The sequence below is a fragment of the Podarcis erhardii genome (genome assembly GCF_964252035.2).
Source record: "Podarcis erhardii genome assembly, chromosome: 1".
Lineage (NCBI taxonomy): Eukaryota > Metazoa > Chordata > Lepidosauria > Squamata > Lacertidae > Podarcis > Podarcis erhardii.
The window spans coordinates 14,733,550-14,805,082 of record NC_138497.1 but is presented as its reverse complement, the minus strand read 5'-3'; the positions used below and the strand labels follow the sequence as shown (position 1 = coordinate 14,805,082).

The 71,533-nt window shown below is 41.6% G+C and overlaps 3 protein-coding genes across 10 annotated transcripts; 2 read left to right on the top strand and 1 right to left on the bottom strand.

Annotated features, from left to right (window-relative positions):
- Positions 1–749: 749 nt before the first annotated feature.
- Positions 750–5,671, bottom strand: BAG5 (BAG cochaperone 5). Of its 2 annotated transcripts, none has more exons than XM_081863637.1 (2): positions 5,510–5,671; positions 750–2,574 (listed from the first exon to the last, which is right to left on the bottom strand). In XM_081863637.1, the coding sequence occupies exon 2, from the start codon at positions 2,544–2,546 to the stop codon at positions 1,194–1,196; it is 1,353 nt and encodes a 450-aa protein (XP_081719763.1). In that variant the 5' UTR covers positions 2,547–2,574; positions 5,510–5,671; the 3' UTR covers positions 750–1,193. The 2 variants fall into 2 exon arrangements, with proteins under 2 accessions (XP_081719763.1, XP_081719762.1); XM_081863636.1 differs by lacking the exon at positions 5,510–5,671 and adding an exon at positions 3,470–3,621.
- On the top strand, positions 3,655–11,778 carry COA8 (cytochrome c oxidase assembly factor 8; the record flags this gene model as incomplete). 3 transcript variants are annotated; one of them, XM_081866213.1, is made up of 7 exons in its annotated part: positions 3,726–3,874; positions 4,156–4,275; positions 4,406–4,476; positions 9,010–9,207; positions 9,784–9,847; positions 10,395–10,485; positions 11,438–11,778. In XM_081866213.1, the coding sequence occupies 5 exons, from the start codon at positions 4,411–4,413 to the stop codon at positions 11,541–11,543; spliced, it is 525 nt and encodes a 174-aa protein (XP_081722339.1). In that variant the 3' UTR covers positions 11,544–11,778. The 3 variants fall into 3 exon arrangements, with proteins under 3 accessions (XP_081722337.1, XP_081722339.1, XP_081722338.1); XM_081866211.1 differs by lacking the exon at positions 4,156–4,275 and having other exon boundaries at positions 3,655–3,874; XM_081866212.1 differs by lacking the exons at positions 3,726–3,874; positions 4,156–4,275; positions 4,406–4,476 and adding an exon at positions 5,780–6,136.
- A 15,453-nt stretch (positions 11,779–27,231) lies between these two features.
- KLC1 (kinesin light chain 1) lies at positions 27,232–70,814 on the top strand. Of its 5 annotated transcripts, none has more exons than XM_081860983.1 (16): positions 27,232–27,370; positions 44,986–45,247; positions 45,440–45,670; positions 46,026–46,104; positions 46,825–47,050; positions 47,619–47,706; positions 48,590–48,691; positions 49,517–49,690; positions 50,171–50,270; positions 52,498–52,547; positions 52,630–52,697; positions 54,381–54,489; positions 55,709–55,843; positions 61,066–61,196; positions 66,325–66,391; positions 69,588–70,814. In XM_081860983.1, exons 2-16 carry the CDS (start codon positions 44,987–44,989, stop codon positions 69,651–69,653), a joined length of 1,887 nt encoding a protein of 628 aa, XP_081717109.1. In that variant the 5' UTR covers positions 27,232–27,370; position 44,986; the 3' UTR covers positions 69,654–70,814. The 5 variants fall into 5 exon arrangements, with proteins under 5 accessions (XP_081717109.1, XP_081717108.1, XP_081717111.1 ...); XM_081860982.1 differs by having other exon boundaries at positions 27,233–27,370; positions 55,709–55,870; XM_081860985.1 differs by lacking the exon at positions 66,325–66,391 and having other exon boundaries at positions 27,234–27,370; positions 55,709–55,870.
- The last annotated feature ends 719 nt before the right edge of the window (positions 70,815–71,533 follow it).

Genomic DNA, 71,533 nt, shown 5'->3' with positions numbered 1-71,533 from the left:
CTGAAAGATTCAAAATTATGTAAGTATAGCAGACCACACATATCTAAGGCATATAAGTACAAACATCTTGCCATCACACATAGCTAAGGATACTATCATAGCTCACCAAAATAACTAAAAGGAACTAAGTCCAGAAGGATTTGGAGCATATCAGCAACACATGAAACTGTGACGAACACCAATGGTTTCCGGCCAAATTCATGTGTAAAAGCACTTACTTCATTTTTTATCATGCCAAAAGCTGTAATGATTTCATTCAAACCAGAAAAATGCAAAGGAGTCATTTAGAAGTTGCCCAGTGTGTCAGGAAGCAAGTTATTTTAGACATCACAAAATCTGGCTAAAGTAGTTCTACAACAGTTAAGAGCCCAGGTTTTTTGGGGGGGAGGGGTGAAGGGAGGTGTCTCTTGACTATTGAAGAATTCAGCTTAATTCTTCAAAAGCTATATTTTATTGGTTTTTCAACAACATACATATAGAATTTTTTCCAACCAATGCTGTCAGCCCTGGTTTATAAACAGAAAACTGCTTTCAGAATGACCACTAGTCATAGTGTAACTGCACACAACCTACGCCTATCTGAATCAGTACATTGCTTCAAAATGCAGCCTGCAGTTTATACCTAAGTGCAAAAACTGTTACTACACACAGTCCTATATTAGGCCCTAACTATTAAACACTGTATGTAATCAAGCCAAACCTTAGGCAAGAGATCAGCGAGACTAAATCAAATGCACATACAAAAAAGGCCATGACCAATTTGCATTTAATCCTTTGGATTGTAACTGTGCAGTGGCAGAAAAATGTGACATCTAAGGTGGTTTATGGCTAACAGACATTAGCTCTTTGTCTTCTCTCCATCAGTTTCACTTTGACTCCTTAAAGAAAACATGTTGGACAGATAGCATTCTTCACTGTGTAGAAGAATGCTATGCAGGATGGTTTGGCAGTTCTGCAACACTTCATCACAAATCATGGGGGAAAGATGCTGTAACCAAAACTAACAGAAATGGCATGATTGCTGTCATTGCCCGACTGCGACAACACAAGACAGCTGCAGCATAGCTCAGTCCAACATTTACTTGGCCTGTAAGTGATGAGCAAATAAACTTTTGGTCTTGTGTCGTCTATGGGAGATTGGTCGGCGTAAAGTGCAAGAGAGAAAGCAATGTCCAGCACAAGACCTCTGTTATTTAATATTCCCATTCATCTGTTTTCATGTCTAAGTAGTAAAGAATATTCTGCGCAAGCTTCACTGCCTGCTTCCTGGCTGCTTTTGAGTGCTCATCCCCTTGTGGGTCTATAGCATCAAGTGCTAGAAGTTGTTTGGTGAGGAGCTCCTCTAGTCTCATGTAGTTCTTATCAGTTCTGTTTCCATCAAAAGACAGGACCTCTTGCTGAATTTGGGACACGTTTCCAAGAATATTCCAAACAGCTTTATGTGATGCGGGTTCTGCTTCTGTTTGCTCTGCAAACATTTGTCGCTTGACAAGTGCTTCCTTTAAGTCAATATATGTTATGAGGGTTTGTACTTCTATCACTGCTCTCCTCCTGGCTTCTCGGATACAAGGATTTTTGCCTGGACTCACTTCATCCAACTGTGCAATTAACCCTTGCAGTTCTGCTTTTGACTTCAGGTATAAATCTGAAGCTCTCTCTACTTTTAAAAGAGAAGCATGAATCTCTTTCATCTTTTTGCGGATTTCCTCAATTTTTATAATGCACCTGTTTTGTGCCAAGTCATAAGCAGAAGTGGCATCAGCTTCTTCTTCAAGATCCAGGTATTTCTGCAATTTATTGATCTCCTCCACAACTTCTTTACGGTAGTTCCTTATTTCTGGACGGCCACATACATCTAAGGCATCCAGATCAGCAATCAGGCCAGTGAGCACACAAGATAAATGTCTACAGGTCTCATTGTTATTTACTCCCATTAAAACAGCAATAAGGGTCCCTTTCGCTTTGTTCACATCAACCATGACAGAATTAATCTTAGAGACAGAAGGATGTGCATCACTGGACAATGGCAGTGAAGGCTGCTGCTTTGTGCAACTGTCTATAATTTCTTGAACAGCACACACTTTGGTCAGAGTGCGATACCTGGCTTTCCGTAGAGAGAGTTTCCCTCCAGTTTTCACCTGAGTGAGCCTAAAGATGATATCTTGAATACCTTCTTCAAATTCCTCGGTTACACAATTGCCTCCTTTGTAAAAAGCTGTGATTTCTTGTTCCACCAATGATTGTGCTTCATTAAACAGGGATTCAATCTCCAACCTTTGGGGGTGGTTTGCATTCTGCTCCAGTTCCTTAAGCAGTCTTTCAGTTTCCTGGGCAGCCCTCTTCCTGGCTTGCTGAACATCACCTCTGCCTTCAGCATCCACAGAATCGATTTCAAAAAGTTGTTTAGTCAAAACTCTCTCTAGTTTCTTGTAAGCTCTGTCACTAGACAGACCACTGAAGGATATTACTTGTGACTCAAACTCTTTGACTTCTTTCTGTATTTCTTGTAGCCTCTTAATGGAAGGATGTTGGTTACCCATATCCATACTTTTTCTTCATCCAGTTCCAACAGAGCTAGAAATAATGCAAAGATACAATCAAATATAACTGATGCTTGAAATACATGCCTGCTTGTTAGTCAATATTTTGAAAATTCAACTTTTCTGCTCTAATTCTACAAAGACCTAACACTTCACTTTTTACCAACATCTAGTCTTGGAAATACCTGTCCACAAACAAAAGAGGACTTACCCTATGTATGTCCCATTGAGTTTCATGAAATGACAGTTTAAAAACCATGACATCTCTGGATCTTTCCCAAAAAAATATTTTAAAAGGATATCTCCTAGAATTTTGTTTACTGTCACACACTAACGGCTTGATCCTATGCATTTTAACTAAAGCAGTAAACAGTATGTTTCATGAGCCTCTCCTCCCCCCCCCCCCCCGGCAATCATATGCACACCAAGAAGAGGGTTTTCTTTCCTTTGTCATTAGACATCACAGGCGAGGCAGAACAAAGTAGCTGATGCACTGAGGAAGAAAATTAAAGATGATAGTGCCATCTGCTTCCCAAACATTACTCTTCTGGTGCCAGAAAAAGGCAGCAGCTAAACAAGGAAAAGATGATACCCATCATCTTCACTTGCCCTGGTCAGACTAGTAATGAGATACATGATAATATAGCCAGTACAGTCAGTACTACACTTGCACTTTCCTTTCTCCAACGCCCCCAGCAATAAGGCAGCTGTGCCCTCTCAACATTTCAAACCACAGCAAGCAGCCCTTTGGCCAGGCAACATCTGAATACCTCCTTGGGATGTTCCCAATTCCCTCCCTGCCTATATGGCCTTGTCTCCAGCTCATCTGCCTCTTGCTGCCGCCGCCCTCCCACCCGGGAGCTCCCCCTCCCTGCCCCACCCACCACCCCACATACACACAAAGCCAGCGGCGCCCGCCCCGTTCTCACCCCAGCGAGAAGCCCCTTGGGGGAAGCGAGTCCCCGTGCACAGAGCTTGATCCCCCGCCCCCTATATCAACCCTACATTCCTGCAGGAAGGAAGCCGGGAATCAGCCCCGAGCTCGGGCCGCTTCCCCCCAGGCGGAGCTCGCGGGCAGCCTCCCTCGCCGCCCTCGGTCCCCAGTGACTTCACAATGCCGGACACTCTAATTCCGCCTGGGGCATCCGAGTCGCTTCTCCGGGAGCGGCTCAAAGCCGGAGGGTGGCGCCAGGAAAACGGGAAGCAGCTTCAGCAGCCAGAAGGAGATCGATGGAGGAAGGGGGTGGGGGGAGAGAGAAAGGAAGGGAAATTCCCCTCGCCGCGTTTTGCCAGGCCTAGGCCGGCATCTCCCTCTCTCAGCAACTTTAAAATCCGTAAGATCCCTTTCCCGCCCCACAGGGGGATTCCCTCTCCCCTACAAGGGGTAGCCACTCACCCAGCCCTACTATGCCTTGCCCCCGCTGCAGAGACGCCACCCAGCTGCTCCCCACTTCCCCTCCCCGCCACGCAATCCTACAGCCGGTGTCCAAATGCGCCCGCGCGTGCCATGATGCCCACGCCGCGGTTTCCAATCCGCGCAACGTGGCCCAGGCGGCTCTGCACCCGCCAAAACCACCACCACCACCACCACTCCTCCGTCCGTCCCCACAAGTAGGTAGGGTCGGCCTCTTCCCACCCACCCCAAAGCCTTCGTCCCCTCGGATCAAACCATTGCACCTACCGACCAACCTCTCCTGCGTATAATCCGCTTTTGGCAAGAGGGTGAAATTACCGGGTGAGCAAAAGAGGCGCGTCACGGCCGCTCTGCGTCCCGAGACCCTCCCCTACCCAGGTCGGGCCCTTCCCAAGTTGCCCCAATAGGACCAGGCCTGGAACTTTTCACTTTTTATTTGTTTTGAAACCAGGCAATATGGGATCTACAACCCTACGCAGCAGCGTCTACGTCTGGAAGGAAGCCAGTGTGCGAAAGCGAGAGGTAAGGATTACGATCCTCCTCACCAACTGGAGCAACTTGTTACTATGCACTTTGGTGTTTTTATATTGCAAACCGCCCTGTAGCATAGAAGTTTAATAAATAACGACAACTTCCAGTAGACACGGATTGTTGTGAGCATGAAGGTGGGACGAGCCCTGCCGCTCTTTCTTATCAGGTGGAAGCCCTTCTCCTGCCACCCTGGTGCAATATCTCCCTCTCACTTACCACTCGCACGTAGCCGTTTTAAAGCCCGCACTTACTCGCCTCCCTATTCCAGCCCCCACTAGCATGGCTTCCCGTCTTCTCATGAATTATCTCTCCCTCTTACAGATAGGTAGCCGTGTTGGTCTGCCATAGTCAAAGCAAAATAAAAAAATTCCTTCCAGTAGCACCTTAAAGACCAACTAAGTCAGTTCTTGGTATGAGCTTTCGTGTGCATGCACACTTCTTCAGATACACTGAAACAGAAGTCACCAGACCCTTCTATATAGTGAGAAGGTGGGGAGGGGTATTACTCAGGAGGGTGGTGGGAATGGGTGATTGGCAGATAGCTGTGATGAGCCTGTGGACGACTCTTAACGACTGCAACAGGCTCATCACAGCTATCTGCCAATCACCCATTCCCACCACCCTCCTGAGTAATACCCCTCCCCACCTTCTCACTATATAGAAGGGTCTGGTGACTTCTGTTTCAGTGTATCTGAAGAAGTGTGCATGCACACGAAAGCTCATACCAAGAACTAACTTAGTTGGTCTTTAAGGTGCTACTGGAAGGAATTTTTTTATTTTGCTCCATCTCTCCCTCAACACGCAAGCGAAGTAAAGACCTACCAGCCGCCGCGCTGCAACACCGAGAGCCTCGCACCGGGTTCCCACGACCACTTGTCACGAGTCTCTCTGAACCCGCAACCAAGGGCGTGAGGCTGTTGGGGGAGGGGCCTCCATTTTTATTTTAGAGCTTCGCCTTGTTCTGCCTTCCTCAGGGGGTACTCAACAACAGGCCTTTTAGCCCCTCGCCCACCCGGCCCCTCACCTTTCTGGTCAGCGCATCGCCTCTCCTTCAGGGGCGCCGGGGAGGCGCAGCGAGGCGACTCCGGCCTCGCTCCCTCTGCGCCAGCCGTGCCACGCCGGCCATCCCACAGCTACCAGGCTCCTTTCAGCCCCGCCGTCTCCGGACTCCGCCGGCCAACCCACCGTCGCCTCACACTCTCCTCCTCCTCCTCCTCCTTTCCCTCAGCTTAACCTGAGCCTCTCTTGACGCGTGCGCGCATGCGCCCTCGTCCTATTTTTCCTCTCTCCGCCTTCCCCGCCCTACGGCTATTTGTTGAGGCTGGAGAGGGATCGCGACGTTCGGCGTTCGCGACTCCCTGCCGTAAAGCGTAAAAGCAGAAGTCGACCGTTGCCTGTTATCGAGGGTTGGAGTGGACCTAGCGCGCGCCTGTTATCTGCCCGGCGACCGGGTGGAAGGGGTCGTCGTGCGCATGCGTCGGTCGTGCGCCGAAAGATGGCGGTGGCTGTGAAGAGCCGAGTTTCCCTCAGCCGTCCGGCGGCGGCGGCTTCACGCGCATGTTGCGGCCGTTTTTCCTCCTCGTCCCCCGAGGGTTCCCCTCGCGGCGGAGGGCCTGAGGCTGGGGGTGTATCTCCGCCCCACGAAAGCCGGGTAATGGGGGTTGTGGGGGAGATTGGAGGCGAGGGAAAGTATGGCGGGGGTTTCCCCTCAGAAACACCAGCATGGCTGTCAACTTTTCCCTTTTTTTAAGGGAAGCTCCCTTATTCCGAATAGGATTCCTCGCAAGAAAAGGGAAAAGTTGACAGTGGTCGGTGGTGCGTCCTAAGCACATTTACTCGGGAGTAAGCTCTGTTCAGCACAGCGAGGCTTACTTCCGAGGAAACTTTGAGTGAGGATATTGCTGTTGCATTTGTTTCAAACTCAGGCCTCTGCTTTCCAACCTAATTCTTATTTTTTCCCGTTTCATTTCTTCTATCATTATTAATTATATTTATTCATACCCACTGTTTCACCTGAAGGGGACTCAAACTGGCTATTTATATCCCACTATTCAAGGAGGTCCGAACCTACGTTTCTTTTCTTACTCATTACAGCCTGTATTCTGCTTTTCCTACAGTGAGTTCAAGGCAGCCTGCTTGGTTCTCTTCTCTCTCTCTCCCCCCCCCCCCCTGTATCCCTGTATAGGTGAGTCTGCAGGGGAAGTAACTGGCTCAAGCTCACCTGGTGAGCTTTGTGGCCGGAGCAGGAATTTGAACCTGGATCTTGCCCCTCCCCATCCCGGTTTAAGACCAGCAAACCACTACACCATACTGGTTCATTTCCATCCCCATTTTGTCTTCATAACAACTGTGAAGCAGGTCAGGCTGAGGGATGGGCATGTGGGAAGCTGCTTGGACCATTGGGTCACTGCAGTGGGCATCACTTCAGGGTTTCAAGCAGGAGTCTTCCATGGCCTTACCTGCAGTTGCTAGACATTAAACATGGGACTTTTTGCATGCAGTGGGAGGAGTTCAAGACACCTGGAGGGTTTAAGGTTAGGAAAAGCTAGTGTGGTGGGTGACCCAAGATTATGAAGATAAAATGGGGAAGGATTTCACAGACCCCACAAGGGTCATCTAGTTCAACCCCCTGCCATGCAGGAATATTTTTACCCCATATGGGGCTCAAAGCCACAACAAATTCACGAGTCTCATGCTCTACAGGTACATGTTTCCTTGAGCTACCTCTTCCAGTGTTTCTCAAACATGGGTGCCCGGTTGTTGCTGGACTACAACTCCCATCACCCCTGACCACTGGTTCTAGCTAAGGATGATGGGAGTTATAGGTTAACAAGAGCTAGGAACTCAGGTTTGAGAAACACTGCTAGATGCTCATTGAACCATTTCCCCAGGCAACCCACTCTTCCACTTTATTATTAACATTCTGTCACCATTTCCTTCAAAATCAGTTAGCATGTTTGTGAGCATTCTATGACATCACAGCAGCAGTTTAGCCAATGCCATCAGTGGCTTCCAGATGATGGGTGATAACTGCTTTTTGGTCTTACTTATATGAGACAAAATAAGCACAAATAACTGTTAGCTGAATCCAGTGCTGCTTGTGCACTTAGTGTTTCCCAGTTTTAGTTTGTCACACTTCTAAATACAGTAGTTCTTCATTCAAATGAATCCCTGGGCAGTTCACAAACAAATCAGTAAAATACAGATAAAAATGCATACTAACAAGGACAAAAATTAGCACCAAATACAGATACAATTTATCAATAGACGTAATATTTCCCAAATTCCAAAACCTTGGCCTGTCTAATTGGCACCACTTAAAGTTTGGAAGAATAAGTGCATTTCAGTTTGGCACCAGAAGCCTGTCAATTTACAGGTTGACTGCACCTGTAGGTGGGGAGGATTCTGTAGTCGGGGCACCACTACAGAGATGGCTACATCCCCATGGACAGGACAGCCAGAAGGGCTTATTTTAGGGCCTGGATTAGCAAGACCCTACCCCCAGCATCCTCAACACATTGCACCCTCCTCATTTCCCTACGTTCCCTGTGTTGTACAGGGTAGGTCTGCAGAGGACTTCTGCCTGAAATTGCTTGAACATAAGTAGAACTTAAATAAATGTATGTTGTGTTGTGTTCAAGCAAATGTATGTAAAAAAAACCCCAACACACACACACACACACACACTGCACAGCTGGGAGCGATGTGCTCTGGGTTGCTGTGGGCAGAGCATCTGTGAGCTGCAGCAGCACTCCCCCCTCCCGTCTCTGCTTTTAAAAATAATTTATAAAAGCAGGTGCCTGAATGCTACTACTGTGATTCTTTTGACATATTTGCATATGATGGTATCTCAAAGTCTGATTGGGATGGGAACTATCAACACATATGAGCTGTATTCCAAAATGATAACGAACTGGCAGGCTATGCTGATTTGAATACTGTAGTTGCATACTGTTACTTATCGTCTTTCCTTTTTTTTTAGAAATATGGCAGATTGTAGGTTTTAGTAGGTAGACACAGTGGATATTATACAGTATTCTTGCATGATGATCCTAGCCAAGTTTACTTGGAAGTAAGGCCTATTCATTTAAAATGGATTTACTACCAAGTGAAATACTGAAAACATAGGCTTAATTTCAGTTTATGTTCTTCAGTTACGATGCATATGCCGTTTATTAGAATCCTGTATTGCGCAAATGCAGAAATTGGTGCTGGGTGCAAATCATCATTGTGAGTACCTCTGCTTTAATTTGTTAATTTTAAACACATTGTTAGTCCTTTTGGCTACAAAGATAGGCTAGGAAATACAGGGCTATGGGCCACATAAATTATCTCTGATATCATAGTTAGATTTTTCTCCCAATGTGAACTGGAACAAATGTGATCTGGAGACCTGTTAATGCTCACTTCTTAACTTTTAGTGTCTTGGGTACCTTAGGTTTTCAGATAAAATTGAAAAAGTTTGTGGTGCCTTTGTATGGGGAGAAAAACGTACTATTAAAAAAAAAACCCTCTTTTTTTAAGGCTGCAAGTTTTTGCCCTCCTTCACACTCTTGCCACGATTGGATTGGTCCTCCTGATCGATGTTCGAACCTCCGACCAGTAATCTTTTATATATCCAAACACGAATCCCCACTGGAACGAAGACTTAGAGAGCTTAGACAGGAAACTCAGGTTTGGAATCAACAGTTCTGGGCAGACCAGAATATATCATTTAGAAAGGTAAGCATGCAGAGGAAGTGTAAAACCACTTGGTGGTGCTGGGAGTCCTTAAAAGTTTGTAGGGAGAATTGCTGAGAGGCATCCAACATATTTTTTTGCTGTTGCCTTATTGTATGAGGCCTGATCTTTACACCCCATAGTTATTAAGAATAAAATAGAATCAGAAGAATAATTTTTAATACACAAATACCCCAAATAATATATTTTATGATGTCACTCTGGTAAGAATCACTGCCTGCAGGAACGAATTCAGCCTCTCCTGTTGCAGATGGAAAGTACAGAGAACTGAATGTACTGCTGTATGACCCTTTCCCAAGCGTGCAGGTCAAACCAAATATATAACTAGGCCAGTAAGAAGTTAGCCCAGTAATTTTCCTGCATTACAGATTGCTTATTTGTAAAATAATCCATAAATTGTTTGCTGAAGATTGTCTAGTCGGCCAGTTAATATATTTGATGGAGTGGGATCAGGGATCATTAAAAGTCCTACACTTGGTAGCAGTTATTGCTGAGGTGAAATAAGCAAACTAAGATGCCAAAAACCTTATATTCTAAAATTTCCTGATACTGTTTCAGGAAAAAGAAGAATTTGTCTGTTCCAAATTGAAATCCAAAGGTCTACAACTGAGAGATGAAAAAGGTTAGATTGTTGTTTCTACATTTCACAGCACTTTCTTATGGGGAGGATTCTGATTTACATTTTAGAAAATGTTCTAATCTAGCATAAATAATAAATATTTCTTAAGCAAACTTTGTCTTTCTGTATAAGGGTGTTACTCCTTGGCACTTAATTTACAATACAGAGAAAGAACTCAGAGAAGAGTGTAATGAGAATCTTATAGTTTATGGCAGAAGCCTAGAGAGGTTACACCTGAATTCCAGGTTATGCTATGAATCTGCAGCTTTTCAGTTTCTAAGAAGGAAAAAAAAAATACTGCCTTTAGTACTGCACTCTCAAAAATCCCATAAAGAAAGTCACTATTATTCATTGATTACATATAGGAAAGTAAGCTAAGGGTTTGTGATTTATGGAAGACAAACGAAGAAGTCCATAGCAAAACTTAAGACTACAGTCTGAGTGTTTGAAAAGTCAAGTTCAGTTTTTGCAAGGGATTTATGTTTAAATGTTTGTACTGGTATGATGATTAAAACATTCTGACTTAGGTGTTGTGATTTTTTTCTTTCAGGCCAGAAAATAACATTGTCTGCAGAAGAAATGGCTGAATTTTACAAAGCCTTTTTAAGTAAAAACTTTAAAAAACATTTCTATTATAACAGGTGAGAATATGATTCCTGGAACAATTGTGTCTCTTTATCTAAAAAACCCCACTTTTTGCTTAAAAAACCCCACTTTTTTTAGCAAAACCTTTTCTGAACCACACAGATCTTGTTTCTTTGCTGCCACCTGATTCCCCATTTTGCTATTCCATTAAGAGTCAGAATCTTTGCTTTACCATAATTAATTATTTATGCTTTTCCTACTGTTATGCTAGGCGTCATACAGCAATTTATAGTTCATAATCCTCTCTACAAATTCACAATTTAATAAAACAAATATTCTTACAAAGAAAGGAATCTGGGAAGGAGGGGAATAACATTGAATGTTAATCAGGTAACCAAGCAACTTTCTAAGGCATATTAACACAATATTAGTCTGCAGACTTATACTCACTTCCCTGGGAGCAAGTACCATTGAACTTAATGATACTTACTACTGAGTAGATGTGCATAGATTCACTTCATTATAAATGTTTATTCCATCATTAAAAAGATATTCATCTTTTCCTGGTGTTTACTTAGGTCAATGGTTTTGATATGCTGGGTCAAGTCTTTGATAAATATTTTTTGGTTTAGTTTTTACACATAAGTGTACAATAATCCTTTAAACAGAAATAACTGGGATGTCCCTTAAGCTAATTCTTTCCTCACTGCATTGGTATCACATTATTATAGCTTATGTAACTACAGATATAATTAGTCATCAAGTTTCTTTAAAAGCCTATCTGCAATATGTAGATACTTGCCTGGAGCCATGCATTATCACACATGGATTATGAAGTAGGGCATCTGAATAAGCACTTTAAAAACTTAAAGTAATTTTGCTTTAATTGGCAAGGAAAGAAAAAGCACCGATTAAGTCAACTCAAAATCTTACATCTTTTACTGTCAGTAATAATTTCAAGATGGCTAATTGTGTTTGTTGCTTTGTTTCCTTGGTTCTGAAATTTAGAGATTGGTATAAACGAAATTTTACCATCACATTTCTCATGGGACAAGTGGCATTTGAGAAAGCTTGCAAGAGATTTGGATTGAAAAAGAGTGAAGCTGAAAGCTAGTAGGTCACAGTGCTGTATATATTTGATGAAAGGCCTAATTATTATTGGAATCAACCATGGCTGTTTCTTAAAATCAGATATTTGAAGCTACATGAATGCAAGTTGAACAGCACTTCCCATTCTACTTCAACGAAGCCAGCTACCATTGTTTATGCTGCAGAACCGTAGTTAAAAGCTTCCTTGGTGAGAGATGAACTGCACCAAATAAAGGAATCTTTCTTCCTGATTTGAAAAATATGTTTGTATGCTCCATTATTTCATTGCCATCTTGATCTACAAGCTGGCACTTACGTTCCCGAGCAACTATTTTGTAGTAAGAAAAAGGAAAGCATGTGAGCTACACCAGGTAAACTTGGGCAGGATGGGGGGATTAAATTATACAGTCAAACCTCGGTTGTCGAATGTAATCCATTCTGGAAGCCTGTTCAGCTTCCGAAATGTTCAACAACTGAGGCACAGCTTCTGATTGATTGCAGGAGCTTGCTGCACTCAAGCGGAAGCCGCCTTGAGCATTCGGCTTCCGAAAAACGGAGCATTTACTTCCGGGTTTGTGGCATTCGGGAGCCAAAACGGAGGTGTTTGGGATCCAAGGTTTGACTGTACATATTATGACAAAAGTACATGATTACAACAAGTGCAAAAATTCAATACTTAAATTCATTTAGCTCTAAAGTGTTTTCTAAAAGTATATTTGTAGGCACTTTTTCAAATTAATTCTTTATAATAAAGCAACTGTAATAGTCTTCTTAACACTCCTGGGAATTAGATACACCAACAGCTTTAGGATATATTGTCTGTTTACTGCTGTACCTCTCATTGATGGCTTTGGACTATCTTGTGCTGGTTGTTTCATTATTAATTATTTCATTGTGTTCCAATTGCCAATTACCCTGCTGTCAAGAGAGAGAATTAATGTATATGCTCAGAAATGTAAGAGTGCTTCTAGAAATCAGTTCACATTGGTAATTACTTTTAGATCGCATACTGCTCTGCTGAGCATAAATGATGTGTGTATCTCTGTTTAGCAGTTGTCTGTTCTAGCTTAACGTGTGTTGAGCCAGAATTATACTGCATGCTTATTGTCCTGTGTCTAGGATTATGCTTTTATATAAAGCGTAAATGTTCTTGTTTTAAGGAGCATTCAGCCTGCAATAGTCACACTTCTCAGTACATGAAAGGACTTCAGTCAGATTTGGCTATATACCAAATTTGTTTTTTCAGAGAAGCTCACATCATGCACTCCCTCCATTTTCAAATGACAATGAGTTTCCTCTACATATTAATTCCTCAGGATATAAATTTAAAGGAAGACAGCTTTTTTTTATTTTTTATTTTTTATGGAGTAAGATCCACATACATGCTACTTCAGCATGGTCAAGGCTCTTTCCCTTCCACATAGTTGACATACTAAATCATCTCAAAATAGTATTGTACTTTTGTGCAGGTGCTGGCTGCCAAAGCATCATGAAGCACACTTTCTACACACATGCTCTTACATGGGAATTTTTTTTCTGCCTCACTGAGCTCAGAGTCGAAGTGCTTTTCTTCCTAGTTTATATAAGAACAGCTTCCATCAGATAAATTTGGAGGGGTGTAAGAACGGTAACATTGTAAGCACCACTACATAGATTAGGCAGATAGTGCTTGTGAAGTAAGATGAAATAAATCAGTGATGGATCCTGATGATTCTTCTATTACATGAACAATTATCAAATGGATTTGTGCACAGTATAAGAAAATTGAAATAAGGAATGTTATTTATTTTAATTAGCTTTCAGTTTTCAGATTGACCAATTACATAAACTCTAGAGAATTACCAAAGTGTTTGAGGAGACTTCAGAATTAATTTCTCCTGTACTTAATAAAAGGTTTCATTTAAACCATTTTGTGTTTTCTTCATTTGCATATATTCTCATGAATGATGGTAACATTTGTCCTCAGTAAGAATTATTCATTCCTGGAACAATGGCTCTTGACTTTCTCTGTCCCAATATTTGGCTTCATTTCAGGATAGAAATTTGAAGCAATGGGTCATAATTCATGGGGTCCTGAATTATGGTAAGAAAAGAAAAAAAGACATTGGTGGATCCCCTTTGTAAACCATGAGCATTCAAGGCAAATGAAACTATAAAAGGTGGAGATGTAAAAGTGCTAAATCATATACAGGAAAAATATAATTGCATAACAAAAATTCACTTACAAAATATTTGTTCATATTTGGAAGATTGTGTTCTTCAGAGGAACATTCCCAAGGATACTTCTGTGGAACTGAGAGAGATACATACTCCTCCACAGTAAATACACACTAGCCAGTATTTAGCAACCATAAACATGCTATGGGATCACAGTTTGTGATCTCCCAGTGCCTTTCCTTTTTTGCTGAAATTTGCCTTATGTTGCTTAACCGTGTTCTGGTGGTTCAGTTTGACCACCTGATCATACTAAAACCTGCTTAAAAACCTTTCCCCTCTAGTTTTCTAGGCAATTGGATACGCTGTTTACCGTTCTGTTTTGTATATACAAACCACTGCAGCCTTGCTGTGCACCAATGATTCTACCCATTTGTAAATCTTTGAAAGATAGATAATTTATCTTTGTGGCAGAACATGAAGAAAAAAATGTATATTATTAAAGTAATACTCTTAGAATGGTGACTCATCAATACCATACTGATTTATAACAATCATTCTTCAGCTGAGAATGATAGCAAGAAAGTCATTATTTTTTCATAAACATAGGCTAGCCTGCTGTTAAATGATTGGCTCTGCATTATAATTGCTGATCATAAATCATACATCAAAGCATTCAGAAACATGGGCTTCCCTATGGATTTTTCAAAATAAATTTGCAGCTGCTCTGTAGCAGTAATAGCCCCCTTGTCTAAACCAAATGTGAAAGGCAACATTGCCATTGACTGTCCACAGAGGCTGCCAAAACAAGAGATTTGCTTTCCAGTGAGCTTTTAAATATTTCCATTTTTAAAAACCCAATTATCACCATGTTATCTTTCAAGTCTTTTTGCAACGATATAACGAGTTATTTTGCTAATGCCAGATTGTTTGTAATTCTAGATGGTTTCTGCTGTGATAAAGAAATGATTATTGCATTCCAATCATGTTTTTATTTCCTACTATTCATTGGATCTCTCCACTGAGGTATTCATTTCAGTGGAATAAAAGAGGAGGAGGAAAGGGAATGAAGAAGCTGATTGAAGACTCATGAATGTCTCTGTGTGAATGCAGCTCCTATATTAGATAATGTGTGTTTATAAATCAGAGCATATTAGTTAATGTAAAAAAAGTGAAATGAGCTTTCCTAGCATAATTATAAGCAGGATATATTGTTATGGTTTCAGTTTTTCATGCCTTCACCACCACCTTTTAAAAAAAAAAAGTTTCTTCAGGCACCCAGCAGAAAAGCATTAAGTATTTAGCACGAAGCCAGTAGTGGAAAACATTTGGCTTATGGCCAATGATATATTTGTCTCAACATGTGGTTATAACTTGAGTCTCTTGCACTGAGAACGTGTCATGCTACCTGTAGGCACTAACAGTGCAAACAACTTTAACAGTGTTCAATTCAGTATTAGTATTCATGTTGCTGCCCTCTAATTGTTGACACTCCTGGGTTATGTGTCGTATTTTGGTATCTCAGAACCCTTTTTCTTGTATGATCAAAGGTAAAAGAAAAGTATGGAATGCCTCTCCCTTTGCCATATGTGAAGTATCATCCATCAGCTGCTTCAGACTTCTTTTAAAAGATGTATCTTTTTGCCTAGGCCAGGGGTTCCAAAACGGTAGTCTGAACCTTATTCAGGTGGTCCGCAGCCTGTCCGCAAAAATACAATTAAAAATCATACTACAGCAAGCACAGTGAATTATGATTGCTAAAACAGGCAGAAAAATCATTAAGTAATTTGCCAGGATCCAGCAATATTCAAGTGATTGGAGAGGAGGGGGGTCCACTGCTTAGAAATTTTAAATATTAAGCAGTTTAGCAATGTTTCTGAACAAACCACAATTGTATATGTGTGCAATACAGTATATATAGAATATAGCTACTGCAGAAAGAATAACACATAGGTTAATGGGTCTCTAAGGGACAAGAAGTTTTGGATCATTTCTATTCAGCATGGTAGGATTTTATTTCATATAGTTTCAGATTGAGAGATATCTCTCCCCACCCCACTATATTTCTTTATTATTGAGTTTTGGTTATTGTTTACTTGTCTCTGTTGTTCCATAAGAATTTGAAAACTAATAAAAACATTTTTCTGCAAATACAGCATCTAGCACAGTGCGTTACAATTGCTACAGCAGGCAGAAAAAAATCATTAAGTGGTCCGTCAAGACCCTTAGCAATTTTCATGTGGTCTGAGGTTGCACTGCTTAGATATTTTAAATATTAGGCAGTTTAGAAATGCTTTTAAATTGTGTATCATTGCAATATAGTCTTGTTTTCTAACAAAGAATGTCCTCATTTTCTGACCTTACCTTGTGTGTTTGTGCTAGCCTGGCAGCAGCGGCAAAAATACTTGATGTAGTCCCGAAATGACAAAAGAGGAGAGTTCCATGCATAAACCCTACATACAGACTAGGCCTAAAGCAGATTAAGCCCAGGAGAACTACATTGTCTCTGCAGTCACAAAAGATTATTTCTACCATATTGAGTTTATAACCAGTTGCAGCCATTAGCCAACAGCTCCCTGAAACTCTGGTTTGCTTAGCATACATTTATGTTTTGACCTCTGGCTAAATTCTACATTTCTAGTAAAATTAGAACATTAATCATAAATGGAATGTATCACCTAACATGCATTGCAACAACAAAAATAATATTAAGAGCTTGGCAATTACCTGACCCCAAGATTTTCCATAGACTTCCTATTGGATTGCCAACTCATTTGAACCAATATTTACTGATTTTGAGGGTGATGGTAAGTATGATTAATCTATCAAAAGAGGTTGCATTATGGCAGTGCACAAAGCTGAAGGGTACCTTTTAATTAAATGTATTTTATTCTATTTTATTTTATCTAAAAAAGCCAAGAGGAGCAAGGGTTCAGAGCACAGTGGTTGCCCTGACCGATCCAAGCATCTTGTCCACATCCTTGAGCCTTGCTAGCTGAAATTCATCCAACATAACCGGACTAGACAGTGCTCTGGACACCTCTCAGATTTCATCTGCTGTTAACAGTGGAGCCAAGGTCCAGGCAGATAGATGCAAGCAATTTTACTGTTGGTTCTATCACCTCCTTTGGGCCAGACAGTGGGAGCTGGCCCATAAAGAAGGCTGATCGCCAAAGAATTGATGCTTTTGAATTATGGTGCTGGAGGAGACTCTTGAGAGTCCCATGGACTGCAATAAGATCAAACCTCTCCATTCTTAAGGAAATCAGCCCTGAGTGCTCACTGGAAGGACAGATCCTGAAGCTGAGGCTCCAAGACTTTGGCCACCTCATGAGAAGAGAAGACCCCCTGGAAAAGACCCTGATGTTGGGAAAGGTGGAGGGCACAAGGGGACGACAGAGGACGAGATGGTTGGACAGCGTTCTCGAAGCTACCAGCATGAGTCTGACCAAACTGCGGGAGGCAGTGGAAGACAGGAGTGCCTGGCGTGCTCTGGTCCATGGGGTCACGAAGAGTCGGACACGACTAAATGACTAAACAACAACAACACCCAGAATAGCTCTGCTGGATGGCACAATGAGGATGCTGTGGAGGCAACAAAGTATGCCTTCTTTGCTCCTTTCACTGCCACTAGGTAAGCTTGATTATCAGTCCTCTCCTGTGTTTGATTGCATTCGACTGGAGTTTTCATCCATTCGCATTTGAGCCGTCTCCCAGCTTATCACCCTAAACTCTGGAGTATACCAGAGAGTCAAATGGGCTCCACGAAGCAGAAGAGGACACTCAGGAGTGATAATGTCAATGGCCCATGCTATTTGGATGTTCCAGAAGTTGGCCAGGGCTTTGACAGGAGTGCCAGTCATATCACCTAGAAGATCCACCAGAGCCATCTGGAAACCCATTGCTTCCATCAGCCTCCGAGGGTGGACCATCCTAATAAATCCCCGGAAGGAAGTGATCTAACCACAACAAGGGACTGATATCAATATCCTCCACTTTCAGATGGAGGATAATCCTGCTTCCTTGAGAAAACAAGGTGTGTTGGGCCAGTGACATGTTGGGACAGCTCCATAATCTTCTTAATATTAAGACCAGCACTATGAATTGGGCCAGAAATCCTACTAGTAGCCAGTGCTACAGGCACAAATGTTTTTGGGTCCCCATCAACATCCAGAAGGCTGCATTTTGTACCAGCTGTAGCTTCCAAACTCTTCAGAGCCAATCTCATGTAAAGTGTTTTGCAGTAATCTAGTTGGGAGGTTAAAAAAGACTGGGTTCATGGCCAGCAGGTTTTGTATGTGTGTAAGCTTCTGTGATCTTGTCTTTTAAACATGAAGATGGGGCTGGATCACATCCTAAATTACCCAGCTGTGAGAGGAGGCAATGTCTACTTACATTGTTCTGCGTAACAGCATGTGGCTGAAGGCAGTGAGTGACCTTCTTGCCTCTCAGCTGAAGTCATGTGAAAACAAAAATAAAAATAACTACAATGATGACAAAGGACAAAAGGGAGAGAAACAAGTGTGAGAGAGCTCTGCTCTAGATTTCCACCAGTGTGTAGTTGGCATTTTTATGCATGCATAAAGAGGAAACATTGGAGCTCCTCTGATAATAGCGATGAGATATGGCTGCTGTAACAAGAATCTCCTTCAAATGCAGTGGCATATGCACCTGCAATGTTTGTCAGCATCCCAGAGGGATGAGGCTTCACCTGCTTTGCTGGCACATAATCTGTTAATGAGTCAGCAAGACCTCCCTGCAGGATTGCTGACAAGCTAGTCTGTGCGAGAAGCAGAGATGGAAAGTAGCAAGAGTCTATTCAGGAACCTGTGAAGGATACTGAGGCATGTTCATGTGATTTAAAGAGGCTACCCTCTTTCAGCTGTGTACCTCCCCCATTTTTTGAGAGGGGGATAAAGTTTGCAAGGGGTCCTTACCACAAATTTTGGCTCCAGGTTTGTTTGTTGGTTTGTTTTTAAATGTTTGCTAAAAATAACTCTGCATTTTCTACTGAACCGTATCCTAACTGAATATGCAGTTTGATCCTTAAATACTTTTTGATCCAACATTTTAAAAGAAAAAAGCAATGCCCTCTGAAAACAGGACTTCCTTGTTTAATTCTCAACTAAAGAGGCATTTTTTGTCATCTTTCTTCCCTGGGTACATTTCTGCTTTTCTTCCATGTTTGTAGCAATCCCAAGTTGACCTTCCAAGGTAACAGCAAAGAAGTCCCTCGTGGACTTCATGTTGCTTGTAGGTTACACTCCCAGTTTCCTTTGGCTGGCAGGTGATAACTAAAGACTGCAAATGACATTTTTAAAGACAGTAGAAAAGAAAAACAAGCAGCCAGTTGCTTTCCTATTTTAAAACTATTGTTGTTACATGCAGGACAGGACTTCTATATTACTCCTGAAACAAAGCTCCTTGGCAAATCAAATTAAAAGTACACAATGTGGAAATTCCACAGTTTAAAAAAAAATCCTGAGCTTTCGCTGCCAAATATATAATATGCAAATGAAGGAGAAAAACAACATGGTTACCAGTCAAATGCTTAGTTGATTAATCAGTCAGATTACTTACTGCTGTTGACTGCACAGTAAGAATCACCGATTCAGTGCTTGCCAGTTCCACAAAAATATTGGTCCAAAGCAGGCTCCTCAAAGGATCTTAATTGTTTTAAATGTTTTTATTGTTGTATCACTTGTTTGCTGCCCCTGGGGTTTTCTAGGAGGAAGGGTGGTATGTGTGTATACAGATGGTGGCTGTGGCAAACCACCTTGCACCTCCAAAATTATTTACCTGTTTTGAAGGAGGTGGTCTCACATACCTTAGATGTTTTCTTTACTTTACGCTGAAACCTTTTATTAATTTCTCTAACCCTTTTACTGCTGTCACCACGTATAAAATCCAAATCAATAATATATCAGTTTACCCACAAGTAGCTATGGATAAGCTATGGTACAAAACAGCACAGATTTCACTTTAAAGTGAAAAACAAATGTATTTCTTTTAAGCCAACTGATATGAACAGTTATTATAATACCGCAATGTGTGTGTGTGTGTGCGTGTATGTGTAATGGCCCAAACCATGGGATTCAGCTACATTAGTAAAACACATACAGTGGTACCTCTGGATACGAACGGGATCCGTTCCGGAGCCCTGTTCGCATCCTGAAGTAAACGTAAGACGCGACTGCGCGTCTGCGCATCTGCGCGTGTCGAGTTTCACCGCTTCCGCGCATGCGCGTGACGTCATTTTGAGCATCTGCGCATGCGCGAGCAGCGAAACCCGGAAGTAACATGCTCCATTACTTCTAGGTCGCTGTGGAGTGCAACCTGAAAATATTCACCCTGAAGCTACTTCAACCCAAGGTATGACTGTACACGTTATAAATGTGTTATAACACTGTGGCCCCAGATGGCGCTGTAGAGCTGAAATCAGAACTATGAAATTTTCCATTGTGAGCTTTAATATTTTTTTTCTCAGAGCGTTTTCAGAGTGTTTTTTATAGCTATGTAGATGCAGCCATGGTTTAATTATCAGGAATGTGCTCTTTATGCATGGATACTCCAAATTCTCTCTCGTGCCTCCTGGATACGCTAAACCTTAGGTTGCTACAAAACAAGATCTGTAAATTTACCAGGAAGCTCAGAACGGAATCAGAACATGTGATGGGAGCAGAGAAGAGAGTGAGAGCCTGAAGGACCTTCCTGGTGTCTATAATATAGCTATGTGTCTATAGGTGCTGCTGATATCCATTAGCTTCTATCAAGCATGTTACAAGACCACCTTCATTCTACCTTGACCTTTATGGTATGAAAGAACACTTTAGTACATCATCTGTCTGCCAGATCTAGATAGATAGATAGATAGATAGATGGTCTCGTGGCTCTCCCACAGCTTTGAAATGTTCTTCTGAAGACTCACAAAAGCCCTAGAATGGAACAAGATATAATTCCAAATAAATAAATTCAGTGTGCAGATTATTCCGCATCAGTATAACCCCAATTTTCATTTTTTGAAAAGTACCCTCTACTTTTATGAAAATAAGCTCTTCCCTTATCATTTCTATCAGACAGGAATTCTCTTGTGGGCTAAATATTGTTTTCCTGTTCCCAGGGTTGTGACCTCAATGCTACTGTGAAGCTTTGTGTGGAGCCAAGGACAGATTTTTAAATGTAAATAAAAGGCAAAGAGGAAGTCTTAAGTGGATGTCAAACTTCCAAACTTGTGAGTGCATATCTCTGCTCAACTTCAACAACACTGAGGGTTGGCAAAAAAAAAATGCACACAATACGGTTGGAAAGAAGAAGAAGAAGAAGAAGAAGAAGAAGAAGAAGAAGAAGAATTTATTATTTATACCCCGCCCATCTGGCTGAGTTTCCCCAGCCACTCTGGGCGGCTCCCAATCAGTATTAAAAACAATACAGCATTACATATTAAAAACATCCCTGAACAGGGCTGCCTTAAGATGTCTTCTGAACGTCAGGTAATTCTTTATCTCTTTGACATCTGATGGGAGGGCGTTCCACAGGGCGGGCGCCACTACCGAGAAGGCCCTCTGTCTGGTTCCCTGTAGCCTCACTTCTCGCAATGAGGGAACCGCCAGAAGGCCCTCGGTGCTGGATCTCAGTGTCCGGGCTGAACGATGGGGGTGGAGACGCTCCTTCAGGTATACAGGACCGAGGCTAAAGGTTGCTGGTGTAGGGTCCAGTCAAAAATTAACAATAAGACATTTCACTGCTGAGTAAATATATTGTGTTATAGTCCAAATGGATGGGTTAAAGTATATAAAAAAATAGCAAGCTCTCCCAAAACAATATAATTTAAAGGTAAAGGACCCCTGGATGGTTAAGTCCAGTAGAAGGTGACTATGGGGTTGCGGCGCTCATCTCACTTTTAGGCCGAGGGAGCCAGTGTTTTTCCACAGACAGATTTTTGGGTCATGTGGCCAGCATGACTAAACTGCTTCTGGCACAACGGAACACTGTGACAGAAACCAGAGCGCACAGAAACCCTGTTTACCTTCCCGACACAGTGGTACCTATTTATTTACTTACACTGGCGTGCTTTCGAACTGCTAGAAAGGCAGCTAATATAAGGTAACAGCTAATGTAATAGCCTGCTTTGCACTGAATGCTATGTCAAACTATGGCTTAGCAAGACCTGGATGAATGGGCTTGGGTTTATGGGCTCTGATGCAGGAGGAAGAAACAAAAGAGGGGAATGGTTGATGGAAAGCTGGATTGAAGGAGCGGTGAGGTCTTCAGTTGCTTTCAGAGGGAGAACATCTCTCCTCTCCAACCTTCCTGCAAAGCAGAGAACCTCAGTGAAGGCTAGGGAAGGTTTTGGTCAGCCAAGGGGATAGGCTGGAGATGGCAGTGACTGAAGTGGAGCCTGAACAGGATGAATGCAGCCTTCTTCCCTAGAACTAAGTGCCACCTTCGGAGATGGGAGCAGACCCACCCATCCTGACAGAGGGAGTGATTGCAATCTTGAACTTCCCATAAAGTAAGAGAGTCTCACAAGTGAGTGTAGCACACCTTGTCTTTAAAAGATAGAGGATAGAGGATAAAGATAGAGATAGACATCTTTGTTGCTTCTGTCAAGTTCCGAACTTCTTGCCCTCTTGAACTCCTGAATCATGACTCCTGAGTGCTGTGTGTGCTGCTGAGCCTGTACTCTTAACTTGCCTGAATAAAGATCTCTTCCTTACTGACAAATAAGAGCCTCTGCCTGGATGTGTTGGACAGGACAGGGCTCCTGGAAAAGAGTTTGCAGCTGGTTTGTACGTATTACCTGCTTAAAATGCAGTGAGGCTGGTTTCCACCTCCATGTTTCAAATCACATTTGCATGTCACTCAGCACATCAGTAGTGTTAGACGAGGGTTGTGGCTAACATTGTGCGTACATGGCTTCAGAAACCAGTGGCAGGAGCACGTTGGATGAAGAGTAAACAGGAGCAAACAGCCTAAGAAATAGTATTTATTACCGTGCAAGTCCTGGAGTTTTGCCTATATCAAGACCTATTTTCAGCCATCATCAGGTCCCTCTAGAAGAGGGTGTAGTCTGACGATATTTAAATCTACAACTGGAAACCAGACGTTGCTAGTGCAACAAGTATTTCTCGACCTGCTCCTATATCTACAAGGCTAGGGAGGTGCTGTCAGTCCTTGAAAGGTACGATTGATAGCAGTTCCTCTATACATGTACATAATTCTGCAAGAAAGGTGTGGAGAGAGTAAACAAATATACTGTATGAAATATACTCGGAGTCAAGAGTGGATTTCATGCTCTTTATTCTGCTCATAGTGGTGAGGAGGAATGGAAGTTCCCCCAGAATGTCTGCTTTATATACATTATTTCACAATGGGCCCTATGTGATTGGCTAATTCCGGGATTCTCCTGTAGCCCAATCAGGTTGCGGATTCACTTCCACCTGGAGTGGATTGGGTGCCTCCTGTGGACCAATCAGACTGCTGCCTTCTGGATCCTATTGTTCTAGGACCAATCAGACTGCTGCATTTTGGATCCTATTCAACTCAGTACATAACACTGTATATGTTATGTTTTGGTACACCTGCCTCAGCAACCGTGACCCAGCTCATGGGTGTAGCTGGGGGGGGCAGCTGTTCCCCCAGATAAAGTAAAACAATAAAAATAGTTAGGTTCTGGACCCCCCAACATACCGTAAATCCTGTGCACGCCCATGACCTATCTTACTCCACTTGGAGAAACAAACAATAGCAGTAATGTGCAACAAACCTCACCTCCAATCAGGAAAGTGATGAGAAAATGCATTGGAAAGTGTAGGACAACACATGACTTTCATTTATTTATTATATACTGCCCTTTGCTAAAAGACCACAAGGAGGTTTACAGCAAAGAACACAATAAACCATATACAGTATGTCAATGAATAACTTAACATCCATGCAATACAAAAAAATTAAACATACTGTAAAAAATACAGTGCATAATGATAAGCAATGCATAGTAATAAATAATACATATAATTCATAATACATAATGAACACATACAACGAATCAACATTAAATTATACATAATGTCATCCCAGCAATAATTTAATAGCAGGGCATGGGCAATCCCACCTTCCCATATACTTGTCACCCCAAAAAGCATGAAAGGTAGCTAGGAACAATCAAAGATGGAAGTTGGCTTATAAATGGAGCTGGTCCAGAACATGGTTCTGTTCTGGATTTGAAACGACACCATCTAACCGCCCTGCAAACAAATCAGAATGCTCATTGAATAGCCAGCTTTGTCTAATCTCCCTGCAAACAGATTGGGACGAATGCTCAGTTAAACAGGTCATCTGCAACATTGGGAGGTGTGCCCCAAACTTCTTAGACTGGAGGTATATTTATTTCTAAATTAAAATTCTAAGTGCATTGCAGAGCTTCCCTCCTGGCTTTGAATGCAGAAAAATTCTGGGGCAATCCACTCACAAGTTCCTTTGAATTAAGAATTAAGAGAGCTTCCTCCTAGCCAGGCAATAACTGGTCTTTTAAAATCATTTTTAATGTTTTAAATTTTGAACTGGTACTTTTGATGGTTTACATTATTCTTATGTGAGCCCCCTACCTCTTTTTTGCCTGGAAAGAAAGCATAAAAATATTTGAAATAATATTTGAGTTTGAACCTGCTCTCCTGGGTCTATTTTGGTTCCCTCCTTCCAGTGTTGACTGATTTTATTTAAAGAGTTATTGGTTGACTGATTTGAATGTTTGTTTTGATGGGGGGCAGTCTTACTAAGTGGTACACTAAAATGTGGGATATTGCCCTGCTGGAAAAATGAACTAATAAGCTGAGAGTCCTTAGGGGACAAAGATAAAGTGACAATTTCATACCTGTTTGGTCTGATTTGCCTACAAATGAATACGGCTGATAGTGACTCAGTGCATATGAATACTTTTAATTACTTTCCTTTGGTATAATAAGGTCCATGTTTTGTAACCCCATCTTGTTTAACCCTTACGTTATGTCTATGCTATAAATAGTTCCAGTTATTGTCTTATTTATTTTGGTTTTATTATATACCTGTTTTTGTCCAACAGTGATTTATAATTGTAATATCGACTGCGTATTGTATCACCAGATCTGTTTGATAGGCGCTGTATTTTGTTGAATTCTGTATAACCCTTAAAATGTGTTATTTAATACATTCACATGGCTGGCCCAAGACATTCTGGCACCTGAGGCGAACCACAAAACGGTGCCTCCCTCTGCAACAGGGAAAAAGGGGTGAATGAAGATCTATATCAGGAAAGTGGCAGAATAAAGTTCTACATTGGGATCTGATGCCCCTCTGAATCTTGCCGCCCAAGGCAGTTGCCTTGCCTTGCCTTGCCTTGCCTCATGCTTGGGCTGGCCCTATACACTGGCTTAATGTCTGTTTTGTTTGACAGTGATGTATAATTTTCTATAACAATCTTTGTTGTTGTTGTTTAGTCATTTAGTCGTGTCCTCCTCTTCGTGACCCCATGGACCAGAGCACGCCCGGCACTCCTGTCTTCCACTGCCTCCCACAGTTTGGTCAGACTCATGTTGGTAGCTTCGAGAACACTCTCCAACCATCTTGTCCTCTGTCGTCCCCTTCTCCTTGTGCCCTCCATCTTTCCCAACATCAGGGTCTTTTCCAGGGAGTCTTCTCTTCTCATGAGGTGGCCAAAGTATTGGAGCCTCAGCTTCAGGATCTGTCCTTCCAGTGAGCACTCAATGCTGATTTCCTTAAGAATGGAGAGGTTGGATCTTCTTGCAGTCCATGGGACTCTCAAGAGTCTCCTCCAGCACCATAATTCAAAAGCATCAATTCTTTGGCGATCAGCCTTCTTTATGGTCCAGTCTCACTTCCATACATCACTACTGGGAAAACCATCACTTTAACTATATGGACCTTTGTTGGCAAGGCGATGTCTCTGCTTTTTAAGATGCTGTTTAGGTTTGTCATCGCTTTTCTCCCAAGAAGCAGGCGTCTCTTAATTTTGTGGCTGCTGTCACCATCTGCAGTGATCATGGAGCCCAAGAAAGTAAAATCTCTCACTGCCTCCATTTCTTCTCCTTCTATTTGCCAGGAGGTGATGGGACCAGTGGCCATGATCTTAGTTTTTTTGATGTTGAGCTTCAGACCATTCCCAATTTTTTGTAAAAAAAATATTGAATATGTGTGTGTCTGCTTTTTTCATTATACTGTATTTCCCTCACTTTTCAGTCTTTCCAGCTGCCTAATCAGGCGGGCTCCACAGTCCACCTAACCCAACCGTCAATAAAGCTGGGCGCTAGAACGTTCCATGGCGCCCATGAGGCGAAGGCGGAGGGCCGCGCCGTCCTGCCAAAACAACGGGTCGAACAGCGCGCGGCCGGAGAGGCAAGCCAGCCCCGTCTCCACAACAACCCAGCTTGGCGCATGCGCCTTGTACGAAAGGCCTGCCTCGCGCGAGCGAGCGAACCTCTCTCCCTCCCTCTCCCCTTCCCTCTGACAGCACTGACATCATTGCTGCCGCCGCGCGGAGGATTGTGGGCCGGGAGGGAGGGCGGGCCGCCATTTTCGGTGAGGAGAGGGGCGGAGCTGAGGCCGCTCAGTCAGCCTTGGGAAGCCGGGAAGGACTTACCTCTGTCTCTTTCAGCGGCGGCTGTAACTGCAACAGCCGCGGTGGCGTCGGCGGCTGTGCGGAGACCAGCCTCCTCCTCCTCCTCCTCCTCCTCCCCGGGACTGACAGCCGGCTACTCCGGCCTGGGCGGAGAGGTCATAGCTGGGGTGAGTGGCCGTTTTTCTGGCATCCTGGTTCCCTCTCCGCCTGCCTCCTCAGAGCCCCCCCTCCCCGGAGCCAGCGGCCTGCCGCCCCTCCCTACGCCCCCTCCCGCCGCCCCTCAGAGATGCCGGGAAAGGGCGCCACCTATGGGAAGGGGGGGGTGTATGCGTGTCCCGTGTATAGTGGGGAGCGATGCTAGATCTAATGGGGGGGGCGGGGGAGGCGTGAGGTGATGCTGATCCCGAGCACCTAAGGCAGAAGATAGGCAGCCTCTGCGGAGGGAGAGCCAGATCCTGCGTGGGTGGGTTGTGGCAGCTAGTGAGGATGACAATAATAATAATAATAATAATAATAATAATAATAATAATAATAATAATAATAATAATAATAATAATTTTATTATTTATACCCCATCGTGGCTGGTTTTCCCCAGCCTCACTCTGGGCGGCTTGCAGGAGGGGGTGTAACGCTGGGTGGGTGGGCTGAATGGAGTACAGTGGTACCTCGGGTTACATACGCTTCAGGTTACAGACTCTGCTAACCCAGAAATAGTACCTCGGGTTAAGAACTTTGCTTCAGGATGAGACAGAAATCGTGCTCCGGTGGCACGGCAGCAGCAGGAGGCCCCATTAGCTAAAGTGGTGCTTCAGGTTAAGAACAGACCTCCAGAACGAATTAAGTACTTAACCCGAGGTACCACTATACTTCCAAAATATGGTTATTATTGTCATTGTTATATATTCATTTTCCCCTGACGGGGCTCAAGGCGGCTTACAGGTAAATATAAGAACAGCAAAAAAACCATGCCCCTCTCCCCAATCATCAACAACAAAAAATTGGAGCATTGATAGAATTGTAACTGTATACAGATCTAGAAGATGGAGGAAAGGGACATGCACTGCTGGAGGAAGGAGTAATAGGAGGTTGGTAGCAGCCAGATTTGTTTATTTATTAAGCCCTTGGTGTGAAGGAAGTGTGCCTTCCTTCCTTGGAGGCTATTTCTCTCTTGCGGCCCCCCCCCAACCCATTTTTCCGTCTCCGACTACTCATCCAGAACAAAAGGCAGAGCCAGGCTCCTGTGAGTCCCGGGTTGGTCCCTTGGGGCAACAGCCAGTCCCATTGGGATTCTGCGGATGTTCAGGCATGGATCATTTTAAAGAGCCAACACAAATCTCTCGCTCTCTCTTCCCTTTCTCCCCCACCTGCAGCTAGGGAAAGGATGCAGGAGAGGAAGGGATCAGCCTGCATGTAGGGGATGTGCTTCCTTTACAGAGGCGACAACCCCCTTTCCTACCTTTATCCCTCCCTCTCTCCTTTTCACATTTGTCTCGCGGTTTGGGGGGGGGCTAGACAGTAACAAGTAGGGATGAGGAAATGTGTTACCTCAGTTGCATTTTTAGATGCAGGGTGGCTCAATCCTTCTGGGTTTTTGTTTTTGATTGAAATAAGGAAGGGAGAGGGGGTGGGACAGGCTCATCAGCTTGCTGTCTCCTGGCTTTCTTTTCAATTGATTACAAGATTTTGGGCTCTGAAACTGTTTTGAAGCAATACTTACGCATGGAAGCAGGATGACTGAAACCAGGTGGCAATTAGTAAACCCACAGTCCTAACCATTACTACTCAGAAGTAAGCCCCACTGAATTATAGCCTAATTAGCCCTCATTTTTCCTACCTACATGTAAACTACTGAAGCGTAAGAGGCCCTTTGAACAAACAGGACCAACCCTTATTCATTAATAACAGGAAATCTGCCAAATGACTTGTATAAGATCTTGGGAAACTTTTAAAAATCTAGGAAGTAGTTTTCATTTTTGTATCTTGATGGGAGCTTGCAATTCAAGCATAACAGTATGATAGTAGAATGAAATATAAACAAATGAATGATACAATCCTATAATACTCACATAACTGGTAGTAAACCCTGTTGAACTAAGTGGTTCATACTTATGAGTGGAATAGTGGAATAGGATTGTGCTGTGTATAGAATAAGTATGCATTTCTGAGCTAAGTTGTATAGAAAACAGTTGAACCATCTACTTATTGCGTACATGTCAGAATTGTATTCTCATCTTTCCTAAAGAGCCATTTGTTTTAAAATGACATGAACATATTTTGATTTTACTTTTGATTTTAAATATCTCACAGAAGTTCTTTTTCTAAGAATTTTGAAAACTAGTTTGCATCATGGTGGAAGACATTAGTCATAGGACTTAAATGCATCTGGAATAATAAATTCAGCATTCATCAACAGTGAAGTTAAAACAGATCCATTAGGCAGAGCTATAATGTGCTGTGAGGCAGCACAACTGAGTTATAGCAGCATATTGCTTAACAGGAAACTGTTCTGAGATGACTGTATATTTTAGGAAGCTGAGAATTGTGTGGTAATAACACAGCTCATTCAGAAATGCTTAGGAGCCAAAATCTATTGTTTTTATTTTTAAAAAGTCCAAGACTGAATAACATTTTTATATAATGTTCCAGATGTTTACCTATATTTTTGTGATCATGAAAATAAAATTGATCCATCCTTGATATTGTTAAAATTATGTACTGTTTAAAAATGCATGTCCTATTGTAAAATAAAGTAAAGGATTACCCGAAGTAATTGTGAAATATTAATTTATTGCAAGTGGGGGCAGAATTCAGGCTTGAGGAAGCTATTGTGTTTTTATTAGAACCCAGAGACCCACCTACTGGAGCCTGGTGTAAAAGAAATACCGGTACATTTAAAGAAATCTGATCCCAGGAATTTGCTCTTGAGTACTAGAACTGAACAGAATTCTCAGTCCTGACCCAGAAGAATCCTAGTCATCCAATGCTTTCTTTATTTCAGCAGTATAATTTAGAGTCAATTTGTTGTTGCTGTTAAACAATTAGAAGTCAGAAATCCTTGCCAAAGATCTACCAGTAAATTCCGTTCTGCCTTCTGTCCACTGCTGCTTAACAGTGTCCATGCTTGCCTTCTTACTAAGGCAGAGTAAAAAACAGAAGTGATTTAGAATGTAAAGGTTAAAAGAGAAATCTAGGTCACTGGCATAAGAGTAATAGTACTTGCAGCCTCAGACGAAGCCTCTGAATATTAAATAAGAACACAGAACAATATCTGAACATTAAAGGAAAATGAAGTGGGTTATAATATAAAAAAATCAGTGCAATATGATTTTATTTTAAAGGAGGGATCAGTTGCTGTTAGCTTTGTGTCTGAGTTTTCCATCAGGCTTTGGCAAAATGCTCACCTGCCTCTCTTCCTTTGTGCTGTATCTGTTGGTTTCTTTTGCTCAGTTGGGTGCCCTTGGGATGTTTCATTGTACCCTCTAATGCAGTCTCTGGCTTTTTACTGCAGGCTAAATTCCCTTTGGACATGAGGATTAGTGCAGCTTCTCTTCAGTCTCCACCTTTCTGATCTGCCTCTGAGGCGCAGTTAGCTTAGAATATGTTTTTACTCTGAATTTTCAGTATAACCCTGTCTAGTGTGACAACATGGCTTCTATACATTTTAGGCTTTTTAACATTCAGAATAACAAGTGCACGAGGCAACATCAAACAAAAGCTGTCTGCAAGAGCTATGGTGCTCAAATATGTCATTTTCTTTATAATAGGAACTAAGCTTCAAATGTTTAAGCTTCAGTTTTTGGAATCTTCAAGAAATGGAGGCCCTCCAATTTAATTTATTCTTTGCAGGATGTACTTCTCATAAGCTTGCATGTAAAATAGCATAGGAAGCAAAATCCCCTGAGGAAGTTTGTCCTTATTACCATACTGCAATTTTCTATGTCTTATTGCTAATGCACATGCAAAATATATTGATATTCCTGGGGGAGGGGATGAATGGGTTTTTTAAGATGACAAATTAGGCAGGAAACAATGGATTGTTTGTCAAACTTTTCTAATAGCAATATTCATTGATGCAGAGAAGAAAGTATTTGGAAATATCCCCCCCCCTTTTTTTTTATTACTCTGTAGTTGTATTAAGTGCAATTTTCCTGTTATCTCTAGAAAATAAACTCTTGTCACTACAGATAAGGGCTTCTAGGCTTTTTCAAATTAAAGATAAAATTGTAATGGATAAAACTTGAAGCTATTGCAGCGGCAAGGACTGTCAGCTTTTCTGGTTTCTGTCCATAAACTTGCTGCTAGCAATTATTCATCCCTCACTGGGATAATACTGTCCTATCTCACAAGCAGCACTTATTTTTCAGGGGGTACTCAAGGGTACGGAATACCAGCACCTCTTTTTTGTTGTTGCTAAAAAGTGTGGCACTTACTGTAACAACTTAATAGCTAGTACTGGCACCTATTTTTCTAGGGGGGGGGGGACCACTGCTCACAAGGCTATTGTAAAGATTATTTGCAGCATATTTGAAACACTTTTAACACTCAGTATGCTATGTTGTTGTTGTTGTTGTTTAGTCGTATCTGACTCTTTGTGACCCCATGGACCAGAGCACGCCAGGCACTTCTGTCTTCCACTGCCTCCCGCAGTTTGGTCAAACTCATGCTGGTAGCTTCGAGAACACTATTCAACCATCTTGTCCTCTGTTATGCTATATACATAAATGCAAGGAAGTAAATTTTGTACTTTTTTACTTCAGTACTTCCATTCCCAGTACAAAATAAACACTTGCCAGCTTTTTCCCGCCATTCACTTTATTTTCCAATACGCTAACATTTGTTGAGTAACTCAACGCAGCATCTGGTTTCCAAAATAATTGGGGTATCAATAGGTATGGTACCTGAAATTACTGAAGTATTTTGCGTAAAACTAACCTTTGTGTTTGTATTGCTGAGAAGTGACTAATTTATCATGTTGCCTGTATACATTTTTTCAAACATATTTTTTACCAATATAATTTAGTCCAATAAAATTGCATAAGCGCAACATGGCAAGAAATCTTCCTTCATATACTGACTTTACTTTAGAGATTATGGCTTATTTAAACCATAGTTTTCTGTTACATTGAAATGAGGAGGTTGGATTACTGACTACTAACTAGCATAGGAAATTATCATATGCTGATTAGTAAACCAAGATTAAAATCATAGTTTCTCGGTTTGACTGTGACAGGAAACTGTGATTTCAGCAAGTCATGATCTCTGAGCTGAAGTAAGTGTGTAAGAGGTTTTGAAATTGTTTTAGATTCATATGGTGCACCCAAAGTTGTGTGATAAAAATCCCTCTCCCTCTGCAGCCCCCTGTGCCCTCTAGTCTGCTTTGGAGTGTCCATCTCTGCCAGTTTTAATGTTTTTATGAGAATTTGAACGATTCTCATGATTTTTTGTCTTACCTCACTAACCTTTAGGGCTATAAAACTATTTTGCCATCAGTCTTCATATGTGTTCCAAATTGCCATCCATGTGGCTCATGACCTGACCTTGCTGTTGGCACTGTGTTTATCTGCCCTTGATGAATTCTCAGTATTCCATAATAATAATATTACCAAAGTAAGAACATTCAATAGTTTTGATTTGAGTAAAGGAAAACTGTACACTTGCAGCTTTAAAAAAATCTGTATTTCAAGGGTAGTGTCAGTATTTCTATATACTTATGGTTTTATAGTATTGTGTTCAGTGGCATTGACCTAAAAAAGTACTTTTTTATGCTGAACAACAAAATAAATATCATGTTGATATGTTGATAACTGACTCAAGATGAATTATTTGTTTAAGGCGGGGGGACGTTGCTTGAAGGGGAATAGCTCTGAACATGGGAATTCTTAATCTTGAAAGTGTTATTTGTGCTGACAATGAAACTAGCTGAAAACTAGTTGCAACTGAACAACTGAAACTAGCTGCAAATTTATTTTTGTTGATCTCAGTGACTGTTGGATATCACCCAATAGACAGCTCACTGGCTTCATTGGGATACTGTTAAGTATTTTTCATTTATTGCGCCAGCCATTTACACCCTTGTTCCAAGAAAGGAGAGCTGCATGTAGAAGCAGGATTGCATGCACCCTATTGATAAAAATGTGCATTCTCATCTGTGGACATGCTCATTTGGACCCCATTGAATTGGCTGGATGCATCTTCTGATGACTCTGTGTTCTGATGAATTTGGGCCATAGTGGTGTTAAATAGCTACACAAACTGTACTTAAATAAATGTGCTGATATAGTTTAATTCTGTGCACGATGAGAACAGTTGGGGGAAATAATCAACACTGTATGATTCAACGTTTATAATGTTGCTAGTATATGTGCTGTAGGAATTATCAGTGCTGAGAGATGAGTCTGTGTAACATTTGTCCTTCTGAAATAACCTGAGGAGTTTGGCTGTTTGAGACATGCCTTCAGAAGGAAATAGTTGACTGATGAAATAAGACATTTCATCAGTGCATACGTGGAATTTTCAAGGAAAACTTAAGTCAGGTGAGCATAGTGAAATGGCCTCATACTAGTTTACCAGCATTTGACTCATTTACCTCTTTCACACATTTTCCTGTAGCAAACACATTGACAGACATGGCCTACTTGTACATTGCCTTGGTCAGGTGTTCAGCTTGTTCTTTTTCTTCAGTAAGCCAACCTATGCAAGATGGCCTGTGTTGACTGCAAGACAACATGCTGAAAATGTAGGAGCCTCACCCTGGGAAGCAGCTCTGTGCCTATGTTGAAAAGGGAAAAAAATCCCAAGATCTGCTGTTGACATGAGATTGGAACAGATAATCTAACAGAAATGTTAGCATTTACCAACCCATATCTATTGGACGAAGCTGGACATAAAGTCATTAACTAAGATCAAGCATTTTGAGTAAAACCAAATTTTGAAGAGCTGGGGTGCCACAAAGAGGAAGATACTACTGCTGAACTGCAACTAACATGAAGAAGGATCGTGTACAGTTTATCTTCATGATAAGGATCAAATAAAGATGGAAGAAAGTTTGTATCCCTTTGAAGCATACATCAAACTCTCATTGTTCGGCATGGTTGTTGGCATCCATCTGTCTCAAGAGACAATAGCTACAAGAAAGCTGCACTATCCACTACAGTTGATTTCCTGTTGAATATGTTCCACATGGGAAATAAAGCTTATGACAACTTCATTGCTGTGAGAATCTATTACATTTCAACCAGCAAATTAGAAGGTGTAATCTTTTACAACAGTCAGAAGAAAAAAAAAGAAAATACTGTATATTTAAGGTGACAACTCCTGTATCACTACAAAAAAGAGTTATAGGTGTCATATTCCCTGATATTAGTACCTCTGATTTGGTCGCATAGATGCAACCATGTTTTAAACTGACAGCTTTCACTTAAAAGTAGAATCCACAGTCAACAGCTATCTATCATAGTGTCAGGGAACTGCCATCGGAAAGGCATGTGGTGGAGGGGCTCTCAGAAGCTAGGAGAGAATTAGCAGCGGGGGAAGGTACCAGCAGGGGGAGTGCGGGAGATCAGAGAGAGAGTGAGGTGCAGGAATTGCTCAGGGAATCTTCCAGCGAAAACAGTGGAGAAGTCGCAGGACCTCCTATAGGTACACCCACTCCTCGCCGGAAACTGTCGTGCCGAGAATCCAGACGACGCGTTTCCGTTAAGAAGCTTCTATGCTGGAGTCATTTCCGTAAACGCCCACTGTCGGATTCTGCCAGCGATTAAGGGAGTCATGCTTAAGGGGCTCCGCTGTACACAGAGTCTTGAGAAACATGCCCAAGATCTGAGGGACTGAACTTTTACACACAAGTAGCTCATAATCCCATCACAGCAATCCGACAGTCTCTGTAAGCGCTTGCGCAAAAGGCATCATGAGCAACCCAACCGGAGCTGGAGACGCAGGAGGAGCTGGAGGGGGTCCAAGCCTGGAAGAAAGGTACAGGGTGTTGGAACTCCAGCTAGCGCTGCAAACGGCGAGGCTCGAAGAGAGGCGGGCTCAGGATGCAGACAAGGGCAAAACCACCCCACTTGCCAGGAAGGTGCCAGGGTTGGTGCAAAAGTTTGGGGGTGATCCCAGAAATTATCAAGCCTTTAGGACTGAGATGCAATACGCCCTCAATCTGCAGTTTGATGACTTTCCAGATGAGGAATCGAGAGTGGCGTATGTCATTGGGCATCTCGAAGGTGGGGCAAAAGACTGGGTGAGGCCCCTGATGGCAGGGAACAGTGACGCTCTAAAGGACACAAGGAAATTTTTTCGCGCCATGGACCTGATGTTTTCCAGTGAGATTGAGCAGGGGGTGGTGCACAGACAATTGATGGCATGTAAACAGGGGAACCGCTCCGTCCGAGAGTACTGGACTGAGTTTACCATGTTGATCCATAAACTGGGGTGGGACCTGTCTGCAGACCCAATTCAAATGCTTTTCGAAGAAGGGTTATCCTCAGCGGTGAAGGATGAACTTTCCCGCGCGCCCAGGGCGGAGTCTATGGACCAATTGACTAAATCAGCGCTTGCTGTCGGAGCGCGCCAAGAGGCAATAGCCTTGGAAAAGCGGGAAGGGAAAGGGGAACGTTGGAGTGAGTTCCGCATTCCAGAGATACCAGGGCAGCAGTCACCGCCAGTAGAACCGATGGAGATTGGAACAGCGCGTGCGCGCGGAGTTTCAAACGCCAACGAAGGGCGGAAGAAAGAGGGAAAGAGCGCCAAGAAGTGTTTCCTCTGCCAACAGCCAGGTCACTTTGCCAGAGTCTGCCCTCAGAGGAAGGGATGGCAAGGAATGGCGGGAGCTGTTGGGGGGGAGGAGGAGGGGGTTAAGGAGCAGGTAAAAGCCAACGCCTGGTTGCCAGCATCGGGGCACAGCAGCCAGGCCAAAGAGCAGTGAATGTGCCCAAGCCTGAACCCCCAAGACCAGCGCTTGTCGTGGAGGTGGTGCTAGAGCTACCAAACGGACATCCGCTAAAGATAAGGGCGCTATTGGACTCAGGCAGCTCCTGCAATTTTATGAGTAAGGAGTTTGCAGCGGAACACCAGATACAGACTGTTCCTTTAAGTAACCCTCTGCAGGTAACAACGATTGATGGGAGGGAGCTGTTGGGGGGAGAAGTTAACCTCCAGACTGTTCCCATGATTATGAGGGTGGCAAGACACACGGAGGTCATAGCGTTTAGTGTGGCTACCCTGGGAGGAGCGCCCATCATATTGGGAATGAGCTGGCTAGCGCTGCATGACCCGCTAGTGGGATGGCACCAGAGAGTAGTCTCATTTGGGTCAGCGTATTGCCTGGCGCACTGCAAGGGAGGGGAAGCACAGGCAGAAGCCCAGGCCACGCTAGCAGGGATGGAAGTAACAGATAAAGGGGAGGTACCATGACAATATGCCGACTTGGTTAACGTCTTCAGCGAAAGAGAAGCAGACAAACTGCCCCCGCACAGACCCTTTGACTGTCAAATTAACTTACTCCCAGGAGCACAACTGCCAGTGGGCAAGCTGTATGCTATGTCAGACAGGGAGATGCAGGAGTTAAGGGAGTTCATTGACAAAAACCTCAAGCGAGGTTTCATCAGAGAGTCACGAGCGGTGGGGAGCAGCCCAGTGTTCTTTGTGGACAAAAAAACACACGGATAAACCCAGATTGGTCGTGGACTTCCGGGCCCTAAATGCAGTGTCAGAACCCGTGACTTTCCCCATGCCCAGAATCGATGACATTTTGACCCGGGTGAGGAAAGGGAAAATTTTTACCAAGCTGGACCTAAGGGGGGCGTATAACCTGATACGTATGAGAAAGGGAGACGAGTGGAAAACCACCATGTTCACCCCCTTGGGGGCCTTTGAGTACCTCGTTATGCCCTTCGGTCTACAGGCGGGCTCAGCCTGTTTTCAATCATTCATGAATCACGTCCTGGGACCCTTGCTTTACAAGAACTGTGTAGCGTTCTTAGATGATGTCTTGGTGTACTCAGAGAATGAGGAGCAGCATGTGCGGGACGTAAGAGAGGTACTGAGCAGACTGCAAGCAAACCAGCTGTGGGTGAAACTGGAGAAGTGTCAGTTTCATACCAGAGAGGTGGAATTCCTGGGGTACCGGTTGTCAGACAAGGGATTGGCCATGGATCCCAGCAAGGTTCAAGCGGTACTGGAATGGAAGACACCGAAAACTAAGAAGGACGTGCAAAGGTTCCTGGGATTCGGAAACTTCTATCGGAAGTTCATCAAGAACTTTGCCCACTTAACGGCTCCCATCACTGATTGTCTCAGAAGAAGAAATTTGTCTGGACGGAAGAGGCGCAGCGAGCGTTCGAAAGTTTAAAGAAGGCGTTTGCGTCGGAAGAACAACTTTTGCACGTGGATCTACGGCAACCAATGAGAGTGGAGACTGACGCATCAGACCGAGCGGTGGGGGCGGTGCTTCTACAGCCGGGAAAAGATACGTCGGAATGGAGACCGTGTGCCTTCTTCTCGCGGAAGCTGAACAAATCCGAGAAAAACTACACCGTGTACGACCGAGAACTACTCGCCATTCATGAAGCGTTCCGGAGATGGCGACATTTGCTGATCGGAGCGCAGCACAAGGTCCAAGTGCGCACCGACCACAAAAATCTAGAATACTGGAGAACTGCCCGAGTACTGAACCAGAGACAAGTGAGATGGGCCCTGGAGTTTTCCAAATTCCATTTTGAAATTTGCTACGTGCCGGGGAAGGAGAATGTCAGAGCGGACGCTCTCTCTCGAAAACCAGAGTATTTGGAGGGAGAGGGAGCGCCAGAGGAGAGACATATCATTCCCGAGGACCACTGGGTGTGTGGGGCGGCATTGGTGGGGCAAAGAGAACTGGTAGAGAGAACCGAGAACGATGATTACACCCAAGATAAACTCAGAGGACTCCGGGGAGGTGGAGAGAACACAGGGGGTTTTGAGGAAAGGAACGGAACGTTGTATTACAAGGGGGCACTGTACATACCGGAAGGGGAATTGAGGGGCAGGGTACTCAAACAATTGCACGACAGCCCCACAGCGGGGCACTTCGGGCAACACAAAACCATGTGGTTGGTTACCAGGGAGTTTTGGTGGCCCAAGGTGAGGGAAGACGTACGGGAATATGTAAGGGGGTGTGACCGATGCCAACGAGCAAAAGGAGAGAGGCTGGCACCAGCGGGGCTACTGGAACCCTTACCCACACCAGAAAGGCCATGGGAGGCAATATCCATAGATTTTATGATGGATCTGCCAAAATCCAAAGGGAAGACAGCGGTCATGGTGGTAGTAGACCTATTAACCAAGATGTGCCATTTTATAGCCTGTTCACACACAGTCACAGCAGAAGAAACCGCCAAGTTGTTTGTAAAGCATATTTTTAGGTTGCATGGCGCCCCCTTGAGGGTGGTCTCAGACCGGGGGAAACAATTTACTTCCAGGTTCTGGAGGAAGCTCATGAGCTTACTGCACGTAGAAGTCAATTTTTCGACTGTCCGACACCCAGAAACAAATGGGCAGGCGGAAACGGCAAACGGTATTTTACAACAATACCTGAGGTGTTATGTAAATGACAGAAAAAATGATTGGGTAGATAAGTTGGCCCTGGCAGAATTTGCCTACAACAACGCGGAGAATGTGTCCACAGGGATGAGTCCCTTCCTGGCTAATTATGGGTGTCATCCCAGGGCATTCCCAGGAGAAGGAGGGGAAAGATGGAGTGTCCCAGCAGCGGAACACTTTGTGGAAGAGATGGAAGCTGTCCACAGGCAACTCCAACTCAACTTAGAGAGGGCCAAGGAAGAATACAAGAAGCAAGCAGACAGAAGCAGAAGGGAAGGTGAAACCATAAGGGTGGGGGACCGGGTGTGGCTGTCCACCCAAGGACTGCCGTTCAAGGGAGGGTGTAAGAAATTGAGACCCAAACGGCTAGGACCCTTTGAGGTCATACAACAGGTCAACCCGGTAGCATTCAAACTCAGGTTGCCCAACCACATGAAACTGCACCCAGTATTTCATAGGTCCTTACTGTCGCCGTACCGAGAAGGGCGGGAGTGGGGGGAACGTGAGAGGGAGGTCATTCAAACACCAGTCATAGAAGAAAGGGAACGCAACATGCAGGTGGCAGAAATCATTGATTCCAGGTGGAAAGGGAATCAGGTGGAGTATTTGGTTGTATGGGAAGGGGAACCGGAATCGGAAAACACATGGGTACTGGCAGAGGAGGTCAATGATGAGGTTTTAATAGAAGTGTTTCATCAACGGTTCCCAAGGAAACCTCAGCCCGTAGCACGGTTCGGGAGGGAACACTTCGGCACAACCGATGAAGAAGAGTTCGAAGGGTTCCCAGAATCAGGGCTGGAGGAGGGAATAGACTCCGACGAGGAAGGGGACTCAGGGAGAAGAGACGGGAGTCAGTGGAGAGAAGTTTTTGAATCCTCTGACGATGAGGAGTGTTCTTTCTGGGGTTTTCCATCCTCACCGCCAGTAAAGGAGGGGGCGGGAGGGGGTGAAGGGGGCCCTGGGGGGGAGGTGGATGTCAGGGAACTGCCATCGGAAAGGCATGTGGTGGAGGGGCTCTCAGAAGCTAGGAGAGAATTAGCAGCGGGGGAAGGTACCAGCAGGGGGAGTGTGGGAGATCAGAGAGAGAGTGAGGTGCAGGAATTGCTCAGGGAATCTTCCAGCGAAAACAGTGGAGAAGTCGCAGGACCTCCTATAGGTACACCCACTCCTCGCCGGAAACTGTCGCGCCGAGAATCCAGACGACGCGTTTCCGTTAAGGAGCTTCTATGCTGGAGTCGTTTCCGTAAACGCCCACTGTCGGATTCTGCCAGCGATTAAGGGAGTCATGCTTAAGGGGCTCCGCTGTACACAGAGTCTTGAGAAACATGCCCAAGATCTGAGGGACTGAACTTTTACGCACAAGTAGCTCATAATCCCATCACACATAGTTTGCAAATGAGTTGATGAAATGTTCCTTCTTTCCATGTGTATGCTAATGGAGTCTGAACTGGCAGTGACTGACCAGAAACAAGACCCGGAACAACATGAAGATATATAACTGACTTAATTTATTACCTTGTCGTGTACTTCACTAAATTACATTATTACATGCACCTGTGACATGGCTATGTTACTCATTCTTCTAGGAAATTCTGAAAGCAATCAAAGAGCAGTTTGAAGTACTACATAGATGTGTGATAGCTAGCTCATTTATGATCACTATGCAAATCCCTATCTGGATTTCTTTGCTTCACTGGATGCCTTTTTAAGCAAGGGAAGATTCAGCCTTCAAGGTTCAGGACGGAAATAAGAATGTACAAGCCATGTTTTCTTCTTTAAAGTGATTGAATTTGGAATGAGGTAACAAAAGCTTAAACCATGGAAACTGAAGCTAGTTAATGAAGCAAGGCTGCAGAAGTTCGTAGTTGTGTGAAAGTATAGGAACATATGGAAGAACTGCTGCCATGCAAGTCTTTCAAAAGAAGATACTGTAGACAGTTTGATTTATGGAATTGGACCCAAGCTACACAAAGCAAGACACTGTTGTCCAGTCCACAGGTAGAAAACTGAAAATCAAAAGTGCACAACAGAGGGATTTGATGGGGATCAGGATTCCTATCTCTCGGAATCTTCAAGTACACAGATCATGATGCCTCGGTACCATTCTCATGTAGCTGATGAAATAGAGGAGACTCATGTTCTTTGTGGATTTGGAGACAGTCTTCACCCAAAAGTGTGCTTATTATCAATTTTATTCATGTACAGCAAGTAAAATCACAAACAAGGTTTGTGATAGCTAGCCTGCAAAAAGCATAATAGTATAAATTATACAATAAGCTAACTAAACCCTCACAAAACTAAATAAGGCATAATACTACAAACAGTTAAGTGTAAGGCTATCAAGCAATAGCCTGCATGGCATCTTACAGCCAGGGTGAAGCATCTCTGTTAGTTCTGGATCTGTCTCTTAAGTTCCTCATCTTAGTTTCAGCAGCTGAGTTGTGGTTTTGCCAGTTGTCTGGCTCCCTATTATATATTGTTTCACTACACTGACAAGGCTAATTCATGTGTTCATAATACACATATGAGTTATATGTCACTGGGCTTTACCTTCTTTATGCTTTCCTGGGAGGAAAAGGGAATACTGCTCTAGATCCCAAGCAGCTACGTTCTTCAAACTAAAAGCAGTTGTGTGAGAAACTCAGTTTATATGTTACAGACAACCAGCCTTTGATTCTTCCAGTTAGTGCATTGTTTATCATACTTTACAAGCCATGTGACAATTGCTAATTTCTACTGAATAAATGTTGTGCTGCTGACAAAGATTCATATTAATTCTGGAAGGGACAGGTTACAAATAGCAAACAAAGCTAAGTCCATGCATGTTAGGCCTTATGCTGGGGCATTAAAGGGACAATTGCCAGCATCAGTCCTTGTGATAACCTTAGTCTTCTACACATGTCAGGAAGATTTTGGGATTCACATGGCAGGACAGCATCTCAAACAAAGATGTGCTCACATTCTCACCATGTTTGCACTCCTGTCTCAGCAACATCTACGCTAGGTTGGTAATGTCCACAGAATAAAAGATGGCAGGATCCCCAAGGATATGCTCTGCATTACAAAAACGCCTGCAAACTTGACATGAAGGCTGGCAACATTAATCCTGTGGTGTGGGAATCCCTTGCAGACGACCACAGTGCCTGGAGACAGACAGTCAGGTTGTGTATCCACAGCAGTGACCTGAGGAGGAATGACCGCTGGAAGAAGAAACACCATGGTACACTTGCATCAGCACAACCAAACGCTTTCATCTGCCTCAGCTGCAACTGATCCTGTATTTTCCATATCACTCTCTACTGCCACAGCAGGCGCTGTAATTCTCCAATAGCTCAACTCTGATATTGTCTTCTGCTAACTAACACACAACTGGGAGAAGGACAACATATGCATGGTCAATTGGTTTTTAATGCCTGGTGGTTGTTTCTCCTTGTGATCTTAATGGCATTGGTATCAGTGAGTTCCTGAACAAGGAGACCTAGCTCAGCCTTTATTTTTCACTGGTATCTTCCCTTCATACTCCAAAATCAGATAAATTCTACCCCTTTACTAAACTTAGGATTATGGGTAGGCTGCAACATCCCCCCAAATTCATAACATTATTTTCCTACTTCAAGTAAAGGTGTGCTCCAAGTAGAACCATTGAAGAACAAGAGAAATAAGATACAATACTTTGCATACCTTTTTCTAGCTCTGTCACAGGTATGCACATGCTCAGATTTAGGAATAAGAAGCTCCACCCAGTGTCTGGAAACATGTTATGGCCCAAAGGCTGTTGTTTAGATTTATTTTCTGATATATTTTGCATATTTGTATACAACCAATTTGCTCCTTGGCAATTCACAATAAAATGCATAGAACAATGAAATCAATAGTACACAGCAAACCAGGAACAGAGGTGCATTTAAAATAGGTTAAAGCATGAAGCATGAAAGGCTTCAGAAAAGCAGATCTTCTTAGAGTGCCAAAAGAGAAGAATGGGTGCATGGTTAGCCTCCCTAGCGAAGGAGTTCTGTGAGTGGTACAGAGGTATTTGCTTTAACAGAGAATTGGCAACTAGTAGTTACCCTTATTACAGCTATTCCTGACAGACCTTCTGGAATAGGTTTTAAGTGAGCACAGGCTGCAGTGGGGAAGGGAAACTGGGAGAATATAAGCCTGCCTTGTGGAAGTCCCTTTTTTGCTTTTGCAAGACATATCTGGATCCAAGCCATGATATGTAGTAGCTATGGATGGTGAATGTGCTTGTCTATAGCACTCGTGATTCAAGTTGCAGTTTAGTATCATAATGGGAAAAGAAAATTGGTTAATTGCTAATAAGTGGTCCTATACAATTAGAATATATTCTGTGTTGAATATGTTGGAAATTGCTGTTGTGTTTTTGCTGTGCCTTTTTCAAAATTCAGTTGCAGTCTCTCACCCCAACCCCACCTCCCAGTGAGTCATGTGTGTCTGACTGTGCGGTGTGAAATTTTGTTTTTTCAGGAAACAGTTCCTGGCAAATTAGGGAAGTGTGACAAGTCTCTCAGCTCTTCTTTTTGCTTTCAGATTTGTGGAGGTGACTAAGTATTTTGGTATTGCTTTCAGATTCAGAGAAAGGACAGCTCAGTCGTGCCCATTCTAACTCATGGGTGGGGAGTCAGTGGTCCTCCTGATGTCATTAGACTTCCAAGTCCCATCACTCAAGCTGCCATGGTCAATAGTAATGGATTATAGAAGCCATTGTTCACCAACATATAGTGTTAGAAACTGAGATATGACAGCTAAATGGCACCTTAAACCTAGGTTATGGGCACAAGAATAGAATGTCTAGGCGCGTTTTTTATAACAAGAATACAAAGCTGAAAATGAATGAACTGCAGCTAAAGTATTATGTTCATTTTTCACATGGTCTAGTCCTTTCCCTGCTGACCCCCCCCAATATTCTTAAAAGGTTCTCTTCTCCAGTCTTCAGAGAGTAGCTGGAAGTGGGGAGACAGAAAAAGTTCCTCCTTTCCTTCCACTCTGCAGTTTTAATCTGAAATCTTAGGCACAGTACTGCGCCAGAGCTCAGAAACTGCTCTCGCTAATGAAATTCCCTGTTGCAAAATACACCTGAAACAATGGGAGTTTTGAACACTGCATATAGATAGCCACAAGTTCCCCATATTTGCTCTAGCTCAGGCTTCCTCAACCTCAGCCCTCCAGATGTTTTGAGACTACAATTCCCATCATCCCTGACCACTGGTCCTGCTAGCTAGGAATCATGGGAGTTGTAGGCCAAAAAACATCTGGAGGGGCAAGGTTGAGGAAACCTGCTCTAGCTGATGCAAAAAAATTTCTGTTGCACAGGGTCCCTTCAGTCCTCCAAATGAGATTTATGGAGGGGAAGCAGGGGAAATTGCTAGAAACTGCTCCTCTCCCCTTTCATCCATCAGGGAATTGGACAACATTGGAAGCCACATGGTAGCTGCTGCTTTGTATCTATGAAATCTTTCTATGTATCTTTGTACATAATCTATGTATCTTTGTAGCTGCTGTGTATCTGAAGAAGTGTGCATGCACACGAAAGCTCATACCTAGAACTAACTTAGTTGGTCTTTAAGGTGCTACTGGAAGAAAAAAAAAATTATTTTGTTTTGACTATGGCAGACCAACACGGCTACCTATCTGTAACTGCTGCTTTAATGTTTACTTCAATTGTTTTATTGTGATTCATCTTGCATGTGGGCAGGAGACTATAGTTTCATCTACCTCTGTCCTGAGTGAGGAGGAGCATAAAGGTGCTGGCTCTTCTTTACTGTTCTAAGATAATCCCTTATGGTCCATGATTATTGTTATTTCTCCTGATAACCATATACTTACTGGGTTCCCTCCCTCCTAAACATGTCTTCAATGGAAATTTGAATACCTCTCTGAAATTGTAAATCTATGGAAGAACTGGTTAAATGAATTGTGCCCAAGCAGGCTCTACAGGTTAGTGAGAGAGCAGTAAACTGCTTTTGACCCATGTAAGTCATTTAGAAGTGCTTCGGTCAGCAGCTTTTAGAGCTGAATGCACTGGTTTGCTATAAAATAACAGGAAAAATCCCTTTTACCTGTCTTTCATTAGTTTCCCTTACTCAGCCATTTCAATATTCTTGTCATTTTTAAAATTTCCCATCCCTTTGGGTTGGGTGACAATGTATGCCTGCAAAACAGGATTAATAAATGGATATTTCACACAAATCAATACTGAAACAGACAGGTGTTAAGTGCTTTCTGGTCCGTGTGTGTGTAGGAAGGATATCAGAATTCAAAAGCTTTGAGACCATGGGGCCGTATTCAGTGTAATGCTGGGGAGATCAGTCTATCAGCTCAAGCGTTTCTGCTTGCTTGACAGCACAGTCTCTCCTTCCTTGCCCTTGCTGTTTTGGGGATTCTGCTCACTCTCCAGAGCAGATTTGGGGCGGGCATGTTGTGGCTATTGCACTGGCTTCCACTAGTGTGATGACTTAGTTGAATATTGTTAATTTATTTTTTATTATTAATAATATGGCCCAGGGATAATATTTTAATATGTTTAAAATATGGATTGTAAATTATGCTGTCCCTATTGTAAGGAAGTTTTTGTACTGTCTTAATATTTAAGTTATATATCCTGTATTTTTAATACTGTTTTATTGTACACTGCCCAGTGAATATTTATTGATGGGCTGCTACATGACTCATAACTCATAAATCATATAATTGTAGATTTGGAAGGGACCCTAAGGCTCATCTACTAAAATATATGTATCTTTCTGGCCGGCAAAGCTTACCCAAACCTTTCAGAAATTAAAAATATTGTTGACTACATAGCCTTTTTGTGGTAGTAATGTTTACTGCAAATATATTGGCAATATTTTATTGCATGAATCTGTAGCTGTATACAAGATACAAAATACTGAAGTACTGCTTTGTATTGTGGAAAATGTTTGTTTTGAATAGGAAATTTCACAGGAGTTATTGTAGACACCTACATTCAAAATCTAGAGCATGTGTACCAAAACGTTTTATGCCCTTTGGGCATGCTTTGGTCTACTGCATCAGTTTTCAATTAAGACCAATAAGAATTGTAAAATATGTTGTTTGGCTTTAAACTAAAGTTACCATTTCTGTGTTTTCTTAGAATGTATGACAACATGTCCACAATGGTGTATCTAAAGGAAGACAAGTTGGAGAAACTCACTCAAGATGAAATTATTTCTAAGACTAAGCAAGTGATTCAAGGACTAGAAGCTTTGAAGAATGAGCACAATTCCATCTTACAGAGTTTACTGGAGACACTGAAGTGTTTGAAGAAAGATGACGAAACAAATTTGGTGGAAGAAAAATCAAACATGATTCGCAAGTCTCTGGAAATGCTGGAACTTGGACTCAGTGAAGCACAGGTAAAAAGCCATTTCTATTTAATCTGGTGTCAAAATGTTATCTTGCTTTGATACAGTATTTTAACAATGTTAACAATTAAAATCTCAAATGTTGGATTTGTAAAGCAGCGATGCAGTTGATGCCAACCCACATATATGTTCAAATATTGTAAGACAAGAGGAATAATACTTGTAATTTCTGGTCCTTTCTAGGTAATGATGGCCTTGTCAAATCACTTAAATGCGGTGGAATCAGAGAAGCAGAAATTACGAGCTCAGGTTCGCAGGCTATGCCAGGAAAATCAATGGCTAAGAGATGAGCTAGCCAATACCCAGCAGAAATTACAAAAGAGTGAGCAGTCAGTGGCTCAGCTGGAAGAAGAAAAGAAGCACCTAGAATTTATGAATCAGTTAAAAAAATACGATGATGATATATCTCCTTCAGTAAGTAGCTTCACATTAAAACACATTTTATTCTTCCTAATTTTTTTCTGTTTGCTGAGGAACGTTACCCTATAAATGTTGGGACCTTTCCTCATAGGAGACTTGTCCAGCCCTGTGATCACCTTTGTTACCCTTTTCTCAAGATCATCTGGTCATAAACTTAGAGTTTTTGCACTTCTAAATATCATGCTTAGTAGATGATACACTTTTCAGTATCGGTATTAGTTTGAGAAGTAGGGCGGGGAGACAGTAGTGAGACAAAAGGTACCTTTTGCAATTTGTGGATATGCATAATGCGCATATCCATATTGATTCAGTGGTTCTAACTGCTTGTTGTTTCTTGGGATTTGTCTAGGAGGATAAAGACACAGATTCTACCAAAGAGCCACTGGATGATTTATTCCCCAATGATGAAGATGACCAAGGACAAGGGAGTAAGTGAATGTAACTTTATACATTATATAGAGTGAGTGGGGACTAGTGGAAGTTTAGCTGCTTCTTTAAGTCATTAGTGCACAGCATAAAAGAGTAGCTGCAGTATTGAAGCCTGGCAGCTGACTTGCCAGAAGCAATAAAAATGATAGACTTGAAACTTTTGATGGGCAATCAGAAGTTGTACTTCAGTGTGAAGATGTTTTTCTAGTTAGTGATAGCCACGGTTTATCATGTCTGAACTGGGGAAATCATACTGTACTCTCAAATTATACTGAGGCTAGGATCCAGTTCTGAAGCTAAGCATGCAAGGAACAAGTCTCCCCCATGGTTCTAGGTTTGGGCTCTTCCCCAGGTTACATTGGCTTGCTAGATGAGGGGGGCAGGAATTTGCATCAGCTACTATGGTGGCTGAACTTTTGATTTCCTGCTTTTCCATGAGTTTGGCTACATCCAATCTCATTCTCCTGAGAAGCCAGATACTTTCAAGTGTAATGAATAAAAGAAATAGAACTTTCTAACAAAACATGTGCCAGAGTATGCTCAAAGTAATGTGTGTGTTTAAAAAAAACCCACAAGAGTGGAATGATTAGGTATAATAACTTCATGGAACTCAATCATAGTTTTGACAGTTAAAACATTTGAGTGTGTAGTCTTAAAGAAGTTCAGTTCATTCATGCCAGTTACATATTAATTTTAATATACTGCTTTCTTCTTTCTAGTTCAACAACCACATAGTAGTGCAGCAGCAGCTGCCCAGCAGGGTGGCTATGAAATCCCAGCAAGATTAAGGACCCTTCATAATCTTGTCATTCAGTATGCTTCCCAAGGCAGATATGAAGTTGCTGTACCCCTCTGTAAACAAGCACTTGAAGACCTGGAGAAGACATCAGGTCATGATCATCCTGATGTTGCCACTATGTTGAATATACTTGCATTGGTATACAGGTTGGTATTTAAATGGTTTTCTAATGTGTTTGATGTTACAGCTAGACTAAAATACAGTACTTGTGGTTGTGTTTTGAGTAACAATGTTGTATTTCAGTTTGAGGACATGGCCTTTTTAGGGAGACAGTCATGCAACTTGAATAATATTCCTAGATATTTTGAGTTGGGCTGAGGACATTCTTACTTTAGCAGTAGTTTGCTGCTAGCGGCTTAGGAACTGAATCTGCATTTTGTTTTGGTGCTGGTTGGTGCATCTGATGACCTTAGATTGGGAGGAGAACTGGGTATACTGTCCATAGTATCCTGCAGTTGTTGTTCTTTATAGGGATGTAGAGGGCAGCCTCAGATTATCAGCATGGTCTGTTCTAGTACCTAGCCACTGTGCTGTAATTCTGTTGAATAATAGGCACTTCATGGGTTGAGACATGAAAAGAGCAGAATCTGCACTGGATTCTGACAGTTTCATATACTTAAGATACTGAATCCAATTCTTGCTGATTTTCCTGACTGAATTCTTAGATAATACGTTCATGAGATATGGTTGTTAATCATGACTTCTCTAATTTAGGGACCAGAATAAATACAAAGATGCAGCAAACTTACTGAATGATGCTTTGGCTATTCGTGAAAAGACCTTGGGCAAAGATCATCCAGCGGTTTGTATATTAGATAGTTCTTTTGTTTCTTCCTTCTTTTGTTTCTTCCTTCTTTGTAGTATCAAGTCCTTTTGGTTTCCTTTGAAACTCATTTTAATATTAACTCAACAGGAAGGTTTTTAAGCCCTGGTTTATCGTTAACTTCATTCAGGTAGGTAACTCTCAATATAATGTCTTGCACTTTTAATAATTAAGCACAAAACTCTTTCAACATTGGTCCACTTAAATTACTTTCTTGCACACTTGTCTGATTCTGAATCATTTACATGATGAATTTACCTGAAATTCTGAAATATTTCAAATGTGTTTTTGGATTGCTTTTTTGGAGCAATAGTAAAAACTTTTGTTCAGTGTAAGCCATTTATTAAATACTCTCCATTGATAATTACAGATGTCCTTTCTATAATATGAAACTATGTCACTTTCTAATATATATCTTTTGAATATAGTATTCTGCTTCATTGAGCAAAATTGTGCATTTCCTAATATTCCTAGCCCAGTGCTTCCCAGCCAGTATGTTATAACTAATCTATTGTCCACATGCTTGTCCCAGTTAAGGTTTTAGCTCTGGGCCAGTACTTTCAAAACATAGACCTAGTCCTTTAGCATGACTTATTCCATGCTTGCTGGATCTTACTACTTGGTTCTACTTAACAACCTAGTAAATATGTACCGTCCAACAACAATTTGCTACTATTTGTAGGCCGCCAAAGGTTGGGCATCACTGTGCTAGTTAAGACACATTTTATGTTTCTTAGTTTCACAAGTATTTAAACATCTGAATTACAAATAAATGAATGCTCTAGGAGCTGCTTAATTTTTCTCCAGATAATTTCAGCAGGTATGTTAGTAGACCTACATAGCTTTTGTCCTCATTTTGCAGGTTGCAGCAACTTTAAACAATCTTGCAGTGCTTTATGGAAAAAGAGGAAAATACAAGGAAGCTGAACCATTATGCAAGAGAGCATTGGAAATCAGAGAGAAGGTAGCTCAGAACAACTGTGTTATTTTTGCTGACTTCTGCTTTTTCAGTCTCAGACTTGTCATGATATTGGCTGTGTGTGTTGGTTAAAATAGAGATTGTGCATACAGTTGTGCATATTTAGGATTTTATTGCAATGATCTATTAAGTTTTTAGAAATCAACTCACTGTATTTTAAAGATGTGTCAGAACCTGCTCTCAAAAGACAGGAAACCCCATATTTGTTACGAGGCAGGGAGATCAGGTATCAAGGAAGATCTCAACATCTCAGATGGGGTATTTTATTCCAGCAGTGTCATGACAGCTGTCACACATCACAGTTCTGAGCCACTTTTTCCTGCACTACATACTATTGGCTTTGAATGCTATTTCTTTGTCTTCAATAACAGCAATATGTCTTGGAAATCTACCTTGTGCATATGATTTGAAATGCAAAACATATGAAAAGTAGGCATTGGGGAGCACCCTAACTTTCCAGAAGTCTGCACATGTAGAAGTGGGGTGAATGACAGAAAAGGGAAGGAATTAGTGTGGAAAGTAGTAATCCTCCCATAGTGTAGGCGGAAGTTCTTTGTGAAGTTTCTTGTGGAGGTTTGAAGGATTTATACCTGGAAAGTTGTGATCTGGAATATTTCCCATACCCCTGTATAATACGTAAATAATTCTGGCTAAATTTGTTTAATATGTTTCCAGAGGTGGAGTATAAATAGGGGCTTGAGTCTAGCTGAGCCAATGCTAGTGTAAATATGACTGTGACGGATTTTTTAAAAAAGTTTATATTTAAAAAGCAGGTGATACAGTGGTAACCTAGCGTTCCTTTATTTCTAGGTACTGGGAAAAGACCATCCAGATGTTGCCAAACAGTTAAATAATCTGGCCTTACTATGTCAGAACCAGGGTAAATATGAAGAAGTGGAATACTACTATCAACGGGCACTTGAGATCTACCAAACAAAACTGGGGCCGGATGATCCAAACGTAGCAAAAACCAAGAATAATTTGGTATGTCTGCACAGTGGCGTATATAATAATGAGACATGAGCTACTGTATTTCTCATTTGCTGAAAACATGGGCTTGGATCCAAAACACCAAACAGAATGAAAATAGTTCCTAGTGCCAGTACTGCCACACTTAAGACTTGCACATGTGCTAGAGGAAGACTTTCAGCAGTGATATATTATACTGTGTCTTACAATTACTGTGCTTCTGCTGGCCTGGATGAAGTACGACTTTGGATCTAGTGTCACTATTTTCACACCATGCTCTAGTGTGACATGTAACATAGACCTTCTGTAGTGCTGCCCAATTAGCATAGACAATATTGAGCTAGATAGACCAATGGTTTAAGTTAGCTTCCAATGACTGTTGCAGGCAGAAAAACACATTTGGATCCAACCCTTTGTAATGTGCTAAGCAAGTTGCCTTCAGATATCATGTTTCTGACCTTTCAAATCTGACTGTGCTCATGTCATCTCTTTCAGGCATCCTGCTACTTGAAACAAGGCAAATTTAAGCAAGCCGAAACTTTGTACAAAGAGATCCTTACTCGTGCCCACGAAAGGGAATTTGGCTCTGTGGATGGTAAATGCTTGTATTATGAAGGAAAGTTAGTTCATGTAGGAATAACTAGGGGTTGTGAATAGGAGAGACTCAAGTCCTTTGTTAATTGTAAGAGGTCATGGGTTGTTGCTGCTTTTAAATAATGGCAGAACATATTGAGAAATCATTTTAGAAATTGTTACAGGAAATGCTTTGACAAGTTGTTTAGCCATTGTTTCTCTAGGTTTTCTCCCCCATGCTGTATGGCAAACCATCTTTAAAATTGAGAGGAATTTTCACAAGCAGTTTTTGATAATGATAAATTGAGTAAGCATGTAATGCTAAATCATTATTTAATTCTATGTGCAGAAGCTGGAAAAAGCCTGAGCAAAGCCTTGAGCTCCCTCTTTCCCTTGTCCTTCCCTGCTGGCAGAAGAACTTCTGCAAAATATAATTTCATTTCTCACAAATCCTTGCTTCTTGTTAAAGTATTAACCAGACATTTTGGTTAGAAACAAACTCTAGTCAGTTTCTGAACAAACCAGATTCATAACTCATGGCGGAAGCTTGCTTGTTTACTGTGTAGATTTTGTTTTAAACCACAACTTGTAGTTTGTATGTTAAGGATAAGCCAGGATATATTGAAAGTGAAATTAAGTTCTGCAGACGACATCCTCCTACCACCTGTGGGTCGGGAGTGGGGGAAGAAGAGCAGGGAGTATGCAAATTCAAGGCTTTCTTTGGGTTCATCCCAGCACACGCATATTCCAGCTTGTGCACCAAGTGCTAAGCCATGGTTTAATATTGTATGCAAACTGAGCCCCTAGGGCAGGCATAGGCAACCTCAGCCCTCCAGATGTTTTGGGACTACAGCTCCCATCATCCCTGACCACTGGTCCTGTTGTTGGATTTGTTCCGTATCTGCTATAGGGTCCCCGGAGCACAGATTCACACAAAGCGGCAAACATCCTTTCAGGTTATAACAGGGTTTATTTGAAATGCATATGCAAAGCAAAGGTGGAGCATGATAATCTCGCAATCTGCACACCCCAATCAGGGTGCACCCACTTTTTATAGACTTTACAAAAAAAAAATCAGAGAGTGAGACTTTACATTCTTATCCAATCAGGCTCTAATATTCCATGTTTCTCCTTTTGAAGGTTAACACTTTAAGACATTTAACATATTTACTCATTCTTTGTTTGTCTGCCTCCTACGGCCTTCCCTGCCTTGTAACAGTTGCTTTGTTTGTCTGCTTGCTTGTGGTCTTGCCCGTCTTGTAACAGTTGCTTTGATAACAGCATGCTGGAATTTCTATTTTTGAGGCCCTTCACTGTTAGCTAGGGATGATGGGAGTTGTAGTCCCAAAACATCTGGAGGGCCGAGGTTGCCTATGTCTGCCCTAGGGGGAAGGTGGGGAGAGCACTTGGCTCTTTAGTCCAAGCAAAGTCTAATCCTGTTGGGCATGCTTGCAGTTGCTCTTTGGCTCTAGACTTCCTTTTACAAGTCTTGGCAGAATTCTTCAGAGGGTTTTAGGTTATCATGATAATAATAATGCCAAAAAGACTGACTTGAAGAATCATACATTTTAATTGGGTGATTTAAGGAATTGGTTGGATTGTTAATACACTTGGCACAATATAGCTTGCAAGCAGTAGTTGCAGAGCACTGGCTTCCTTGTGGTGAGTTAATTATGTAAGCAGCTTGCTTGAAGTGTCAAAGTTGTCATTGTGATAAAAGTGACGTCTCCGTATGTTCTAGCAGACAACTAAGCTTCTGTTTGCATGTGCTGCTTGCAATTCGGTTAACATCAAAGCTGCTTTGAAAGAGCAGTTGCAACCATTTTGTAACTCTGATTTCTAGCTATTCTTTTTTCCTATCCTTAGGCTGTGAAAAAAACAAGACATCTACTTGTAATATGTCTTTGTTCTGTCACAGTGTGATAAGATGACCCTTTGCTCTGTTTAGCTTATTTGATAAACTCAAGGTTTGCATCATTTATATACAATAGTACCGTGAGTGGCTTCTGATCAGTGAATAAAGTGTCCTAGAACATTGGGGGTGGATATCTTTGTAGCTTTCCATAATGTTTCTTTACAGCACAATCCTATACATGTCTACTGAGCAGTAATCCTCACCAAGTTCAGTGGGGCTTCCTCCCTCATAAGTGGGTATAGGAATGCGTTGGTGAGCATTCTTTCACAATGCTGGTCTGGCCAAATGTGGTCATTTTATTTCACACAGTATCCCTTACCTTATTTTTACATAGATGAAAACAAACCAATCTGGATGCATGCTGAAGAAAGAGAAGAATGCAAAGTAAGAGGATACCTGAAGCAGAAATTTATTTTTGTCCTTATAGCGTTAAAGATAACAATTTAACACACTGTTTGCAATTTAGGGAAAGCAAAAAGATGGCACTACTTTTGGTGAATATGGAGGCTGGTATAAAGCTTGCAAAGTTGATAGGTAGGTACATTTTCCTAAAAACATTTAAAGTGTTAAAATAATAATGTTGTTGACAGTGTGTTGAATTCTGGAAACCTCCAAAGTGAAGATAATTGTAAATGTCCTTATGGAGAAACTTAATAAAGGTTGTATTCAACTAACTTTTGTGCACAGTAGACCCAACAGAATTAGTGGTCATAAATTTACACGAGTCTACTCTGAGTAAAAGTTAATTGAATATAACCTTAATTCGATTAACTGGTCAATTAACCAGATTCAGTTAACTGGTCTCACTAGTGGAAGCTTACACAAGGACTTTGGCTAGTGCAACAAGGTTCCCACCCCTCCAAATTCGCTGGGGGTGTTAGGTGAATTCCCAGAACAGGTTTTTCTCCAGGTGGAAATGTCTTGATTGTGACTGAAACAGTCATCCAAATAAACTGGTGTTGCAATACTACCTAGAGAGACTCGGCTTTGTGTAAATACCTAGAAAGATAAAATTTGGAAACAGAAGCATAAAGTGACTGGAATATTGTGCAGTATTGGCTGGAAGGCTGGAGCTTCCTAACATGTCAGGAGAGATGCTCAGTGGCTGCTAAAAACCCTACTGGCCGTCCTTTTATAGAGGTGGTTGTTTGAAATCACTGGCTACAAGTTAAGCCCACCAATACTACATTTCCCAACTTCAGAATGGACTCAGGGTCTTGGATTTATTTTGGGTTAGAGCCTATGGCTGATTAGCATCCTATACCCTTTTAAATGTGTTGGTGGGGAGGGGGGATTATTGTTTTCATAGAATCATAGAATTGTAGAGTGGGAAGGGAACCCCAAAGGTAATCTATTCCAACTCCCTGCAATGCCGGAAACTCAGGATAAAGCATCCATGACAGATGGCCATTCAACCTCTCCTTAAAAACATCCAAGGAAAGAGAGTCCACAACCTCCCGAGGGTTTTGCTTCCCCCCTTTTGTTCTTGTTTTTATTCTATGTATTGTGTGAACTGCCCTGACATCTACAGATACAAATTTAATAAAATAATAAATAATATTTTTAAAGGTATGCATGGAGGGACTTTTTAAAGGTATGCATGGAGGTATGCATGGAGGGACTTTTCCTCCTTCAGGGGGTGGGAAGGGGCAGCAGAGGAATTGTCACTTGTCACAGTTTCAGTAATCTTAGTTCTTTCATTGCTGCAATATCCCTCTGTTTCTGCTAATTTATCGGTGTTATATAATAGCTTTTTAAATAGTAGCATATGTGAGGAGGGTGTTCTCTCTTGCATTCAAACAGCAAGAGGCAAAAACCAGAGAATCATGCATCAGACTTAAGTGTTATATAGCAGACATTTTTTTGTAAACCTTTGGGACTGGAAAATTGAGCAGGGCTGATAAGGAGGACACTAGGAATATGTGATCTGTGTCTTTGTCAAGGTTACTGCTTCAGAACTAGCCTACGTAGTTATATAATGGACAGCAATAGCTGCAACAATGCATGGTACCCTGGCAAAAGGTCTTTCTAGTAAATAACTTCTTACGCATTTGCAGACCTATTCAGAACTCTTTGTGAGCAGTAAGTGCCCATTATAAATTTATGACGAGCATTGGCTTTTAATGGAATATTCTGCTGTACTATTAGACAGAATTGTTTCAAGTTTGGGAGGCAATGGTCTCCTGCCGGAATCTAACTTTAACACATATTTTGTAGTCCAACAGTTACAACTACATTAAAGAATCTTGGAGCACTTTACAGACGCCAGGGCAAGTTTGAAGCTGCTGAAACATTAGAAGAGGCAGCAATGAGGTCCCGTAAACAGGCAAGTGCTTTGTTATCAAGCCTTTCACTTCTGATAGTGTTAAGCTACAATTATTAGTATTTTGTTACAAAGAATTTGAATTTAACTACAGTGAATCTGAACTGTCTAGAATTTCTTTTTGTACCTCCGCTTGGAGGCCTGCTTCAGTGCAAACCGTGATTTAACACTCATCCTGTGGCAATGCTATATCCTGGTTAAAACATACTGTAGATGAGGGTGGACTTATGCAGATGAGAAAGGAGGAAATGTCATGGTTAGGAGATTGTCTGCACTGCCTTTATTGTTTTTCAGAAGCAGATATTGGCAAAATAATCCAGAGGGGAAATCCCAACTTCCATGGGGGGGGGGGGACCACACTGAAGTTTAGTATGAACAATCAGAAATATGTAACTAGATAACACATTCCTTTACTCTGATTTTTAAAAAAATGTTCCCATTAATGATACTATGTTAAAAAAAATATTCTCACTTTTTAAGAAAATGTGTGGAGAGTAATAATAACTTTTATATAAAATATTTGATACGGCCACATTTGCAATATCGTATGCAGTTTTGGTTGGCTTCAAAAAGGATGCTACTAAGAACAAGGATAGAAATCCTGAAACTACTTTTAGTGGAGGATTTTTAAACTGGGAAAGTAAGTAAGGCCAGGATCCAAGCAGTTGTGCATGCCAGCAGAAAGCGCTTCCACTTGAGGAGAGGGGTTTACAATGTTTCCTTTCTAACTGCAGCCCTTTGTCCTGCTTCAAAGGGTCTCCTGACCTTCAGGAACATATTTGGACTGCGTATGTGCACCTGTGCATGTGTGCTGAAGTGGAAGGGTGGGAAACAAAAACACAAATGGTTTGCAGAGAATTCCATATGCAGCCCCTTGAACCCGGCCTAAGTTAATGGAATTGACAAACCTAGTTAGAATATAGTGGGTTGTTGGTGAAATTATCATCTTCAGACAAATTAGTCAAAGCATATTACTTTTACTAGAACATTAATTTTGTTGGTGTAGATAATATGCAAATAATATTTTCTCCTCAAACTTACCTGTTTATTTCTGTAATATGTGCTTCATGGTTATGCTTCATATACAGCTAATGGGTGCTTATTTATTCGGTAATGTTTTGTAGACTCCATAGTAACTTGATGATAATTGCTCTTCTCACTCATGGCACTGAACTACTTGGTGCAAAGTAAAATGTCTGTTTCCCCTTTACTTGGCTCACAGGGTCTTGATAATGTTCACAAACAGAGAGTTGCTGAAGTGCTCAATGACCCAGAAAGTATAGAGAGAAGGCGAAGCCGCGAGAGCCTCAATGTCGACGTGGTAAAGTATGAGAGTGGCCCTGATGGAGGAGAGGAAGTGAGTATGAGCGTAGAATGGAATGGGGTAAGTACAGTACACAGTGTAAGAAAAAAACCAAACCTAGATTGGCATAGCAGTTAAGTTATCATTCTGTTGTGTATTCAGGGTTGTTCTTGGCTCATAAGCACCTGTAGTTTTTAATGTAAGCAAAAGCAATAAGATCTTGCTTTTGAGGGTAAGTTCTGACCAATTAAGCTTAAATTAAGAAAAACTCACTAAAATTTGGATTTAGATAGAAGTGTTTGAATGCTGATTGAATGTCCTGGTTAATGTATAGGACCTAATCCTTACCAGTGGTTTGTTTTATTACTGGATGCAACAGGATGGCAATTTGTTTACTTTATTATCCCCCCCCCCCTTTTTTTAATATCCCCCTTTGTTTCAGAAGATTTCCTTTTTCTCTGGTTCACTAGAAAGCACTGCTGTGCAATTAAATGGAATTGGTATGGAGAATTAAACCAAAAACTACACACAACATAGGTTTCTGGATGCAAGTTTCTTGCTGTTTCATGGCACCATGATGGTGCAAACATAAAATCTACCCATCTGCTGATGACAAATTGCTGCTTTCCATTTACCTATGGAAGCCTGCCAGATCCTTGATTAAAGTGAGGCCTTTCCTATCTCACCATGTCTAGTTCCACTGCTTAACATGAAAGGTGTGCCACAGGTTACAATAACAAAACCTTTCTAAAACTTCCCATCATTGTTTAACATGTGTCTGTGAACCTGCTTGTTATTTGGTGTCGTTTACAAGTGAAACCAGTTCAGGATTTTGGTAGTACTGAGATGGTTACTACTTTTGATTTCGGTTATATTGGGCACTGGGCACATACATGAAGTGCTCTGAGGTGCAAATTGCCAGTGTCAGTCTTGTGGTGGTTTAGTTATGCAGTACACGTTTAGTCAGATTGCAGTAGTCATTGTTTTTCTAAGTTTGTTTTGTGGTGTGTAGGTTCTGTTTCATAGTGGAATACTTGTCAGCTATAACTCTGTCATTTGCCAGAGCTTTAGGATCCTAAAGGCTGCTGTAGCTGTCTATATTTTTTTTGCTCTTTTGATGCAGAAAAAGGTTTCTCTTTCCACTGTTTCTCAGATTGGCTTTGGTGTGTGTTGTCCTAAGACAGTCAATCAGCATATAATACAAATATTATCACCTTAATACTTCCTTAATTTGTCCCCTTGGCACTAGAACTGTGTACTGTACTCTTCCCTTTTTTCTTCTGTAGTTGGCATGCCTTCAAATTGTCAAGTGTGAGGGAAGCATTTTTTCCCATCCATTTTGTGTTTTAATTAAAAAGCATGCAGATGTGGGGTTGACAGGGGCATTCAAGAAAATAACTAAACAGTATTTCTAGGTCAGTGACATTCACATTTGATAAAACTCAGAAAGTGAACTTTTCCAGAGTGGAATGTTCCACCTTTAAAATAATGTGGCATTAATGGGTTTCTATTTCATTTAGGTTTGCATGTCCACTTTTTCACTCCGTTTTGGTTACTTTCATGTTCAAGTTCTAAACTGAAATTGGTTTTCTTCTACATTTCCCCCATTTCATGTTGGCATTCTTACTTTTTCTAATTTTGCAGGTGCTCAGTTCTGCTCATTTCTTCACCATGATAGTAATCTAACAATTATTATTAATATTTTATCTCATTTTGTATCCCATCCTTTCTTTCTCCGTAATGCTCATGACAGCCCAGTAGCTTCCAAACTGAGGCAAAGGGGAGCCCCACATAGAGCACATAGCAGTATTCTAGTGTTGAGGTTGCCAAAGCATAGAGTGCTGTGGCCATACTGTCCTTATTCGGGCATGACTAGTATACCAGTTATGGTAAAAAGCACTCCTAGGTACTGAGGCCACTTGGGCCTCTAGTTCCAATGAATGACCCAGGGAGTACTTTGAATCTATGTGCCTGTTCTTCAAGCCAGAATGTAACCACATCCAGAACTGGTAACTGGCCTACACCCCAGATGAAGCACTCACCCACAAGGACTCTGTCTTGCCAGGATTGTTTAAGTTATCTAAATGTCACCCAGTCTACTGCAGCATTTAAACGCTGGCCTTGGGATTGCAAGCCACACCTGACTTGGATGTGCTAATCAAACTTCGTTCCAAATCTCCAGCTTCCAACAGCTTCATATCAATGTTAAACAGCATGGGAGGGGCCAGGTTGGCAGCCTGTGGCATCCCCATAGCATAAGCGCCAGGGGGCTGATGGGCAGTTCCCCAGTGCTACTCTCTGAAACAAACTTTGCAGGTAGGAACAGAACCACTGAAGTACAGTGACCCCATTTGCCATAAGCCAAAGCTGATTCTGCCTACTTGGTGCTTTTCACTTACGACTATTACATGCAAGGGTAGCCATTGTAGTGCCCTCCTGATTTTGTGGATCCTCAGCCAACTCAGTTGGTGGTCAGAGATTATAGGGATTGGAGCCCACAACACCTGGAGGGCACAATATTGGATGCCCGTGATTTAATGATTAGCATTAGTGGTTTAATAGCCACTGAATGGAAACTTCCATGTATGGGTCGAAGTGCCTCAGCCGCATACAAAAGGCTCTTTGGGTCCTTGCCATAGATTCTCTTTTCTTCATTAGCATTCATTGTTTTACGATCTCGAATCATCTCAGTCCATTTACTGGCATGATTGTGTAAGGGTTTTAAAAACTGTTTACCTCCAGGAAAGCACTTTTCAGTAGATCTAAGGAACACCTGTGCAGAATAATAATAATAATAATAATAATAATAATAATTTATTTATACCCTGCCCATTTGGCTAGGTTTCTCCCGCCACTCTGGGCGGCTTCCAACAAAATATTAAAATACAATGGTCTGTTAAACATTAAAAGCTTTCCTAAACAGGGCTGTCTTCAGATGTCTTCTAAATGTTTGCGGACACATAGGCACTGGGCAGCCCCGTTAGATCTCACTGTTGTTTCATGTGAGCTCAGAATACGTTCAGTACTAAGGGGAGCTTGTCTGCAGTTTCTAATCTCATTAAAGAACCCCTACTAAATTCTAGGGAACTTCAGCATTCCCAGGAACGAGGTTGGGAAATCCTCACTCTAATGAAACACTAAAGCTTTGTAATATGGGTTGGTTGATAGTGCTTTTGGAGTGGGCACATCTCACTTATTTCATAGAAGTTAAAGCTTAAATTGATTCACCTTGTCCCAATTGATTTATTTTCATCACTTTTTATTTTGGCTTGTGTAGTTTTTAAAACTGGAATCTCGCATGCCATAATATACACCTTTGGTTTAAAGTAACGTATCTGCTTTCCTTTATTAAACACAGGAATAGGATTTTATATATATTTAAGGAAAGTATATTGATTCCTTTAAAAGTTCAAAGTCCTGCACAATATAGAACCTAGAATAAAAGACAACAGAAGGTTTGCGGTCCTCCATTGGCTTTCTTTTGCATTATGGATACTATGAATTTTTTAAGCTGTTGTCTCTGCTGATTTTGAGAATTTGTACGCAACATTAGCGGGTGACCTAGAAATACTGTTAAGACTAACAAGCTCAAAATGGAAAACTGTTGAACTTCTCCCCACAACAGTTTCATTCAGTTTTTTCTCTCTCCATTTCTGTCCGACAGGCCTAGATGCCTTTTCTGATTCTTACACTGTCTCCTGCATGGCGGGCGTGCAGCATCTTCAAGCTCTAACTTCTCTCCACTACTGACTGCTGTGTATTTAGCAATCCCTTAAGATCCTTGTCAGAGCTGCACTTCTTGTAAAAATGGCCACTTCTTCAGTGCTGGTGTCTCTCTTTCTTTGGGGCAAGGGTTCCTCTTTCTTTCCTGTACATGTTTAGCTTTGCCAGATATGTATCTAGTCTTACAAAATGTGGTGTTAATAACCATTTGCTGTGTAACAGATGAGAATTAACAAAACTAAGAATGAACTTGATAAGTAGCTGTTTCACTATGATGAAAGGTAGTTTAAATTATCACACAAGGTGTTATTAAAATGGCATGATGGTGACCTTTACAGAATATACAGGTGGGTCTTTTTATTTAAAAAAAGCAAGGCATGTGCTCACAGTGCTTTAAAGTGTATTTAGAGACCTATAACATGGGTTAACATCAATATGGAACTCTGGATGTCTTCACTTATGCTTATCCTAAAGTAGCAGTGCTGTTTAGTCTTCATGTGAAAGTTCAGCAGCTACGCTTTTCTCTACTAATCTTGGTGTTGGGTGACTTTGTGTATTTGTCTTTCTAACTTCTAATAAACTCACTCCAACTGATGCCTGTTTCTGTCTGCTGCGTAGTATTTTGAATTCTGCATAGCTACTGTAGGAAAGGAGGCTTTCTAGAAACTGCAAGGCACTGTTAACTTGCAGTTAAGTGCACATGGATTTCTTTGTCAAGCAATAAATATAATAGGTCTTTGGCCATACAAACTTGACTTCTGGAAAAATAAGAACTATTAAAAAAAACTGTCTCCAAATACTGTACTATAAAATAAACTAATGTAATGTGAAGCAAGCTCTAGATTCACGTTTTGTTTCTGGAACACGGTTAAGGACACAAACTAGAATAACTTCACTGTGGAACTTAATGCTTGCATATGCTTTTGTTCTTGTTTATATGCCTGTTTATTACATATTGCCCAAGTTAGAGTGAACGAATTCATTAAACATGTAATGCTACTGCTTGGTGGTGGTCTTTTACTGTATTCATGGTTAGCATGGAGTGGTGTGGTGGTCCTGCAAATAAAAACTTTATATATCCTGTAAGAAAGGGCACCTGCCCATAAGGTTTTAATATACATTTGTTAATTTTGTATTTTATCTGTGAGGGAGTTAGGAGTTTAATCTCTTGTTTCTTTAAGGAAGTGTACGCAATCCGTCAGGACCTTCTCCTGAGTAAGCTTCATTGAGATGTTGTGGAGCTGTGTAACTTCTCATCTCAATGAATCTGCTGACATGGGGGGGGGTAATATTGGACTGTGTCCGGAAGAATGCTTGATAAATACAAAGAATGCTTTTCATTAGATTTCTGGTGCTCATCTCAGAGCACCAGAGAAGGTAACAGCAAATTTAAAAAACACACCATTAAATTTTGTTTGAAATTAAGTGATACAATTTTGTTCTTACCATTTAATGGTAGCAAAGTAAGAATATTGGACTGTAGTTGTAGCAGCTGCTGAACTGTGACAGAAGGGCAAAGCTTTTGCAGTTTTAAATGTGCTCATTTTTTTCAGGATGGTACTGGATCTCTAAAACGCAGTGGCTCCTTTAGCAAACTTCGTGCTTCAATTAGACGCAGCAGTGAGAAGTTGGTTAGAAAGCTGAAGGGAGGAAGTTCACGAGAGAGTGAACCAAAGAACCCTGGGTAATTATTTATTTCTAGATGTGCTGGAACGCTTGGTGCTGTACCCATCATGCTGTATAATGGCTTTTTCTGCTGTATCTCGTGCGTGAATTGCAGCATAAAATCTGACGGCAGATCTCGCAGAAATGTAATACAAAGGATGTTTGTAGCACTTGTTATAAGTTAGTCCTAACAGCTGGAAAGATTGTTCTCTGTACTTAACAATGTGATTGTAAACAATGGCTCTGTAAAAGCAAAACTTCCAATGTTATGTAAACTCCAGAAAGAATTGCCCCAGAATTACCTATTCTGTCTTGCCACACAGGAAAAATATTGATGCACTTCGCTGAATTTCAGCAGTTTCCCCTTTAACAATATTAATTCTGAGAACAGGGTTAGGGCATATTTGGTTCAGAAGAACTTAACATACATTTATGAATGTGTGTGTATAAATGTGATTGCGATAGGTTATTGAAATGCTTCATGTTTACTTAACTGGATAAATATTTGCACTTTCATTCAACATTTTTTACATACTAATATCAGCCATTCTACTTTCTGCATAGAACACAAGTATAAATTATTGTTGAAATGAAAATTAAGTAAAATACATCAGCCACTCCTTGACATACACCAGAAATATGAATGGTACTAGTACTATACCAATGTCTTCCTCTTGAAACTTGCTTATACATGGATCATGTGACTGGATTTGTTGTGCAAAACAGTCAGCTATCCAAGTTTTGTTATCCATGATGTGTATGTGCAGAGATTAATTTCAGAAGAACTGCAGTAGCAGGTAAATAGCCACTGTTCTCTAAATGGGAACTAATCAGTATTAACAGGAACCTTTTTTTAGGCTTGAAGATATTTTTGATGCTTGTATTCACTGAAGTTGAATACTATCACTGCTGTACAAGTTGCAGTGTTAGTTTTATTGTAAGACGTCAGCCGGCCTTGTAAAATGACCACTTGATTAGTACAAACCAATGCTCATAATATAGTGTACAGTGGTGCCCCGCAAGACGAATGCCTCGCAAGACGAAAAACTCGCTAGACGAAAGGGTTTTCCGTCTTTTGAGGTGCTTCGCAAGACGAATTTCCCTATGGGCTTGCTTCGCAAGACGTAACATCGGGCGAGTTCTTGCGAGTTTTTCCCCTCCCCCCCCTTTTTCTATGCCGCTAAGCCGCTAATAGCCGCTAAACCGCTAATAGCGCTAAGCCGCTAATAGCCGTGCTTCGCAAGACGAAAAAAACGCAAGACGAAGAGACTCGCGGAACGAATTAATTTCGTCTTGTGAGGCACCACTGTACAAGATTTAGTGTTACACAGAACTCTGCAGGTTGGCGGTTCGGGAGGAGATCCTCTAAAAAGGGAAAAAATAGTTGTTTTGAGTTGAATTATATTATTACGCATTTGTCTACAGATCATTATGGAAGTTCATAGCATCATAGAGTGGGAAGGGTCCTGGAAAGTAATATAGTTCAATCCCATGCTAGTGTAGTTCAGCATCCCTCATAGGTGGCTTAAAAACCTCTAAAGAAGGGGAGTCCACTTCTTTCCAAGACAATCTTTCCCACTATTGAACTGCTTATTTGTAAGAAAGTGCTTCCCTCCTAACGGAGGAGAGGGGTTTATTGTTTTGTTTTTGTTCTTGTTTTTATTAATTATTTTGTGTTTATATTGTGAGCCGCCCTGAGATCTCTATGGGTGAAGGACAGTATACAAATTCAATAACTAAATAATATTTAGCCCAAATCCACTTGTAATTTAAAGCTCTTTGATTCGGTCCTATCCTCTGGAGCAACAGAAAATAAATCTGGCTCATAGAATTGCAGAGCTGAAAGGGATCCCAAGGACCATCTAGTCCTACCCCCTGCAGTTCAGGAATGCAGTTTCATCCATCTGAAAGTTCTTCAAGTATTTGGACATAATTCAACAGTTTAGAAGCTTCGTCTAGAATTCCATACCACCCAAAGGGATAGTTCTTTTTTTCAAAACTTCTTAGTTTTTATTTTAAGTATCTTCAATTAAAGATAGGGAAAAACATGAACGGCTAGATTGTGTATTATCCAGTGTGTAACCTTAGTCTTGCATTCTTCATATTGTGAATATTGATTTGTCCTAATGAAAGCGGTTTTCTACCAGTCTCTACAAATATATAGAACTCTGAACAGTTACATATTCGTGTTGCTCTGAAGAATTTTAGCTAAACATTTTAGATCCCCCACCCCATGTGTGCAGTCAGAAGCTTTCCTACTTTTCCAGATGTCCTCAGGTATAGACTAGGTTACAAAGAGCCATTTTAGCCATTGCAAAATGATTTCAACACTCCCAGCAAGGAGTTTTGACTTTGATTCCCCCCAGCCATATCACATAAATTGGTTTTGAAACACCTGGCTTTTTAAGAGCCTTCATGCTTTTTAGGGTGCTATTGATGAGCAACCAAGGTCCATAGGTGCAGAGAACTCACTGTGTGGTTCTTTGGATCTAAGCTATATATTTGCGGGGGGGGGGGTGTCAGGCTGAATTGAGGAAGGAGCCAGAAGATAAGCAGTCTCTCTCAGCACCTTCATGTCTGTAATCAACTATTACTCAATTAACTTTTAACTACTATCCCCACAAAGTGGTGGTACAGTGGTGCCCCGCAAGATGAATGCCTCGCAAGACGAAAAACTCGCTAGACGAAAGGGTTTTCCGTTTTTCGAGGTGCTTCACAAGACGAATTTCCCTATGGGCTTGCTTCGCAAGACGAAAACGTCTTGCGGATTTGCTTCCTTTTTCGTAAAACCGTTAATACCCGGGCAATCCGTGCTCCGCAAGACGAAAAAATCGCAAGACGAAGCGACTCGCGGAACTAATTAATTTCGTCTTGTGAGGCATCACTGTATAATTTTCTGATTAACTACTAATCCCTAAAACTGAAAGCTGGAACATGCTTCATGGTTAACATTTGGTTTACTGTTCTTCTGAACATTTAAGGAAACCCAGACTCTCCGTGAGCGTAGTGATATAATCAAGCAAGACTCCTACCTCAGTGACGCCTTCTCGAAGGAGATTTCAGATGTGCTGCAATAATACTAGTGCTATTAACCAGTTGTAGATTCGAATGCAAAGGGAAATGCTGAAAATCATAAATAAACCAGTTCTCTTCAGTCTTGCCTCAAACTTGAAAAAATGTACAAGTGCACTTGCCAAATTTTTAATGGTCACATATAGCTAGTTAACTTTTTGTTCTAAAATTACTAAATTTATATAGGGACAATTCATGGACATGATGAAACACTGTATTTTTGTTTGTTCATTATTTAACATTTCAGCATTGCATCTGTGGATTTTTACTTTTTATTTATTTTTTTATTTGCTTAGAATTTGAGTTTTGTGTTCATGCTCTATGTGGTGCGTTATGTATATTTAGTTAACGTTTTTTCGCTTTACTGTATTATTTTTTATATAAATAAATAACACAGGTGTCAACGCTGCATGGCTTGCTGCTTCTTTGTGTTGCTAACACTTGTGTTGCCTTTAAAAACGTGTGCATTGTAGTTTTTGGAGGCTTTTTAAAAAATTATTGCTTAAATAAAATCATAGTGGCACTGACAACTGTGTAGGTGCAGCCGTAAAGATTATGCCCAACTATACAAGCATGTATAACTTCATTCATAATCTTTATTTTGATTGCCAGGTCACAGATTTATTATAGTCAAATGTCTGCATAATTTTTAAGGATGAGAAATCCCACTGACTTCAGTGTTGTGTACACTCTTGTTGGGACTTTTAGACGAACCCTGAGCCATTTTCACTTTGAACAACCAGCTCCTTTTCCTCCCTGGCTAGCAAGAGTCTCAGTTTTAAGAACAAAACAATCTATTATGTGGCACAGAGGGCTGCTCTTTGAGAACAGTGCTTTTACACCCTGCAGTTTGATGCAGATGGGTAGAACGCTTGTCAGGCCTGGCTGTTGCCTTCCGATTAACCTGTATCAGCATGTCCCCTTCTCCTAATTTGTCTGTGAGATTAAATAATTTGGATCGCCATATTCTTGCAAAAGTGCGAGGGGGTTTCAATGTAGGTTTCTCAGCAAGGTTCCCTGTCCTGCAGTTTACAAAGTGGCTAGTGAGAGCAGTCCTGTTTCCTAGAGCTGTCAATTGGGACAGGTAGTTTCTTCTACACATAGGAAATAGTATACAACTTTTACTCATAATAGACTCATTGACATCACCGAAACCAATTTAAATGTGTCCATTAATTTCAGTGAGTCTACTCTGTGTAAAAGTTAGTTGCACATTAAGGGTCTGCCTGCAAAGAATTCATTTTGGGATTAGCGTGACTGTTTTGATGCAGCATTGAGAAAAAGATTTGGAAGCTAATGTTATGGAGAAATATTAATTGCTCATGCATTGCTCTGCAATATAGGTGGTGGCTACTCATCTTACGATGAACGCTACCTAGATTTTTTGAGGCACTTTAAATTGCAATATGGTTAAATGTTGGATAACTTCTTTTAAAAAATCCTTGAACCACAGTGGGTATAACTTTACGTACTTTTGTAACACATATATTGCAGCTATAAATTTGTTAGTTGTTGATGTGGCAGTGTATTAACAATACCCTCTGAAACTGAGAGCTTCATTTGACGATTGTTAGAATAGCAGAGCTTTCACTGCCTTGCACAAGTTTCACCCCACAATCCAGGCAAGACAGAGATTGTATTATCTATCCCATTCTCCATTAAAGTTATAAATCATACCAAAACTTTGAATATCCAAGCCTTAATTATGTAGAAGCCCACCAAGGGCTCTGGTTAAATGCTCCTTTTTGATGGGTTTGCTAATGCTACTTATACAACTTTATCTTGGGTAGCTTATTGATTTCTATTTTTTCTAAGAGACTGGTCACCTCTCAGATTAAGATCCAATTTAGTAACTGACATTCTGCAGATGGAATGACATCTAGTGTTTCCTGAATATTTTTGGTGACTTAGTTTTGATGTATTTTACATTAAGGAAGATGCATGTGCGCCAAATGTTGTCTTTTAGAAGATACTAGGAGTTACGTTGCAGTAAAATTCTTGTTGTATACATGTGTGTTCAAAGCGCTCCATTTCAGCCCTTCTGATTGGTTTATCCTTGCATGTTCACTGTCCAGCATGAAGCGTGCCAGCTCACTGAATGTTCTTAACATGGGTGGCAAGGCAACTGAAGATCACTTTCAAGTAAGAAGCCCTATCATATTCTTAATGCAAGTAGATGGTACTGGCAGGGCTTAGCTTGAAGAATTGGATCGGTCACTAAAATGGCAGCAGTTTTGGATTATTCCTAGTTCTGATTTCAAACATTCAGTCGGCTGTTTAGAGACTGGACCATATGACACAATGTTTGGCAGTACACTGTGATGAACTGCTTTGCACATTTTTTGCTATGTGAGCCAAAATCCTTAAAAAGAAAAAGTGGCAACTCTGTAAACAGCTGCTTGCATGTGTGAATGGGTCTTGTCATATGCTGATATTGTAAGCAATTCAAAAATATTCCTATAAGCATCCTGTAGAGTCCCATAGCAGCTAGTGGAAACACCAGATACTTGGGCCTTACGGAAAACAGTGGGCTAGATAGTAAAACTGTTCCCAAACAAACTCTATGCCTCAGGTCAAAACAAAATAAAAAAATTCCTTCCAGTAGCACCTTAAAGACCAACTGAGTTAGTTCTAGGTATGAGCTTTCGTGTGCATGCACACTTCTTCAGATACACTGAAACAGAAGTATCTGAAGAAGTGTATCTGAAGAAGTGTGCATGCACACGAAAGCTCATACCTAGAACTAACTCAGTTGGTCTTTAAGGTGCTACTGGAAGGAATTTTTTTATTTTGTTTTGACCATGGCAGACCAACACGGCTACCTATCTGTAACTGGATCTATGCCTCAGGATACACTTGGGAATTGCATGGGTGAATGCTTCTTATTTATTAGATCTGCTTCACATGAAAATCCCATGGGAAAATATGAAAAAGTCATATTTCCCTCCTGGGAAAATATGAAAAAGCCCCATTGGGGTGAACAAGCTTACATTTTTTCAGGCCTAAAACTACTCTTATCTGCTCCACCTGGAGCTGCTCTTAATAAGGGATCAGAGACTTGATACTGGCATAGAAGTTAGCTACCTGCCCTTGCACAAGTGGGAGTAGGCAGGACACACCACACCTGTCTTGTAGTATATTAAAAGTGCTAACAGAGGCTGATTGAGCTCTTGAAAGCTTGAGCCCCACCTGGCTGAGAGGCCACTGTGGCTCACTTCATGCTGTGAGCTATCAAGAGAGTCAAGAAAGTCCATTTCAGGATAACATCCCTGTCCCTAGCTTTGAAAACCAAGAACAGATGGGAAAACTGTTCTTGGCTGCTTAGGAATGCAATCTCCCTTTCTCAATTTTGTGAAAAGATGAGCACCTTTTGGGACATGTTACAGTAATTGCATGCTGTATTCTTCCACATTGTATAGTGTTGAAAAGTTGGCCTGCGAACAGCATACAGGACATTATTGCAGCTTAATAAATGTCAAATAGCAATGGTTGCTGTGAGCTTTCCAGATAATGAGCATAGACAGAGACTTGCACAGTTGAACTAAAATGAGTTCGAAGTGACAGTGGCCGGAATTCAGTTTGGGTACTAGGGTTTTTCAGTTTTCATCTTCTCTACTGGAGGCCCTTGCCTTCACCTGAAAAAGCTGGGCTTCCAGAGCAATTAGATCCAGCACATGGTTTTATAGATGGCAAGGAATACCAACTGCTTCCTTGAATGAAAGCAGAAGAAACTGTGCTGACACAGGCCTCTTTAGAAACTAGGCAGCAATTTTTTTAAATAAGGGTTACTTTTAAAAGTTCACCTACTGAGTGCTTGCTGATGAAAATAAAATACTGGGGTGACATTAGGGCAAGCCAAGGCTGCAAAACAGTAGCCCTTGCATATCATTTGCCTGAAATACACTTCTCATGTGCCAAGGTATAGCCTGTATTTCATATAACACCTTCACCGAAATTACTAGTCTTCTGTATTGTGCCTCTTAACTAACACATAACTGCAACTAACTTGTGTGAAGAAGTAGCGACTGCTTCAGTACTAACCTGATGCACTTGTCGAAAAGTTTACACAAAGGAAAGGGAGCAAGTCTGTAAAGTAGCATTTCCAGTTGTTCAAAATGTTACTGTGTTAAGTTCCCAAAATAAATCCATGAAACACAATCCAAATACTTTGAGGAAAAGAAATTCCGCTGTTCTCTGGGTTATCTTACCGTATGAAAAAATAAATGGCAATTGAGAGGTTTTTATTCTGAATTCTTTAATCAGCACCAGATCTTTAATACAACACCAGAGAGAAGTGTAATAGGGAGGATTCCTGCCGTGAGAAATTAACCGCTGAGGCAACCTGATCTCATGGCATGGATGAGATCTGTGCTACTCTTAACATGTTCCAATAAACATGCATTCTTCTTACACAGAGTTTTTTTGTGCAGAAAACTATTTTTAAAAAATGGCTGTCAGTCAATATTTCACCTTCTGGGTCAAGTACATGACACAGCACACACACACAGAAAATTGCAATAAATTGTATTGGATAAGGTGAAGCATCAGCTGCTACTGCTTTCAGAGTACAGCATTTTGTATTCTCTTAAGTTAGCCAAGGTTGCTCTGAATTTCACCACTTACAAGGCATCTGTTTCCCATGCTAGGAAATGGCTTATTCATAATGGCTGTGACACGAAAGACCATATATAGTGGGGGCTCTATTACGGCCCCCTCCTCATGCTCCTGGAAGAAACAGTTCTGAAGGTTGGAGAGGACTTGTCACTCATGCATACACACTGCCTTTGGCAGTCTGGCCATGAGATTGGAAGCATTTATTTTCAACCAACTGTGTTAGAATTAGTAGAACGAACTGTGTTCTACTGTTTGTCCCAACAAGCCGAACTTTTAATTTCTGATCCTGGCTTGTTCAGATAAACCGTGGTTGAAAATGGACATTGATGCACGGGAGGGCAGTGGGCTTGTGTCTCTGAATGCTAAACCATGGCTTAGCATTTTGTCCAAACCAGAGCTTTGTGGGGAGAGCTAACTGTTCATGTTCAGAGCTCTTTCTATTCCTGCTTGGATTAGAAATACAATTCAGGCACTGATAAAGATGGTAAGAATTATTCCCATTCCAAACTGGAGCAAAGTTTCTTATTCATATATTAAACCACTTTGAAACTTGGTTTTTAAAAAAATTCAAACTAATGGTAAATGAAAAATACTTTCTGCTTTGGTCTTATTCTTGATTCTTATTATTCATTGTTCTTTTGTTTTTCTCCAGCATTTGTATTTTAAATGGTTGGGATTGTTTTAAACTGTGCATAAACTCTTTCCATTCTTTTTCCCCATGCAGGGACGAACTAATTGTCTGACAGACTCAAGAGCTCTGAGTGCCAGTCACACTGATTTGGCCCACTGAGGTTCTGGGACAGATGCTAGCTAAACAAAATTCCCTTGTGAATTATAAAGCACTGAGGTTCAAAGTTTTTGGGTTCCCTGTTACGGTCTTTCTAGAACCATCTAGGTTAGAGATGTCGTTGAGAGGACTGTTGTTCCTAGGCCTTAAAATGTGACATTAAAAAAGGCCTCTAGAGACTTGCTTCTTTGTCAAATATAGAGATGGTTGCTAGATACCCTGTGCTGACCCCTTGGAACCAAGTGGGATTAGCACTGCCCACTAGCTCAAACCAGGAATTTAGTTGCCTCCTGGAAACTTTTCATGGGTTCCCAGAAGTTGGTTCAGTTTTCAAGTTCCTTCCTCTGGTAATTCTCTCTGGGGTGTATTCTTTAAGGCCCAAATTTGTTCATTCTCTCCTATTTCCTCTCACCTTTTTTCTTTCTTTCTCAGTTTCTCTTCTTTGGTGATCAGATCACCTTTCCTTGATTCAGTTTTTTAAATGCTCCTTTTTCTTTCTGCACCCCTTCCACCCTGTTTTACAAAGACTTCTCGTAATTCTGGTCGGTTCCAGCCACAACCAGAGTATTGGTGGCTGTCGTGTTATGTTTACTTTCCTTGTGATCTAATTGCTACTTGGTGTGTGTGCTTGTGAACATTAAACCAATTAAGTTAATGAATTTTAATGATACAATTACATTGCAATTGATTGAAGCAGTAGCACTGTAGATACACTCTCCACTTCCTGCTTTAAGGCTTGTTTTTTGTGCCTTTCACTTCAATGCTTATTGCGTACTTGGTTTCTAGAACCTCTCTCAGGCTTACGGTATATTTTCAAGGCCTGTTTCTCCTAATCCTGCACCCCCCCACTGTGGAGTTTTCCCCTGTGATTTTGCTTGGGAGCTCAGCCACAATGACATTTCGTTGGCCTCCATGATTTTCTGTCTCTCTGACTTTCTTGGTGTGCACTCTGATGGTTTCCTAAGGATTCTTGGACGAAATGCACAGAATTAATTAGAAGATTGGACCAATGGAAGTTTTTAACTGATTGTTTAATTAAACTATTCTGCAAAGTTAATAGCATAAGAACTGGTCTACTGTACAGTTCATGCCGAATTGGAAAGTTACTCAGTCTTTTAGACAGCTCTTCTACCTTTCCTTTGGACGCTACTCGGCAAGAGTGGCCTGAGTGATGCTGAGAGAAGGGATATCTGAGAGAAGTGTGTATCTGAAGAAGTGTGCATGCACACGAAAGCTCATACCAAGAACTGACTTAGTTGGTCTTTAAGGTGCTACTGGAAGGAATTTGTTTTGTTTTGACTATGGCAGACCAACACGGCTACCTATCTGTAGCTGAGAGAAGGGTGATTCGGATAGTGAGGAAGAGGCTTCTCCCACAGTGATGGAGTGGTCTTGTGCCAAATATAAACTCACTCTCTGTGAGCATCAGGGGATCACCCTACCGACTGCTGCCCACCCCCTCACTCCACAGAGAGAGCACGACACTCTTTGGGTGTATGCAGAGCCTTAAGAGCTGTTGCCAAAACTCAGCTATTTAGACCGACTTCTTACTCGCTTTCTTCCTCCCCTTGAAGCTGAGCTAGGAAGTCTTCTCCCCTTGCCTTCGCCAGGTGGATTAAGTCTTATGACAGCCAAAGGTTTAGGGTGCCAAAACACAACACAGTTCCAATTAAACAGCAGCCGCAGCAGCCTTTTCAGCAAGTGCTCCGCCGCTGGATATCTCCTGCATGGGCCAGTCCAAAAACATCTACACCACACTTCAAAATGGACCACAACCATGGTGGCTTTTGGACAGCAGCTACTTCAGCGTGTGCTCCCTCTTTCTTAGACATCCATTACCACCTTAGACACGATCACCTTTTGAACATCCCCATCGGGGTCCA

Excerpts from the sequence above, each read along its gene's own strand:
- BAG5 (XM_081863637.1), bottom strand. The coding sequence starts at position 2,546 with ATGGATATGGGTAACCAACATCCTTCCATTAAGAGGCTACAAGAAATA.
- KLC1 (XM_081860982.1), top strand. The coding sequence starts at position 44,987 with ATGTATGACAACATGTCCACAATGGTGTATCTAAAGGAAGACAAGTTG. Across the intron at positions 45,248-45,439 it reads TTGGACTCAGTGAAGCACAG|GTAATGATGGCCTTGTCAAA; the intron begins GTAAAAAGCCAT and ends GGTCCTTTCTAG. Across the intron at positions 49,691-50,170 it reads CAAAAACCAAGAATAATTTG|GCATCCTGCTACTTGAAACA; the intron begins GTATGTCTGCAC and ends CATCTCTTTCAG.